The sequence below is a fragment of the Crinia signifera genome, chromosome 12, assembly GCF_055691185.1.
Source record: "Crinia signifera chromosome 12, ASM5569118v1, whole genome shotgun sequence".
Classification (NCBI taxonomy): Eukaryota; Metazoa; Chordata; class Amphibia; order Anura; family Myobatrachidae; genus Crinia; species Crinia signifera.
The window spans coordinates 60369448-60441536 of NC_139228.1; the positions used below are offsets into that span (position 1 = coordinate 60369448).

At 45.5% G+C, this 72089-nt stretch overlaps 1 long non-coding RNA gene across 1 annotated transcript; it reads right to left on the reverse strand.

Annotated features, from left to right (window-relative positions):
* Positions 1–21656: 21656 nt before the first annotated feature.
* LOC146050198 (uncharacterized) lies at positions 21657–41051 on the reverse strand. The gene is made up of 3 exons (XR_014466279.1): positions 40952–41051; positions 40394–40569; positions 21657–22455 (listed from the first exon to the last, which is right to left on the reverse strand). It is a non-coding gene; the product is annotated as an uncharacterized LOC146050198 (long non-coding RNA).
* Between the last annotated feature and the right edge of the window lie 31038 nt (positions 41052–72089).

The following is a 72089-nucleotide window of genomic DNA, read 5'->3' on the forward strand; positions in this document are numbered from 1 at the left end:
ACTGGGCTGGAATTATACAGCAGTAACCACTGGACTTTAATGGCAGTACCAATGGACTGGACTTATGCATCAGTATCACTGGACTTTAATGGCAGTATTACTGGTTCTATGCAGCAGCATCACTGGACTGGATTTATGCAGCAGTATCACTGGACTTTAATGGCAGTATTACTGGACTTATTCAGCAGTACCAATGGATTTTAAAGGCAGTGCCACTGGACTGGACTTATGCAGCAGTAGTACCACTGGTCTGGACTTATACCTCAGCACTATAACTGGACTGGAATATACAGCAGTATCACTAGACTGGACTATACAGCAGTATCACTGGGCTGGATTATACAGCACTATTACTGGACTGGACTATACAACACTATTACTTGATTGGACTATACAGCACTATCACTGGACTTTACTATACAGAACTATAACTGGACTGCACTATAACCACTGTTACTGGACTGGACTATAAGTACTTTCACTGGGCTGGACTATAAGCACTATCACTGGACTGGACTTGTCACTATGGCCGGGCGGGACAGCATACAGGCAGGCAGGAGGGCGGGTGGGCTGAGAGGACGCTGCCTCTCCTTTGACTCCAAGACTGCAGTGACGATGGTGTCTGGCTGCCCGCCCTTTTAATGGGTCCGAATCTCACAAGATCTGACGTCGAGATCTCGCGAGGTCCCTAGACCCGCGCTCCGAGCCTGGGTGGGAAAGCGGTTCGGATTGGGGGGTGTCCGGGGTTGTTTGGATTCCCCGATCCAAACTCTCTCATCCCTAGTTTAGATAACATTTCTATTTTCATTGCCAGTGGTCTGAATATTGAAAATGTCCGTCCACTGTTGGCCATACTAAGGTTACACAGGTTGAGGCATGAAGTTGAGTGGGGTTGTGATAACTCATGATTTGGTGACTGTCCTCTGCATGTAAGTAGCGTTTAGGATGCTGAATTGGTGATGTGAGCATGTAATAAGTAGCCATCATCAGTTTTACTATAATGCATACAGTCAGCAATTATGGAGGAAATTTACGAAAGGCAATTTGTAAAAAATAGGTGTATTTGTATTTAGAAATACACTTATTTTTGACATTTACTATGCCGAAAATACGGCAATTCGTATTCGTATTGATAGCACATCAACACGAATACGAATTGCCGTATTTTCGGGATAGTAAATGTCAAAAATAAGTGTATTTCTAAATACAAATACACCTATTTTTTTACAAATTTCCTTTAGTAAATTTCCCCCTATGTGTCTAGCCTTGTTATCAATTTACCTTGCCTTCTTTATCGTTGTGCTAAAACACAGGGGAGAACAGAAGGGAGGCACCAAAAGCCCTTTAATAGGAAAACCATAAGCCACTGGGACACAGTCACTAGTTTGAAGGAAGGTTGACACAAGCATTAGGTCAACAATGAGAAAGTCAACAGTCAAAAGTATTTTATGCCCTACCATCCATTATGGCATGGTGGCATAATAAAATAGTGCCCAAAGCATGGTGAGCATAGTGGTACACTTTGAAGGTGTCCATGTCCACTTTGTCAACACTAGGGACACAATCTTGAAAAACTTGTGTTGACCTTTTGCCTGTCGGCCTTCCCATTGTCGATCTAATGCATGTGTCGACCTTAGCCATGTCAATCTATTTCAGGTGTCGATCTAAGCCCTGTCTACCTTCAGTGGTCAACGCAATGCATGCCAGCCTATATTTGGTCCACCCAATGGCCCATACTTAGTCACTTACAGTATATTAATTCCTATTGTTCTCTTTAACTAGTGTTGATCCCTGTAAGCTGAACATTTCAAAACCTTTGCAGTTCCTCTTTCCTGGCAATGGTGTCACTACCTACTGTGGCACATCTAGCACAGTATGATCTGTATTTCAGCAGAGTGATACAGACCAAACTGTGCTATCTGCACCACACTATTGAGTGACTCCCCAGCCAGGAAAGAGGAACTACACCGATTTTGAAATGTGTCACCGAATCTTTCAAACGATATTATTATTGGTTCTCTTTGGAAATGCAAATAAGCTCTCCAATACCGGTATACAATTTAGTTTCTCAGCACAGAGTATTTTTTTTTCTCCTTAAGTACAAAATGTGTTCATTGTGCAATTTATTTCACGCTGTATGCATTCATATTTTTTTTATAGTACTACTCATCTTAGATTTTATTTTCTGACCTTTATTTTTCAGGTTCTCTCCTCGCACTAAACTAAAAGTGACACTTGTGAATGTTGAGCAAAAACAAATTTGTTTAGCTCTAGGACAGCATTCCTAAACGTTGCGTTAGGTAAATCTGTATAGAGTGGCTTTTCATGTCGTGCATGCTTCATCAGTTCTTCTGGATGAGTGGACACTACTGTCTGCTTTTCATTTCAGATAGTAATGTAAATCATCTCCTCTTTGTAGATTTCACCTTCAGATTCTTAGTAGGAATACCTTACATCACCCCAGTGAATCGCATAACTGCATTTAAAGCAATTTCCTGTAAGGTATTGTAAATTGAATATAAGCAGCGTGGTTGAAGAATATAAATTATGGTTTATATGTTTTCTGCAGGTGGTTAAAACGCAATATTCTATTACATATGTAGCCTTGTATATTCGCAGATCCAATGCTATGTGACTGAATATACAGTAGCTGTTCAAAATAGGTAATTTGCCTTTTTTGTGTCCCTTCTTTTGTTACTCATTAGATTGCAAGGTCTAGATCAGCGGTTCTCAAACTCAGTTCTCAGGAATCCACCGGTTCCCATTTTTCAGGTCATCCGACAAGTACAAGCTTGTACTCATTACTCACTGACACATTTAAAAAGTTCCAGAGGTGGAGATAATTATCTCACTTGTGGTTCTGTTGTGAGACCCAGAAAACAAAGAATGCACTTTCTGGGGTTCTCAGGACCGAGTTTGAGAACCTATGATGTAGAGTAGGGGAGGCCAACCTGATCCTCAAGATCTATCAACTATTCATATTTCACAGCTGATATTTACATGCCTTTAGACTGGAGAAAAATAGATTCTGTAACCATTAGGAAGAAAGGCTTCTTTACTGTTAGGGCAGTAAGGGTATGGAAATTCCTTCCGGAGGAGGTAGTGTGGGCAGACACATTAAATACATTTAAAATAAGGTTGGACAAACATTTACTGGAAAAAGACATCCAGGGGTACAACCCATAATCAGTATTTAGCCCAAAGCTACAATACTGTAGGTAGATTATAGTACAGGGGGTAACACAGCTAGGTCATACACCTTGGCTACATCTGCAAAAAAAGATTGTACTTGATGGGCGTATGTCTTGTTTTAACCTCAACTACTCTGTTACTATGTTACTATATTACAAGCATAGTGATAAATTACATCATACAGTCTTCACAAATGATGTCCATTGGTTGCCACTTGGATCCCAGTCCCATGATCATTTAAAATAAATACTCTCTGCTAAATGCAGGATTATCCTATATCTCAACTCTTGGGAAATGTTATGACATCACTGTTTTACATCATTAGGATTAGTATTAACATACCCTGACAGATGCACAGGAAGCCTCCAATGCAAGAAATATTAATAGATCCATAAAGGTTGGATCTACAGATGGTGCCCCTCTCATTCACTGCCTCCGCTCGCCAAATCCTCCCTGCTGGCAAGTGCTGGCAGAGGGACTCCATCAGACTGGGACAGGGTTAGGGGGATTTTGAGGCGGCAGTAGGGACCGGCAATGGGAACCGGGGAGGTGGCGGCAGGAGGCTCCGTCGGACCGGGGCTCATAAGTGTCTTGTGTGCGCACGTTCCCTTCTGACGGCTGGCGGGGCCTGGGGGCTGGTGATAGAATCGCTAGCCCCTGCAAGGATGCACATGCTCCATCTCATCTGTATTTAGCAAAAACTAGGTGAAGTACAGTGTAGTGATGAATTGTGGGAGCTAAAATTCACTCCTCAAAAACTCTGCTGTTTCATTGATTTTACTTGCAATTGTTTAAGAGAAACTCTTTAGAGTTAAAATGAAGCACACGTATTATATAATTTTCTTCTGTTTTTTCCCGTTTTTTGCTAACAATGTTAGAAAATGGAAAAATGTAACTGGTAACATTTTTTAGATAATGTTTTGGGTTTGCTTTTTGCTTTTCTTATCAATACCTAGAAAGAAAAAAATATATAACAAGATGCCCGAAGATAACAAGACACTTGAAATTTTTTTATTGAAAGTTATAGTCATAAGACCACTCTGAGTCAAAACATGTCTACAAGCAAAATGTGAATGGCAATACTGACACCAGGAAAAAGGTGCTATTTTCTTCTTGATCCCCCTCATTGCATGTTTTCAAAGAATTAAGAGGATCTATCCATGCCAGTTTTGCTTTCTACAGCACGTTGGGGGGATGTACTATAATGAGGACAGTCTAAGATCTAATCAGAAACTTAAGGTTTTGAAGCTTGATTTCAAGGTGGTCCAAGGTTCTTGGTATCTCTCAGCAGAATGCCATTACTATAGTACATCTAAATTTATAAAATGTCGCCAACAAAATGTTGACAGTTATAATTGTTGAAATGTTGGCATAGAACATGTCACACAAGTATTGATAATCTATCCAAAGAAGATGATTGGGATTAAGCACTAAGGAGAAGGGTTAAATTTAGTTTTAGGGTTTGTGATTATCATTTATCATGGTTGTAACCGCTCCATAACAACCGGAACTCTGTTGACTGCCTGATCCTAAGGCACTTCCAAAAATTTGCTACTAGGTAAATGAGCTCTGCTCCGGAACACACTGCTAGGTTGATATTAGAATCCTGATGACATTTCAGTGTTAATGTAATGTAGTGACATGTTGAGTATGTGCCATTATGACAACATTTATATTGCGATTTTACAGCACTGTGGTGGTTATGATCAATGAAGAGTGGAGCACAATTCATAGCAGCTTCACCCTGTGAGCAAATCATATTGTGTGGGCTGCTACTCTGGAATGTGGAGAATGCTTCCATAAGCAAGAGGTACCTCAATCCTCAATGAATGAAAACACTTTCACATACATAATAACACGGTTCTCCAGAAATCCGAATACACTCAGATTTTGTGCATTCAAACAAAATTAAAAACCAATCTGGTCCGAATATTCCAGCTGTTCAGAATTTAGATTTTAAATCTGAGTTTAAAGGTTTAGATTGCAAAATTGATATAATTGTATCTTTTTTTTATTATTAATATTTTTCAAATCAATCATTATCATTTTTTTTTTTAACCCCTTCCCGACATTTGACGTACATTTACGTCATGGCCGGGATGTACTTCCAGACACATGGCATAAATGTACGTCATGACTTTAAACTGTCACTGCGTCTCGAGACGCAGTGACAGAGGGACGATGTCTGCTGTCCCTGACAGCAGACATGTCCCTGCATGCCCAGGGGGGGCTGCGATGCCGCCCCCCCGTCGGCGATCGCTGTGATTGGCTGTTCAGTGTGAACAGCCATTCACAGCGTTTTCCTGTGTTACCAGCGAATCAGACACTCGGTAACACAGGTGTCAATCACCGCCGGGCGTCAGGGGGCATGAGGGGGTCATCGGTGACGATGACACCTCACCCCACCCTCACCCCACCTGCCCCCAAGGCTGTGATTGGTCCGTGGGACCCACGGACCAATCACAGCCAAGGCGCGACATTTAAACTAACGGTGACTGCGCTGCAGATGCCATTCCGGTCTGGAATAGCGTGCAGAGCGGTCACCGTGCCTATCTGCCGTGATACTGACCTGATCCTTGCTAATACTTACCTGATCCTTGCAAATACCTTACCTGATTACCTGATCACTGCTTGTAGCGTGCTGGACGCTTCCTGGATCTGACTTCTTGGGACTTCCTGCTGCTGCTGCAGTGTGATAGAGAGATAGAGAGATAGAGAGAGAGATAGAGAGAGATAGAGAGATAGTGACAGAGAGAGCTATATTTTGTGTCTGCTACCCCCCCTTTTTGGGGGTGCAGGGGTTTTTTATATATAAATAACTGTCAGTGCTGCTGCTGCAGTGTCATAGAGTGATAGATAGTGATAGATAGTGATAGATAGTGAGAGATAGAGAGATTTGTGTCTGCTACCCCCCCTTTTTGGGGGTGCAGGTTTTTTTTTATATATATATAACTGTCAGTGCTGCTGCTGCAGTGTCATAGAGTGATAGATAGTGATAGATAGTGAGAGATAGAGAGATAGAGAGAGATAGTGACAGAGAGTGATAGAGAGTGTATATTTTGTGTCTGCTTCCCCCCCTTTTTGGGGGTGCAGGTTTTTTTTTATACATATAACTGTCAGTGCTGCTGCTGCAGTGTCCTACAGTGATAGATAGTGATAGATAGTGATAGATAGTGATAGATAGTGAGAGATAGAGAGAGAAAGTGACAGAGAGTGATAGAGAGTGTATATTTTGTGTCTGCTACCCCCCCTTTTGTGCTGATCAGTATATCTGTGCTGATCAGCAACTTTTTGGGGGCGCAGGGTTTTTTTTTTATATATATACCTGTCAGTTGCTGCCAGTTGCATTGTCAGTTGCACCAAAGGTTGTGCACCTGCTGCCCCTCACTGGTAATCAGTGTTGCATCACTGATCACCTTTTTTTTTTTTGAGGCTGCTGTGGGGTCTTTTTTTAATTTTTTTTTTACACACACTGTGATTTTGTGGGTGTCCTGTGGCCACTGTGCGCTGATCAGTGACGTACATCACTGATCAGCTTTTTCGGCACAGGGTTGATCTATTTTTTTTCTTTTTTGATCAAATTCCTGTTGCCTTTGAGCGCTGTTCAGTGACGGACGTTACTGACCAACATCTGTGCTCAATTTTTGGCGCAGGAGCTTTTTTTTTTTTTTTTTAACCCCTTCAATTTTTTTTTTTTTTTAATTGGGATCAAATTCCTGTATAAAGTATTTTTTTTTTTTCTGCACTACATACACACTACACACTACATACCCCCCGGGTTGAAATAAAGTTTGTACCCCCCCCTACACTATACATTCCCAGTCATCCAGAAGAATGTATTCAGCGGAGGAGGCATATGCCATGCTTGCCTCTGATTCTGACACAGCCAGTGAGGCAAGCGGGGAATTTGAAGGATTCATCTTAAGCTCCTCTTCCTCCTCTAGTGATGAGGGACCCCCTCAAAGACGCCCCCGTAGAGCAGCTGAGACCCCCCCCCCCAATAATTGATCTCGTATGGACCCCACCACCAGACAATTTTGAGCCCCAGGTTCCTGAGTTTTTGGCCATGCCAGGAATCCAATTTGATTCCACAGGTCTCAGAGAAATTGACTTTTTCAAATTATTTTTCTCTGATGATTTTATAAATTTAATTGTGGACCAAACTAATTTATATGCCCAGCAGTTTATTGCTCAAAACCCCACGTCATCATTTGCTAGGTGGACCCCTGTAGATGCAGTAGAGATGATGACGTTTTGGGGTCTGGTGTTTCATATGGGCATAGTAAAAAAGCCAGAAATTAGGCAATATTGGAGTACAGATGTTCTGTACAGCACCCCATTTTACCGTATGGCCATGCCCCGGGCTCGATTTGAGACGATCCTTAAATTTTTGCATTACAACGATAATGCACAGTGCCCACCCAGAGATGATCCCACCTTTGACCGGCTATTCAAAGTCAGGCCGGTCATTGATCATTTCAGTGCCAAATTTGAAGAGATGTACATCCCAGATAAATTCATTTGCATAGACGAGTCCCTTATACATTTTAAAGGAAGGGTTAAATTCCGCCAGTACCTTCCCAGTAAGAGGGCAAGGTATGGCATAAAAATGTATAAGCTGTGTGAAAGCACCTCAGGGTACACCCACAGGTTTAGGGTATATGAAGGGAAGGATTCAAGAATTGAACCGCCAGAATGCCCCCCCTCCCTCGTAGGTGTTAGTGGAAAAATTGTCTGGGATTTAGTGCACCCCTTCCTGGATAAAGGTTATCACCTCTATGTGGATAACTTTTACACCAGCATCCCCCTGTTTAAGGCCCTTGGTTCAAGAGGTACAGCAGCTTGCGGTACTGTGCGCAAGAACCAAAGAGGCCTCCCAAAAACGCACATTGCCCAAGTAATGAGAAGGGGTGAAAGCAGGGGAATATGCACCGAAAATATGTTGTTGGTCAAATATAAGGACAAGAGGGATGTCCTTATACTGACAACAATTCACGGAGACAGTACCACCTCCGTCCCTGTACGAGGTACCAGTACCCACACCTCCAAACCTAATTGTATCCTGGATTACAATAGGTACATGGGCGGAGTGGATCTTTCAGATCAGGTACTGAAGCCGTACAGTGCCCTGCGGAAAACAAAAATCTGGTACAAGAAGCTGGCCGTGTATATCATCCAGATGGCACTGTATAACGCTTACGTGCTATTCCGTTCTACCGGCCAGAGGGGGACATTTATGCACTTTCAAGAGGAAGTCATAAAGGGCCTAGTATTTGGGAACCAGCAGGCAGAGGGCCCCAGTACTTCTAGTACTGGCCCCCGTATTGTACCAGGGCAGCATTTTCCTGATGAAATCCCCTCCACTGGAAAAAAGGGCAGGACACAAAAAAGGTGCAAAGTTTGCTATAAAAAGGGAATAAGAAAGCAAACTATTTTCCAGTGTGACACTTGCCCCGACAAACCCGGCCTATGTATAAAGGAGTGTTTTAAAATATACCACAAATCTATGGATTTTTAGGTTCATCATTTCACCGTGCTTCGGGGGTCTTGCTAATGCCACATAGCACCCACCATTCATTCCACCAGAATCTGAGACGCAAAATCCAAAAATCACTCCTTCCCTTCTGAGTCCTGCCATGCACCCAACTGGTATTTTTTGGTCACATGTGAGGCATTGCCGTACTCGGGAGAAATTGGGGCACAGATTTTGCGGTGCTTTTTCTCCTTCATACCTTCTGAAAATGAAAAATTTTGAGCCAGAACTGCATTTTTGTGTAAAAAAATGTAATTTTTCATTTTCACTGCCCAGTTGTATCAAAATTGGTGAAACCCCTGGGGGTTTGAAATGTACACTATACCCCTAGATGAATTCCCTGAGGGGTGTAGTTTGCAAAATGGGGTCACTTGTGGGGGGGTTCCACTGTATTGGTGCTTTGGGGGTCTTGCTAATGCGACATAGCACCCACCAACATTCCACCAGAATTTGTGCTGCAAAATCCAAATATCACTCCTTCCCTTCTGAGTCCTGCCACTTTTTGGTCACACATGAGGCATTGCCGTACTCGGGAGAAATTGGGGCACAGATTTTGGGGTGCTTTTTCGGTACTTGTTTCCTAGAACGGCCACAATCGTGAGTGATCGTGGCTCTTAATTAAGGGACACGATCCTCACGATGTGGCCGATTTTTTACACTTTTTTGACTTTGATTGACAGAAATCGGGTCAATCGGTCGGTCGCGACCAATTAAAATCGGCCGCGATGCGACCGACCGATTGACCCGATTTTTCCATAGACTTCAATGTTAAAAAATCTTTTAACATTGAAATCGGGAGGATCTTGTCGGTCTTGTGCCATTATAATGGCACAAGATGAGATGGACTTGATTAAGTCCATCTCACATAGGGAAAAATGTTAAAAAAGGTGAAATGGGCCAATATGACCCATTTCACATTTTTTATGTGCCCGCCATGACCCCACGATAGACGTCAACCCGAAGCGTGGCGAGCGCAGCGAGCCCGCGAGGGGCGGCGGTGCGCGTCCTCCGACCTTTTCATTCCCCTACTATCCACTAGGGCGTGGAGTGAGAATAGAATAGTGTGGCGAGCGCAGCGAGCCACCGAGCCCGAAGCGTGGCGAGCGCAGCGAGCCCCGCGAGGGGACGCGTATACCTGTGAAGTTAGACGCGTCCCCTCGCGGGGCTCGCTGCGCTCGCCACGCTTCGGGCTCGGTGGCTCGCTGCGCTCGCCACACTATTCTATTCTCACTCCACGCCCTAGTGGATAGTAGGGGAATGAAAAGGTCGGAGGACGCGCACCGCCGCCCCTCGCGGGCTCGCTGCGCTCGCCACGCTTCGGGTTGACGTCTATCGTGGGGTCTAGCCCACTTAGTAACATTTGTGGGGGCAATTGAAAATAATCAGGTGAAAAAAAAAAAAAAATCGGGTGAAAAATCGGTCGATCGGATCGGTCGCATCGTATGCGACCAAATCGCATGCGATGCGATCGATCCGATTTTTTATCTTACGACCACAACGATCTAAATCGTTGTGGCCGTTCTAGGAAACAAGTACCGCTTTTTCTCCTTCATACCTTCTGAAAATGAAAAATTTTGAGCCAGAACTGCATTTTTGTGTAAAAAAATGTAATTTTTCATTTTCACTCACCAGTTGTATCAAAATTGGTGAAACCCCTGGGGGTTTGAAATGTACACTATACCCCTAGATGAATTCCCTGAGGGGTGTAGTTTGCAAAATGGGGTCACTTGTGGGGGGGTTCCACTGTATTGTTGCTTTGGGTTTCTTGCTAATGCGACATAGCACCCACCAACATTCCACCAGAATTTGTGCTGCAAAATCCAAATATCACTCCTTCCCTTCTGAGTCCTGACACTTTTTGGTCACACATGAGGCATTGCCGTACTCGGGAGAAATTGGGGCACAGATTTTGGGGTGCTTTTTCTCCTTCATACCTTCTGAAAATGAAAAATTTTGAGCCAGAACTGCATTTTTGTGTAAAAAAATGTAATTTTTTATTTTCACTGCCCAGTTGTATCAAAATTGGTGAAACCCCTGGGGGTTTGAAATGTACACTATACCCCTAGATGAATTCCCTGAGGGGTGTAGTTTGCAAAATGGGGTCAATTGTGGGGGGGTTCCACTGTATTGGTGCTTGGGGGGTCTTGCTAATGCAACATAGCACCCACCAACATTCCACCAGAATCTGAGCTGCAAAATCCAAAAATCACTCCTTCCTTTCTGAGTCCTGCCATGCACCCAAATGGTATTTTTTGGTCACATGTGAGGCATTGCCGTACTCGGGAGAAATTGGGGCACAGATTTTGGGGTGCTTTGTCTCCTTCATTCCTTGTGAAAATGAAAAATTTTGAGCCAGAACTGCATTTTTGTGTAAAAAATTTAATTTTGCATTTGCTTAGCCCAGTTTTATCAAAATTGGTGAAACCCCTGGGGGTTTGAAATGTACACTATACCCCTAGATGAATTCCCTGAGGGGTGTAGTTTGCAAAATGGGGTCACTTGTGGGGGGGTTCCACTGTATTGGTGCTTGGGGGGTCTTGCTAATGCGACATAGCACCCACCAAAATTCCTCCAGAATCTGAGCTGCAAAATCCAAAAATCACTCCTTCCCTTCTGAGTCCTGCCATGCGCCCAAATGGTATTTTTTGGTCACATGTGAGGCATTGCCGTACTCGGGAGAAATTGGGGCACAGATTTTGGGGTGCTTTTTCTCCTTCATACCTTCTGAAAATGAAAAATTTTGAGCCAGAACTGCATTTTTGTGTAAAAAAATGTAATTTTTCATTTTCACTGCCCAGTTGTATCAAAATTGGTGAAACCCCTGGGGTTTGAAATGTACACTATACCCCTAGATGAATTCCCTGAGGGGTGTAGTTTGGAAAATGGGGTCACTTGTGGGGGGGTTCCACTGTATTGGTGCTTTGGGGGTCTTGCTAATGCGACATAGCACCCACCAACATTCCACCACCAAAAATCACTCCTTCCCTTCTGAGTCCTGCCATGCACCCAACTGGTATTTTTTGGTCACATATGAGGCATTGCCATACTCGGGAGAAATTGGGGCACAGATTTTGGGGTGCTTTGTCTCCTTCATTCCTTGTGAAAATGAAAAAATTTGAGCCAGAACTGCATTTTTGTGTAAAAAAATGTAATTTTTCATTTTCACTGCCCAGTTGTATCAAAATTGGTGAAACCCCTGGGGGTTTGAAATGTACACTATACCCCTAGATGAATTCCCTGAGGGGTGTAGTTTGTAAAATGGGGTCACTTGTGGGGGGGTTCCACTGTATTGGTGCTTGGGGGGTCTTGCTAATGCAACATAGCACCCACCAACATTCCACCAGAATCTGAGCTGCAAAATCCAAAAATCACTCCTTCCTTTCTGAGTCCTGCCATGCACCCAAATGGTATTTTTTGGTCACATGTGAGGCATTGCCGTACTCGGGAGAAATTGGGGCACAGATTTTGGGGTGCTTTGTCTCCTTCATTCCTTGTGAAAATGAAAAATTTTGAGCCAGAACTGCATTTTTGTGTAAAAAATGTAATTTTGCATTTGCACAGCCCAGTTGTATCAAAATTGGTGAAACCCCTGGGGGTTTGAAATGTACACTATACCCCTAGATGAATTCCCTTAAGGGGTGTAGTTTGCAAAATGGGGTCACTTGTGGGGGGGTTCCACTGTATTGGTGCTTGGGGGGTCTTGCTAATGCGACATAGCACCCACCAAAATTCCACCAGAATCTGAGCTGCAAAATCCAAAAATCACTCCTTCCCTTCTGAGTCCTGCCATGCGCCCAAATGGTATTTTTTGGTCACATATGAGGCATTGCCGTACTCGGGAGAAATTGGGGCACAGATTTTGGGGTGCCTTTTCTCCTTCATACCTTCTGAAAATGAAAAATTTTGAGCCAGAACTGCATTTTTGTGTAAAAAAATGTAATTTTTCATTTTCACTGCCCAGTTGTATCAAAATTGGTGAAACCTCTGGGGGTTTGAAATGTACACTATACCCCTAGATGAATTCACTGAGGGGTGTAGTTTGCAAAATGGGGTCACTTGTGGGGGGGTTCCACTGTATTGGTGCTTTGGGGGTCTTGCTAATGCGACATAGCACCCACCAACATTCCACCAGAATCTGAGCTGCAAAATCCAAAAATCACTCCTTCCCTTCTGAGTCCTGCCATGCGCCCAAATGGTATTTTTTGGTCACATGTGAGGCATTGCCGTACTCGGGAGAAATTGGGGCACAGATTTTGGGGTGCTTTTTCTCCTTCATACCTTCTGAAAATGAAAAATTTTGAGCCAGAACTGCATTTTTGTGTAAAAAATGTAATTTTGCATTTGCACAGCCCAGTTGTATCAAAATTGGTTAAACCCCTGGGGGTTTGAAATGTACACTATACCCCTAGATGAATTCCCTTAAGGGGTGTAGTTTGCAAAATGGGGTCACTTGTGGGGGGGTTCCACTGTATTGGTGCTTGGGGGGTCTTGCTAATGCGACATAGCACCCACCAAAATTCCACCAGAATCTGAGCTGCAAAATCCAAAAATCACTCCTTCCCTTCTGAGTCCTGCCATGCGCCCAAATGGGATTTTTTGGTCACATGTGAGGCATTGCCGTACTCGGGAGAAATTGGGGCACAGATTTTGGGGTGCTTTTTCTCCTTCATACCTTCTGAAAATGAAAAATTTTGAGCCAGAACTGCATTTTTGTGTAAAAAAATGTAATTTTTCATTTTCACTGCCCAGTTGTATCAAAATTGGTGAAACCTCTGGGGGTTTGAAATGTACACTATACCCCTAGATGAATTCACTGAGGGGTGTAGTTTGCAAAATGGGGTCACTTGTGGGGGGGTTCCACTGTATTGGTGCTTTGGGGGTCTTGCTAATGCGACATAGCACCCACCAACATTCCACCACCAAAAATCACTCCTTCCCTTCTGAGTCCTGCCATGCACCCAACTGGTATTTTTTGGTCACATATGAGGCATTGCCATACTCGGGAGAAATTGGGGCACAGATTTTGGGGTGCTTTGTCTCCTTCATTCCTTGTGAAAATGACAAATTTTGAGCCAGAACTGCATTTTTGTGTAAAAAAATGTAATTTTTCATTTTCACTGCCCAGTTGTATCAAAATTGGTGAAACCCCTGGGGGTTTGAAATGTACACTATACCCCTAGATGAATTCCCTGAGGGGTGTAGTTTGCAAAATGGGGTCACTTGTGGGGGGGTTCCACTGTATTGGTGCTTGGGGGTCTTGCTAATGCAACATAGCACCCACCAACATTCCACCAGAATCTGAGCTGCAACATCCAAAAATCACTCCTTCCTTTCTGAGTCCTGCCATGCACCCAAATGGTATTTTTTGGTCACATGTGAGGTATTGCCGTACTCGGGAGAAATTGGGGCACAGATTTTGGGGTGCTTTGTCTCCTTCATTCCTTGTGAAAATGAAAAATTTTGAGCCAGAACTGCATTTTTGTGTAAAAAATGTAATTTTGCATTTGCACAGCCCAGTTGTATCAAAATTGGTGAAACCCCTGGGGGTTTGAAATGTACACTATACCCCTAGATGAATTCCCTGAGGGGTGTAGTTTGCAAAATGGGGTCACTTGTGGGGGGGTTCCACTGTATTGGTGCTTGGGGGGTCTTGCTAATGCGACATAGCACCCACCAACATTCCACCAGAATTTGTGCTGCAAAATCCAAATATCACTCCTTCCCTTCTGAGTCCTGCCACTTTTTGTCACACATGAGGCATTGCCGTACTCGGGAGAAATTGGGGCACAGATTTTGGGGTGCTTTTTCTCCTTCATACCTTCTGAAAATGAAAAATTTTGAGCCAGAACTGCATTTTTGTGTAAAAAAATGTAATTTTTCATTTTCACTGCCCAGTTGTATCAAAATTGGTGAAACCCCTGGGGGTTTGAAATGTACACTATACCCCTAGATGAATTCCCTGAGGGGTGTAGTTTGCAAAATGGGGTCACTTGTGGGGGGGTTCCACTGTATTGGTGCTAGGGGGGTCTTGCTAATGCAACATAGCACCCACCAACATTCCACCAGAATCTGAGCTGCAAAATCCAAAAATCACTCCTTCCTTTCTGAGTCCTGCCATGCACCCAAATGGTATTTTTTGGTCACATGTGAGGCATTGCCGTACTCGGGAGAAATTGGGGCACAGATTTTGGGGTGCTTTTTCTCCTTCATACCTTCTGAAAATGAAAAATTTTGAGCCAGAACTGCATTTTTGTGTAAAAAATTTAATTTTTCATTTTCACTGCCCAGTTGTACCACAATTGGTGAAACCCCTGGGGGTTTGAAATGTACACTATACCCCTAGATGAATTCCCTGAGGGGTGTAGTTTGCAAAATGGAGTCACTTGTGGGGGGGTTCCTAAATTTTAGCATCTTATGGTGCCTAGAAACCTGCATGGTGCCTAAAAAATAATCTCATAAAAAGGAGGCTCCAAAATCAAGTAGGTGCTCCTTCTATTATGAAGCCTGTGGTTTGGTCAACGTGCACACTAGGGCCACATATAGGATATTTATGAAAACAAAAGAATTGGGGGAATCAATTTTTAGTCACATTTCTCTAGTAAAATGTACTGTGTTCCTTAGAAAAATGTATTAAAATTGCAAATCTGCAAAAAAAATGAAATTTTGAAATTTCACCTACACTTTGTTTTAATTCCTGTTAAACACCTAAAGGGTTAACAAACTTCCAAAATGCTGTTTTGAATACTGTGAGGGGTGCAGTTTTTGAAATGGTATCATTTATGGGGGTGTCTCACATACAAGTCCCTCAAAGTCACATCAGAACTGAACTGGTCCCTAAAAAAATCAGTGTTTGAAATTTTCTTGAAAATTTGAGAATTTGCTATTCATATTGTAAGCCTCCTAGTGTCCAAAAAAATTAAAAGGAAGTTGAAATTATGATGGAAACATAAAGTAGACATATGGTCTATGTTAGTTATTAACTATTTTGAGTGGTATGATTATTTGTCTCACAAGCAGAAAATTTAACATTTTGCAAATTGCAAAATTTTCCATTTTTTCACGACATTTTGGTATTTTTCACAAAAAAACACAGACTGTATCGACCCAAATTTACCACTAATTTGAAGTACAATGTGTCACGAAAAAACAGTCTCAAAATCACTGGGATAAGTAAAAGCAAAAAAAAGTTATCCCCACTTAAGTGATACATGTCAGATTTGAAAAAAAGGGCTCTGTCAGGAACGCAAAAACTGGCTCTGTCAGGAAGGGGTTAAATCAATTTTGAATTGAACCAAAATCTAAATCTGTATGTAAACAATTGGCAAACAAAAACAAAAACACGATGATGATTTATTACCAAAAACCAAAACATAGGGGCCTTTACACATCTCTAATTATAACAGATCCGTGTATTCTACAGATACATTTTACATAATAATAATAAAAAGAAGAAGAAAAAGAAGTAGAAAAACAATATACAGTAATCACAATTGCTACATAATAATAATAATAATAATAATAATAATAATAATAATAATAATAATAATAATAATACGCAATACATATTGTATTTTTTTTTTCTGTTACAATGAATGTATCGGGTGATTACAGAACTTTATGTGTGATATATTTTCCAGGGGCGGATTGGGCACTGAAAGTGGCCCTGGAAAAAATTGGCCACATGTGGGCGGCATCAAATCAAATCTAGGCTGAGCCAACGGCAAAATAGGCGGGATTAATGCATCACAACAGTATGGAAGCCTTTGCTTTGAATATGCTTTGCAGTCTAGTGCCCCCAGACAAGCCACAAACCTCCACATTTCAATAGCACTTCTGTCCCTTTACCGGAGGTCACAATGAATATCAATTTTTTGCAGCGTTGGGTACTCTGTTCTGTGACCCAACTTAGGTTGTGTGTTTGGGAGACAGGAGAGGGACAGGGCCACTACTCTGGACAGGGCCATATATTTAGAAAGGTACTTGTGTACTTTCACGGCTCCCATCGCATGCCATAGCATGCCTTATGTAGTGGCATGCGATGGGATGCGATTTTTGCAGTTTTTAAGCATTTTTTTAAAAAATCGCATGCGATCGCATCGCATGCAATCGCATCGCATGCGATTTTTAACAGAAATGCATCCAAATGCATTGAAATTAGTATCAAACATGTTCAATAGCCCCCAAATGTCATTTTTCAGGCTGTACCACCCCCACTATCAACGCGAACCCGAAGCATGGCGAGCGCAGCGGTACGCGTCCTACGACCTTTTCATACCCCCACTATCCACGTCGGCGTGGAGTTGAGAATAGAAAGTGTGGCGAGCGCAGCGAGCCACCGAGCCTGAAGCGTGGCGAGCGCTCGCCACGCTTCGGGCTCGGTGGCTCGCTGCGCTCACCACACTTTCTATTCTCAACTCCGCGTCGACGTGGATAGTGTGGGTATGAAAAGGTCTTAGGACGCGTATCGCCGCCCCTTGCGGGCTCGCTGCGCTCGCCACGCTTCGGGTTCGCGTTGATAGTGGGGGTGGTACAGCCTCAAAAATGACATTTGGGGGCCATTGAACATGTTTGATACTAATTTCAATGCATTTGGATGCATTTCTGTTAAAAATCGCATGCGATCGCATGCGATGGACATTGTGGGAGCCGTGATTGTACACAAGTACCTTTAAAAAATATAGGAAAGGTCAATGGCTGACAGGTGGCTTCACATGTGCGATGGCCTACCCGGAATCTTCCCAATGAGACCTATGGCCAATCCGCCTCTGTATATTTCCCACAAAGCTAAGACTACAATGTTGAATATTCATATGCCAGAAAAAAAGACCTTTCGTAAAGTAGGAAAATCCATTGTTAATGAAACAGATGCAATGGACAAAAAATTCAATACTGAGCAGAGAACAAATTGCTTTAGTAATTTCCCTTAGGATCCATCATCTTCAAATTCCTTTGAAAGGAAAACTCACTTTTTTATTTCCTTTTTTAGATACGCCAAATACACAGAACAAGAAAATGCATGAATAGTTTTAAATGGAGCTTGGTGATAGGTGTATATGTATCAGCCAGTTATATATAATAACATAATGACCTTGAGTACACAAAGACCACTTATTATACAGAAGCAAAGTGCCCTACTTCTTCATTTTATTTTTAGATCACTGCGACCCACATTTAGTACATGAGCTTTCTAAGGCTTGAAGAAGGAAGAACACAGGGTATCACTTCAAATAAAGACAGAGTGCTGTAAGGGGTCATGTAGTCTCCAGAGCCTGGGCTACAGAGCAGTTACAAATTCAAATAGATCAGCCACACTATCTGCCACAGTAAACTCTGCCAAACATCCCCAGCCAGGACTCACTGGCAGTTGGTGTCACTGCCCTATTTGAATTTTGAACTGTGCTGCACCTCTGTAGCCACCAGTGGTAAGGGGGTAATTGTGATACAACTGTCAGTAGCTTTATCACTTGCTGGGGCAAATACATGCGTATGCTGCTGATAATTGCTATAGGCACTAGCTAGCCTCTTCTGATTGGTACCCTGATGGAAAAGTTGACAGTTATCACATCCTGAGTTTGTGGAACCACTCCAGGTGGTTGATCTGACACTGGTGGATTGGCTGGAGTGAAAGTTGCAGGGTAAATGTACAGTACCGTCTTTGCATGAACGGAACCCCCAAGATGTTGTCTTAACTTCCAAACAGAGGTGCATAGTATAACCGAGCAGCAGTTTTCACCAGGGACCCCGCAATGAGATTTGGGCTTTGCAGCATCTACTCGGCAGGTAGTACATTGGGAGTCCCAGAGGGCAGCAGATACTGAGGTTTTAACAGAGGTAATGCTGCTCTCTTACTGGTTCGAATGGTGGTTACCACAACTGTGAATGCCTATCCGGTAACTGAATACAGTCCACTGGGTGCAACACAAAGCTGAAGACAGATTACTTGGCGTAGCAACTGAAGATAGCCCAGTTGGTAGAATAACTTAAAATGGGAGATAGCCCACTTGGCGGAAAAATGTAAACTGAGGATAGCCCCCTTAGCGGAATAACATAAACTGAAGATAGCCCACTTGGCTTAATAACGTAAACTAAGGATAGCCCACTGGGTGTAATAACTGAAGATGCCCACTTGGCTTAATAATGTATGTGAGGTTATCCTACTCACTGTAAACCTGTAATTACTATATTTTATTAGGTGTAGTAATTAATGTACTATTTTAGTCCGTCGGTACCCTCTTATTCTCCATAGATGTTTCTATCCCCCAAATCTGTGTGTATTTCCAGATCAGATCGCTCTTGCCCTAATATGGTCTGCCAGGAAATACCCAGGAAATAATTCACCAAAAGGTTATGTCCCATTACCATACTTTTGTTCCTGCTATCACAGGAGGGTGTTAGCTGAGGGACAATCTTCACAGGGGGTGATCCAATTCCCCTGCTACCAACAGGAAATGTTCACAGGGGGTAATCAGGACATAATGTAATCCGACTATGATTGTGTCTCTACCTTCAGCTCCTTTGTGTCAATACCAGACTTAGTGGAACCCGGCACCACAGGGGGTGATCAGCCCATAACGTAATCTTGTGTTGTATTGTATCTTGCTCTGCATATCCCTGGCCACTTCCAGACTTACTGGAACCGACCCAGCAGGGGTTGAGCGCAGCAGTTGGACAACTGTGGATTGAAGGTGGGATATACCTTATGCTTGAATCCACCAATCAGGAACTTGGGCAACCCCACAGATGATGCGATCACCGTGGGAATTTGAGAAGTTTTTAAAATGACTTGCAGACTAGCCAGGAGGAGAGATTTTGATGGACTGTCCTGGACTAAGAGGTTATGCTCTGTCTAGGTATCGTGTGGACTTTTCTGCTATTACAGCTGTGTGGATAAGTGATAGTTTGCCCTGTGGAACTGATCTGGGACTGTGACTATACAAGGACTGTCTGTTTGGGCCTGCTACCCGATAACGTTTATATGCTACATTTGCCTCTTTTTCCTGTCTTCATCTACTTTCGTGTGCTGTGATAAAAATAAACCATATTTTGGTTTCATCTGCTCGGTGTCTAAATGATTGAGGAACTCGTACCCTCACATTTGGTGGCAGCAGTGGGATCATTCAGACACCAACCATCGAGCTGTGAGGTTATCATACTCACTGTAAACCTGTAATTACTATATTTTATTAGGTGTAGTAATTAATGTACTATTTTAGTCCGTCGGTACCCTCTTATTCTCCATAGATGTTTCTATCCCCCAAATCTGTGTGTATTTCCCGATCAGATCGCTCTTGCCCTAATATGGTCTGCCAGGAAATACCCAGGAAATAATTCACCAAAAGGTTATGTCCCATTACCATACTTTTGTTCCTGCTATCACAGGAGGGTGTTAGCTGAGGGACAATCTTCACAGGGGGTGATCCAATTCCCCTGCTACCAACAGGAAATGTTCACAGGGGGTAATCAGGACATAATGTAATCCGACTATGATTGTGTCTCTACCTTCAGCTCCTTTGTGTCAATACCAGACTTAGTGGAACCCGGCACCACAGGGGGTGATCAGCCCATAACGTAATCTTGTGTTGTATTGTATCTTGCTCTGCATATCCCTGGCCACTTCCAGACTTACTGGAACCGACCCAGCAGGGGTTGAGCGCAGCAGTTGGACAACTGTGGATTGAAGGTGGGATATACCTTATGCTTGAATCCACCAATCAGGAACTTGGGCAACCCCACAGATGATGCGATCACCGTGGGAATTTGAGAAGTTTTTAAAATGACTTGCAGACTAGCCAGGAGGAGAGATTTTGATGGACTGTCCTGGACTAAGAGGTTATGCTCTGTCTAGGTATCGTGTGGACTTTTCTGCTATTACAGCTGTGTGGATAAGTGATAGTTTGCCCTGTGGAACTGATCTGGGACTGTGACTATACAAGGACTGTCTGTTTGGGCCTGCTACCCGATAACGTTTATATGCTACATTTGCCTCTTTTTCCTGTCTTCATCTACTTTCGTGTGCTGTGATAAAAATAAACCATATTTTGGTTTCATCTGCTCGGTGTCTGAGTGATTGAGGAACTCGTACCCTCACAATGTAAACAAAGGATAGCCCACTGGGTGTAATAACTGAAGATGCCCACTTGCCGTAATAACTGAAGATGCCCACTTGCCATGATAACTGAAGATGCCCGCTCAGTGTAATAACTTAAGATGCCCACTTGGCATAGTAACTGAAGATGCCCACTTGGTGTTTTAACCCAACCTTGTGGTCGGTGGGGGGGGGGTCATGGAGTGGCGGGCAGTAGTACTTGCCCATGGGAATGCCCATAAATATGCTAACTAACTGGCCCAATAGTGAGGTGCTGTATTATGTGAGAGGGAGAATGCAAGTGTTTCTCCATCCACGAGACCTGTCATTCCCAACCATTTAGTGATATCCAGGGTTAAGCACAGATGGTTAAAAAAACTCAGGTACTAATTAAGTCACCTCTAATTAGCACCTGAGCCTCTATATCAAATGCGGCCATATATAAAACCTTAAGACGCATTATCAAACAAAGATCGCCAAGATAATCCACTATGTGAAAAAGAGGCTTGGAATACAGGAAACAAAATGGCCACGGATATCTATAAATACAAGTAAATTGAAAACGAGGCTTGGAACCGGCATGCCATGTATTATTTATAAAAGGCTACACATCCTTTTTTAAAGTGGCAGAAGTCTTGCCCGGTAATAAAGCCATTTGTATTATTACATTGCAATAGTAGAATACCCCAGCGCTCCTACGTGGCCTTAGGGCAGGGCTGGGCAACACCGGCCCTCCAGATGTTGATGAACTACACATCCCAGGATGCTTTGCATTAGTTGTGCTATGTGGCCATAATGATACTGAAGCAAGGCATGCTGGGATGTGTAGTTCATCAACATCTGGAGGGCCGGTGTTGCCCAGCCCTGCCTTAGGGTCACTCCCCTCTATCTACACACTGTTTATCTAATAATCTACACCCATGTGGAAATGGGTGAGACTGTTTCGCTTTATATGATGTATGGAGTGAGTTAATGGCAGGTGAGCAGCAGGAAGGTTTTCACACGGACACGGAGATGTAATGGGTGACAAGGAGATGCAGAGGGAGGCAGAGTGTGACAGGGGAACACAGTGGGTAACAGGAATACAGTGACAGGGGCAGTAGTGGGCCCCATAGTCCTCAGGGGTCCCCATGTACTGCACCTGCTGCATCAATGGTAGTCCTGCCTCTGATTGGCCTGTTTAAGAACACTGAATATAGATTTTGTGCCACAGAATGTGGAATTTCTTGCAAAAAATTAGATTTCATGTAAATGATCAAATATTAATTTATTATTACTGGATACCAGCTATAATTAAATACACACAATATGTTCAGCTCATTATTTACGATCTTCAGCCGCTGAGATTGAAATAAAAAAATGCAAAGAATAAAATTCAATGCACTTCAAGGAAATTTCTCGATTTTGAACCAAGTCAGCTGGGACGTTTAATGCCAGCAATAATTTATTTTAATTATTATAATCTAGCAGTCTTTTAATTAAAATAGCACAACCATTTCACAATTAGGACTTTCAATATTTGAAATGAGATTGAAAATAAACATCAGTCTATCTATCGCAGCCATACTGTAATTCTGGAGAACGTCTTCCAGCAGCCAGATTCTGAGCTGAGCAAATAAGAATTCCGGACGTGTCTCTCGCTCTCCTGCAGTAAGAAAATGAAGTTCATATGTCAAGAGCCATCTTTACAGAAAGAAGAAATAAGTCAACACAGCTATGTGAAGATGAACTGTATCTATTCCATTGAAAATAGACATTTGGGTACTCTGGTGACATCTGCTGGAAGCTTAAATCCCGTAGGACCTCCAACATCTACCCATGATCACATTTACAAGTCTTTAGCAACTGCAGGTGGACGCTGTGGTGTCTGAAATGTAATGTTACAGTATGCCCAAATGATCTCATTGCAATGACCTTGAGAATTCAGCGGAACCGCTGACGCATCGCAATGAGACATTCAGTTTACTACTTTAGTTGAAGGAAAATCACCTACTCCAAAATGCGGATGAGCGGAAATGTATATACCACTTACCGGGGTATGGGTCATAGGGTCAACTGCATGAAGGTCAACAGAACTTAAGTTGACACCTGGAATAGGTTGACAGCATCGGAAGGTCGACAACAAGCATTCGGTCAACAATGGGAAGGTTGACATGAGTTTCATGTTTTTTTTGTCCCAAATGTGGACAAAGTCGACATGGACTAAGTGTGCCGAGTCCCCTCGCATGGCACAAAGCGTTCTCCATGCTGTGGGCACAGTGCATTGCTGCGATCAGCAAACTATTTTTTTCTTCCACCAGGGCGTAGTGGATGGTAGGGTATGAAATACCGCCTGGTGGCACATGTCGGCTCCAAAAAAATGGATTAACTCATGTTGACCTTTTGACTATCAACCTTCCCATTGTTAGCCTAATGCTTGTGTCGATCTTCCGACCCTGTCGACCTTAGCCATGTCGACCTATTTCAGTTGTCAGCCTAAGGTCTGTTGACCTTCAGTGGTCAGCCTTCATAGAGTCAACGTAAGGACCATTTCCCACTTCTTTCTTGGTGAATTCAGTCATGGTTTATTGCATGAATTGTATTTTATATTTTATGAACTTAGGGTTCCTATTTTTTATTTAGTTACCCATTTTTTATAGTCGAAAACCCTTATCCTTATATGTTTTTATGTTGGTAAGAGAGGGAAACGGTCATCTGTCAGACCAGACTTAGGTCGACCCCGGAAGGTCGACTGTCCCCAAGGTCGACAGGGTTAAAGGTCGACATGGCTCAAGGTTGACATGACTTAAGGTCGACATGGGCAAAGGTCGACATGGTTTTAGGTCGATAGTCATTAAGGCGACATGAGTTTTTCACTGTTTTTTGAGCCGACATGTGCCGACAGGCGCTATTTCATGCCCTACCATCCACTAGGGCGTGGTGGGAGAATAAAATAGTGTGCCGAGCGCATCGAGGCACCGTGCCCGAAGCATGGAGAGCGAAGCGAGCGTCTGCGGTTCGACTCCAACTGTGTCCATGTCGACTGTGTCGACATTCGGGTAGAAAAACAGTGGAAAACTCATGTCGACCTAATGACTGTCGACCTAAAACCATGTTGATTAGGTCGACCTTCCGGGGTCGACCTAATGACTGTAGACCTAAGTCTGTTCTGACAGATGTACCGCTTCCGTAAGAGATTGGTGGCCGTTATTATGAAATTTGCATATTAGTGAATGGTGCCAACGGTATCCGGTTGATGGATGGACAGTGTCTAGGTCAACAGTCAACAGGTTGACCACTATTGGTCAACAGGCAATAGGTCGACACATGTAAAAGTTCAACATGGTCTACGTCGACATTGACAAAATGTTGACACAAAACAAAAGTTGGACATGTCAATGGTTTTTGGATATTTGGAGACAAAGGAAGAGGTGTATGTTGGTTCATTTGTATTCTGTACCATAGTAGGCGTCTTTTACACTGAATTCTGGAGAATACAGAAACTCAATGTAGGTACTTACAGAGAGGAGCAACAGAAGAATCCAAGTTGCAAAAAAAAATCAGGGTAGCCTCTGAGTTCAAAGGAGATAGTAGTGGAATGGAACTGTTGGTTTGGGAGATTTCTGAATGCAATTGATTAAAGTTTTTCAGTATTTTTAGAGAAGTATTTTATTTCTGGCTTCCCGATGTTTTTGAGATTCGTTTGTTTCTCCTTCTGGGAATCTCCTTGTGATGGTTCCAGTGTCTTCTCTAGCACCTATCACAGTGCACAGTCATTGCTTCTGTAGTCCAGCAGCTAGACCTGTGCTTAAATCTGATTCGGTATGAAATCCCGATGGTCAAAATACCGACAGCTATTGACAGACGGCCAAAATCCCGACATGGTCAAAATACCGACATTTAAAATCCCAAACAGGTCAAAATACCGACATATAGAATGTAGACAGGTGAAAAAGTCAACATGACTTTCGGTTGACAGGCCGCGAGGTCGACATGGGTTTTTCTTCACTCGCGATTGTTAGCCACCGTCGTCAGTCACATCAGGTTGCTATGGCAACCCAGATGCGGCCACAATGCTGGAGCTAACTTTGGTCTGGTCAGGCCACCATCCTGCTCTGACATCAGACCAGGAAATGTGTGGGCGGCGGCAGGGTATTTCAGGGAGGCTTTTGCTGCAAACAGGTGCTGCTGATATTTCCTGCTTTCACTTAGGTGTCAGAATTGTCTGTAGTCAGTCAGCCTTATCCTGTGTGATTAATTAGTCAGCCTGTACTTAGTTGTAATCCTGTCTAGTCAGTCAGTTAGCAGTATTAGAGAAGCCATTTGTGAGACTTTAGTCAGCCAGTCTATCTGTGTACAAATTGTTAGACTAATCCTGCTAGTCTGTTCTCTGAGAGGGATTTCCAGCCTGAGACTAGAACACTGAACTGTAACAGCTGCAGAGAGTTCCAGCCTTTGCCTGTATGTGAGCTTTGGAGTGGTGGGTTCTCCCTGCCATTACTCCTTAGTGTCAGTACAGGTAAGCCTGCAGCTGAGCGATTCAGTGTAGCTGGTGGTTCTGCCGACACAGTCGGCTCTGGTACTTCCAGTCGGTCTCATCAAATCTGGTAACACACTACTCCATCTGGTGTGTTCCAGATTATATACTGTGTAAAACACCACACATTTATTTGGTAGGGATCTGTATACATCAGGGTGATTATTTCATCTTTGTCATCTCTGGTGGAGTATCAGATTCACTACTTATTCCATCCTTCGTATTGTTACGAGATCCGTAATATTACCTCTCTGTACCATAACTCTAGGTACATCATTTGTGTGTCATCTTTTACGTATTGTTACGTGTGGCCAGTTGTGAGTAAACAACCTTGTCTCATCCATGCAGGTTACAGTACTGTATCTGTCAAACCAGCTAGCTCCCTGCTAACACTGTCGAGCTGACCCAACAGCCGTGACCCTGTCCTATTCTCGGTCTGCAGGCGGGATTCAATGTCACACTATTTTATTCTCCCACCACGCCCTAGTGGATGGTGGGGCATGAAATACCGCCTGTCGGGTCAAAAAACAATGAAAAAACCCATGTCGACCTTGCGACCTCTCTACCGAAAGTCATGTTGACTTTTTCACATGTCTACATTCTATATGTCGGTATTTTGACCTTGTCAGGATTTTAAATGTGGGTGTTTTGACCTTGTCGGGATTTTGACCATGTCTGGATTTTAAATGTCGGTATTATGACCATCAGGATTTGACTGCATCCCCTTAAATCCTTACATTTACAGTGCATAGTCTACAGGCTGCAGTAGCGGTTCTAGACTGCAGGAGGAGATTGTTAGAGTTAAGCTGAATACAGACACTGTCTGCACTCTATTTAGAGAAACAATACTCTGAACTTGGGCGCTCCCCATTTGGGCACAATTTGAGATTAGATAGGACAAATTCTCCCCTTAAACAGGGGATTTCTGGGAATCAATCTTTCAGATTTTTTATTTTTCTCCGGGAGTTCTTCATATACTGTATCCTCCGTTTATATATGTATAGGAATGAAAAAGATTAAAAAAAAAAACAATATGTGGTGCAGTCTCAAAAATATTGAAAATCAAGTTTGGTGGGTAAACAGATGGCATACCCAACTCACAATAAGAGGTGTTTAACATGTAAAAAGGTTTCTTTAGAACATCTGGGTGGTGTACCAGTTCTTACAATATGTTATGATGTACGACGTCTATCTAGGTATCTTTGTTTTCATAAAAGGGTTTTAATAATACAGGTAAATACACACATGAATACCCCTTTCACATCACAAAAGCAGGGTCAGCCCCAATTTTTGAACATGGATCAGACCCTGGGTCAGAAATGTTTATAACGGATTATTGATCCGGGTTATTCCCGGTTACTCAACCCGGGTCACCCATGTTAAAACCAGTGTGATGTCATTTTAAAAGTACTTCATTGGTCTCTGAGGTCTGAACAAAGGAGGGGGTGACATCCATACAAAGGAGGGGGCTGAAGAATGTTTGATTTTGGGTCCTAATAAAACCAGATGCCGCTAACATTTTACTGATATTGTGATAAATGATCGCATCCCTGACTGTGTCCGTGATTTGCCTACAGATTTCCTCCTCACCCCTGATCTGCAACAACTCCATGATTTCTTCATCATTCCAGTTTGACAGTTTGCGGGTCCTGGGAATTCTATCGCCAACAGCCAGGACCCACCATCAGACGGAAGGGGGGGCACCTCCGCACGAGAGGCTTGTGTGCCCCTTTCCGTCTGAGCCCTCCTATCAATTCCCTGTCGCTCCCCCTCCTAATCCTGCCCATCTCCCTGAAGCTAAGACGGGCAGGGAAAGAGTTCCCCACCACCGTGTTGACGGGGATGCACGTGCGCATGAGACGCTCGCACTTCCCTGTCAGATGGAGCGCGCCTCTGCCGGTTCTCGCCAGTGTAGGGACTCTGGCGATTGCCAGCGCTGAATGAGAGGCACTCCATCTACAGGTAGAAAGTACAGTGCACTTGCTGCCAAAGTGTAGCTGTTATGCTTGTCCTCCGTATTGTATGCTGACTGGACACTGAAACTGAAATACATCAGCAGTCTATACTCACAGCAAGGAAAAACCCCGGTGCAGTTTTAATGCACAATAACCCAGGTCTGACCCGTGTATAACCTTTCTTTCCCGGGTTATTGACTGTGGTGCTTTCGCACATTGACCCGTGTTGAATCAGCAATATCCTGGATCTGACCCGGGATATTTGTGCATTGTGAAAGGGGTATAAGATCGTAAAACAATAAAACTACTGAGGCCTCAAGGGCCGGATGAATTAAGTGCGGAGTCAGAACACGTGGTCAGAGATCTGGATCCGATCACATGTAGACAAACCGCACGTACACTTACCCACTTCTCGAGTATTTTCCTGTGGAGGCACACTCTGAGTCAACATTTTTCGAGACACTGTCTCTTCCTCAGGGCTCATTCTGTACACTGAGATTTTGTACTTAACCCTTAAAAAAAAGATTGATTAGTAGAGAGAATTCACTTGATTTTCCTCAGCACAGAGATGATACCAAGCAAGCTGAGCGAGGTGGAACGCAAATTTGGGCTCCATGTACTGAAACTGACTCCAAATAATCAGAATAAAAGGAACTCATGTTGACTTTTCCGTGTGTTGACTATGTTCAAGTCAACCTTTTCTCTATGTTGACCTTGAACCTATCGAGTCTTTGGGGATGACCTAGACATTGCCAACCAAATAACCCTAAGAAAAACATTCAACACTGATTGGTCATTATTATCACACTTTATAATTTGCTTTAACCAACTACAATTCATCCAAGTATGGGTCGTTAGACACTGTCTAGGGCGACAGCCATTAGTTCAACAGTTCCAGTGTCGACATGAAAAAGGTTGACATGTCAAAAGTTCGAAATGGGTTATTCATGGTTTTTTGGTGTGTGTTGACATAGGCACTGTATAATTGTACCGTGCCCCTTGGCATGGCTTGCTGAACTTGCTATGGTTTGGGAACACTATTATTTTCTCCCTCTTTGCCCACTGTGATGGTAAAGTACGAACAAGTCAATTTAAAAAAAAAATGTGTCGACCTATTGCCTGTGTCAAAGTTGCTTTTGTCAGCTTTTCGACCATGTTGACTGAATGCACTTGCACATCCATTTGCATGTCTGCCATTGAAGAATATTTTTATTCAGTCAGTCTAGCCTGGCTTTTATTTCCGACGGACATTGCCGAATTTGGGGTGGGCACTGACGTCATGTGACATGCATGCATTTGCAGGGAGACGTTTTTATGAGCGCACCCACTGTTTTTTGGGGGGCACACCCAGGAAATACTGGGTATTCCCTTGCTCCAGCCCACTATCTGCCCCCTCATAGTGCAATCGACTCGGCAAGTGTGATACTCAGTGTGCACATGCATATTTTCGCCCATACGCACAGACACGCACGGTGACTGTGACGAATTCGGTCCATACCGATCCAACCTGAATTGTGCCCAAAGTGTTCTTACAATCTTCATACGAATCTCTTCTAACATCATAAGTAGTCGGGAAAGTGTTGCGTTATTCTTTAAAATGCACAAATTGTTCTAATTATCAGTGAAGTGATGAGACCAGAACGCAGACCTGTTTCTGCTCAGACTGTGTGATACATATATTATCACTACTGTAATATAACAAAATAATTAAGGTTAACCATTCATCTTAAGGAAGATCAAGAGAAAAGGAGACTACAAAGCGTGTTCTCTATGACTAATGTACACAGAGCCTTTACTTAAATGTAAATACTATCTGTCAGGATGACCATGGATGGCAACAAAAATCTATTTAGATGTAACGAGGGCTGCATAAGCTCGAGTGTAATTAAGAGCCTGTGAATTTGCAGCAGTTAAATAAAGTTGTGAATGTCAAGATAAAGCCTGAGGCAAATAATGAGTGGCAGGTAGCTCTGCCCTATGGGGTAGCTGGGGGGCGTCAGCTTAAGGAGGGGTACTTATAGGCAAGCAGGCAGGAAGGACTTCCTCTTTGAGTCTGGATTTCTGCTGAGACTATCCTGTGTGACCAAGCGCAAGGACAAACGAAGCTAAGTATTTCTACTTTCTCTGTTCTGCAGCTAGTTACTTTACTTAAAGATGTCAGGGCGTCCCAAGCGCAGCGCTCCCCCCCCCCGTTGGCTGGCAGACGCCGCCCGTCCCCTGATCACTGTTGCAGGGCGTGGGGGTGGTAAAACGCCGGCCAGGGCCCAGTACACAGAGGCCACAGAGCGCCAGCGCGAGGCTGTGCGCCCTCTCTCCCCGGCGCTGCAGCGTGGAATTGTTCCCCTGTCAGCAGGCAGTCCCAGCAGCAGTGGAGCTCACGTCGCGGGGATCACGCGGTCCCCGGCGGCTGCAAGGGCACAGCGCCAGTCCGCGCCTAGCGAGGCAGGTAACACACCAACACGCGGGGGCATGCCAGGCACCTCGGCCGAGGCGCTGGCTGCCCACACTATGTCACCAGGCCCTAGGGTACACAGAGTGCAGGTCCACCGCGAAGAGGGACAAGGGGGGATGAGTACACCTCCTCCAGCTCCTGGGGCCCCCGTGTACGCGCTGCCTTATGAGGACAGAGGGGGGCCATCTACCCCGCACACAACTAGCTCCAGCCCCATGCAGGTGATTACAGGGGGCCCAGCAAGGCTCCCTGCGTTAATAAGGGGGCCGCCACTGGTCACGCTGCAGGCCTCCCTGGCACACACTGGGGAGCCTATACTGCCTGGCAGTTTTGTCCCACAGTCGGGGGTTTTTTCTGGGGGGCCACCGGCCTTAACCCACGGCAGCGGGGATGGCACGGGGCCTACCGCGGCTCAGTTTTGCCAGGGGCAGCAGGCAGCGTGGCACCACGGCCCTGGGCTGAACCAGGCACCACAGGGGATGTTCCCTCACTCAGCTCCCTTACAGCAGGGACACCAGGGTTTAAATCAGCCAGCGTTCTACCCAGGTTTCCAGCAGTTTCAGCAGCCCACGGGCACCACACACCAGCAGGGGGCCTGGCCTTTCCCGACGGCGGTATCCACCGGCCACGCAGGGTACACACCGGTGCAGCAACCAATGTCACACCAGCCTACCTGGGGACAGCAGCCACCTTTCCCATATTTCCACCAACACGGTGGGGCGGGGCAGGGGCCTTACGGGTCGGCTTGGCCAGTATTCCAGCACCAGCCCACTCCTAGCTGGGCATCGGGGTTACAGCATCCCTATCAGAGTGGGGTCCAGCCACACCCATACAGGCAGCAGCCAAACTTCACCCCTACGCGCTCCCACTATACACGCGCGGGGAGTGCAGAAACGGGTAGGGCACCCGGGGGAGAGGCTGTTTTTTCTGCGACGTCAGGCTCTGGCGGTAATACGTTGCATTTGTCTCCCGATATGTCTACAGGTTCAGACCGGGCCGTGAGGGCCTCGAGCTCGGCACAGGGTGCCACGCAAGGAATCCTGCAAGTTTCCGGGTCGGGTCAGAGGTCATCTACCCCGGTCGCCATGGCGGTCGCAAGCGACAGGGACACCGGGGGCGCCTCCGGCGATGAGGGGCTGTCTGGCGGGTCAGCGAGGCCCAGGCCTTCAGAGAAGCCGGCGCAAGAAGCAGAGCCTGAACCTGAGGACGGGGCCGAATCCACGGATGGTGAGAACACTGACAATTCGTTATGTGAATCATCGTCTTACCACTCCACAGCTAGTAGCGGGGACGAGGGTCAGTCTGGGCGCCCACGCAAGCTTGCAAAGTTAGTTGCGCGAGCCGTGGCTAAGAGGGTCAAAGGCACAAAGCGCAAACAGAGGGAGGCGCCACCACCCCCCGTTACAGATACGGCTGGGGATAAGGTCCACTGCTCTAATACAGCTATAGCCAGGGGGCTCCGTAGGGGAGTTAAAGAGAGGATTAAGAGGGGGAAGTTTGTGGATTTCTTCACTTTGACGGCCGATATGAAAAAGGAATTCGACAAGGCCAAGAAATCCTCAGCCAATGGGGAACTCGCATTCAAGAGCTTCCACAATTGGCTCAGGGGTTTCCTCATCTTTTCCTCGTGCTACCTGAGCACCAGGCCAGATGAGCACTTGAATGTTCTCCGCTACTTATTCTTGGTAAACGAGACATTCATCAGCTACAGGAATGGCGCATGGCGGGACTATGACGAGAAGTTTCGTAGGGCTCACGAGGGGTCAACAACCATGCCCATGGGGTGCAAACATGTAGAGATATGGCTGGAGGTCATTGGGAAAGGTCAGCCATCCACTGAGCAGACAGGCAGGAAGCCCTTTCTCGGGGGGAAACCCGGGGCAAAGACCCCGGGCAAGGGCAGGTGTTTTGCCTTTAACGACGGGAAATGTGAGAGAGGGGCAAAATGCCGCTACAGGCACGAGTGCCGTTGGTGTGGGGCAGGACACTCAGGAAAAGCCTGCAAGTCTGGAAGGGCCCAGGAACAGGGTGAGGCAGGGCCTAGCAACAAGTAAGGCACACTCCCCCATAGTCCTGGACGAGTTGGCTCGCCTCCTAGCCTTTTACCCCGATAGGGAGGCGGCACAGTTTTTATTTGAGGGTTTTAAGTTTGGTTTTCAGTTACCCATACCCGAGTCTGTTTTAGTGAGATCCCATAAAAACCTGAAATCGGCCAGGGATTTCCCAGGGGTTGTGAGGCAAAAAGTGTATGCGGAGATAGAGCTGGGAAGGATGGCGGGCCCCTTTGCGACCGAACCCTTGCCCAACATGTGCTTCTCCCCTTTAGGCGTGGTCCCTAAGAAGACGCCGGGGAAGTACAGGTTGATACAACACTTGTCTTACCCCCCCGGAAGGTCGATCAACGACGCCATACCGGAAGCACAGTGTAGTGTGCATTACCAGCTCTTCGATGAAGTTCTGGAGATAGTGAAGGGTTTTGGTCAAGGGGCACTAATGGCGAAACTGGACATTGAGTCCGCTTTCCGGCTGCTCCCCTTGCACCCCACTTCATTCCGCTTTATGGGTTTCAGGTTAGAGGGGGGCATATATATTGACAAATGCCTGCCCATGGGATGTTCGGTCTCCTGTTCCTACTTTGAGAGATTCAGCACTTTCCTGCATTGGTGCATACAGGAAAGTGCGAGCTGCAAAGGGGTGGCTCACTATTTGGATGATTTCCTTTTTGTGGGACCAGGAGATGACGACACATGCGAGCGCATTCTGGAAAGGGCCAAAGATGTATTAACAGCCATGGGGGTTCCCATAGCAGCCGACAAGACAGAGGGTCCCACCAGGGTGATATCATATTTGGGTATCGAAATAGACTCTGAGGGTGGATGTTGCAGGCTGCCAGAGGATAAAGTGGTGAAGCTGCAGGCGCTGATCGAGGAGTGCCGGCGGAAGGGGAGGGTCCAGCTTCGGCTGATTCAGTCGCTGCTGGGATCTTTCAATTTCGCTTGCCGCATCATCCCTATGGGGAGGGTGTTCTGCAGGAAGCTGGAGAGGGCCACAGCGGGGGTAAGAGACCCACACCATACAGTCAGGCTAGGGCGAGAGATAAAGGGTGACCTAGCGGTCTGGTCCACTTTCCTGGAGTGTTTTAACAGGGAGCTGCTGTGGCCGGCGGACCCAGCCTCCAGTGTGGAACTACAGCTATACACGGATGCTGCGGGCTCGACGGGATTTGGGGCCTACTTGCAGGGAGAATGGTGCTGCGCACCATGGCCACAGTCATGGATGGACCGCGGTTTCACGGTCAATCTGTTACTGCTGGAGCTCTTTCCCATAATTGTAGCGGTCGAGCTGTGGGCCAGCCAGTTGGCGGACAGGAACATAGTGTTCTGGTGCGACAACATGGGAGTTGTCCATGCGATTAACAACCAGAGGGCCACATCGCCAGAAGCATTGCGCCTGCTAAGACACCTAGTTTTGCATTGTCTGCAGCACAATATACACTTTAGGGCCCGACACGTCCCGGGTGTCGACAACAGCATAGCAGACGCACTCTCGAGGTTCCAGTTCGAGAGATTTCGCGAGCTGGCACCGGAGGCGGCCGTCACAGGGCTCAGATGTCCCCCTCTTGTATGGCAGGTCATAGAGTCGGCATGAAGTCACTGGCCCTGCTATCTTTGGCCCCGTCCACACGTAGAGCTTATGGGGCGGCTTGGAGGGATTGGTCAGCCTTTCGGGTTTCACCGGAGGCAGAGGGTAAGTCGGTCGAGGACCGGTTACTGGCCTTCGTCTGGGAACATTATAAAAGCGGCAGGTCAAAGTCGGCTATGGCGGCGGCTTTGGCTGGGATAGCGTTCCATTCCAAGTTACTAGGCGAGCCAGACCCTACCAGGTCTTTTGTACTATCCAAAGCTCTAAAAGGGTGGGCTAGGGCACAGCCAGGGGTTCCAGACTCACGTCGCCCGGTAGATGAGGGCATGCTGGGGGACCTTATGCAGTGTCTGAATGGAGTGGCAGAGAATGGTTATGAAGCGGCGCTCTTCAAGGTGGCCTTTTCCTTTGCATTCTTTGGGGCCTTTCGAGTAAGCGAGTTAGTGGCAGCGAACAAGCGCGTGCTTTCTGGGCTCCTCAAAGAAAATGTGGTTTTCCGTGAGGGGAAGATACTCTGCAAGATAGGGAGGTCTAAGACAGACCAAGCGGGGAAGGGCGCCTGGATTACATTGAGAGCGCACTGCAATAAGGCGATATGCCCTGTATCCCTGGCTGAAGTGTATGTCTCGGGCGGACCAGGCACCGCGGCACAGTTCCTGGCACACAAAGAGGTGGGGCCACTTACCCGATTCCAGTTTGCGGCTGTGTTTCGGAGGTGTGTCGCGGCATTGGGGCTCCCCGAGAAAGAGTATGGAACGCATTCGTTCAGAATCGGGGCGGCAACTTGCGCAGCCGCAGCGGGGCTTCCACCGTCCTCAGTTCAAGCGGTGGGGAGGTGGAAGTCAGCCGCCTATAAGAAATATATAAGGTTAGATAAGTTGTAGATAGCGCCTGTTGCGCTGACCCGAAAACATATTGTTTACAATCGGTTTTGGAACTTTAGCGTTCCGGAATCGACGGTGTGAAGGGAATTTTTTTACTTTTTCCTCTGCAGGGGACTTAATTACAATTGGCTTCCCCCAACAGTCCACCAGAGGTTTTTTAAGATTTTTCCCCTTCACTGGTGTCTATAGCAATGCATTCCAGTTGTGTATTACAGTATAATGTTGCATGCTAACCTTAGGTTTTCTCTTTTTCAGCCCCTCCCCCTTCCTCACGGACTCTGGGCAGGGTTTGGTTAGTGGGACACTCGTACATATATTGGGCTGCTAGGCACCCATTGGCAGCCGCGGCCCCGGTGCTGTCTCGGGCACGGGAGGTGCACTGGCTGGGCATTAGGGGTTTTCAGTGGGATGGCCTGTGGGACCTGCTAGTCTCCAAAGCTAGGAGATTAGGCGTACCTGATGTTTTAGTAATACACCTGGGAGGCAATGACCTGGTCAAGCGGACAGGCATTGCATTAACCATACAAATTGAGAAAGACATGGCGAGGATACATGAGCGTTGGCCAGGTGTATTACTGGTATGGTCAGACATAGTGCCCCGTTTCACATGGCGGGGGTGTCGGAGCATAGAGGCTGTTGAGAAGGCCAGAAAGAAAGTGAACCACGCAGTGTCCAGGTACATAGTGGCGAAAGGTGGTAAAGCAGTCAGGCATCCCACCATTGTGAAAACCAGCCCCAAGTTATATAGGCCAGACGGGGTTCACCTATCGGATCCCGGTATGGCAATTTTTCTGCAGGACATTCTCACTAGTTTAGTGTAGTTAGGGCGTAGGTTGTTGTTTTAGGGTGGCGGGCCTGTGGCACAGTTTAACCCGGCGGGGTAGGAGTGCCAAGGCAGTGGCGGTTGAGCGCTCTCGACCAGCACTCAAGTGTGGTGTCAGGTGGTCTCCGTAGGGTATGGCCCGCCCCTCTGCCAAGAAGGTAGGCGAGTCCCGACTCAACGCGGTGGGGCGCTGGACACTTCCTGGAAGTGCCCGCGTCTGGCCCTAGGAGGGGCGTGGCATGCCGCTGCGGAGCGGGCTGTACGCACAAGTTATTTGAGTGATGCCAGCGAGTGGGGCGACCTGGTCGCCGCCATGAGGGGCATCCGCGTTTTGAGGGTGCTGGTCTCAAGTGCTTCTTCTTGCCATCCCTAAACAATTAGGGTCATACCATCTTTAAATAAATATCCTAGATGACCTTTAAACTTACGCAGTTGGTGTCCGTGTCTTATTTATTAGTTAAGGTGTCAGTGTGAGTTATTTCTAGGCTTAAGTGTTAAGTAATAGATATAAGATAAAACAGCATAATTCTCTAGGCGCCTTAGATGTAACGAGGGCTGCATAAGCTCGAGTGTAATTAAGAGCCTGTGAATTTGCAGCAGTTAAATAAAGTTGTGAATGTCAAGATAAAGCCTGAGGCAAATAATGAGTGGCAGGTAGCTCTGCCCTATGGGGTAGCTGGGGGGCGTCAGCTTAAGGAGGGGTACTTATAGGCAAGCAGGCAGGAAGGACTTCCTCTTTGAGTCTGGATTCCCACCCTCCCTCCCCTTTTAAAGTGCTACATGGGCTTTTTGAGCCTTCACCAAATTGGAATTTAGTTTGATTTACAATCGGCGGTTGAGCGCTCTCGACCAGCACTCAAGTGTGGTGTCAGGTGGTCTCCGTAGGGTATGGCCCGCCCCTCTGCCAAGAAGGTAGGCGAGTCCCGACTCAACGCGGTGGGGCGCTGGACACTTCCTGGAAGTGCCCGCGTCTGGCCCTAGGAGGGGCGTGGCATGCCGCTGCGGAGCGGGCTGTACGCACAAGTTATTTGAGTGATGCCAGCGAGTGGGGCGACCTGGTCGCCGCCATGAGGGGCATCCGCGTTTTGAGGGTGCTGGTCTCAAGTGCTTCTTCTTGCCATCCCTAAACAATTAGGGTCATACCATCTTTAAATAAATATCCTAGATGACCTTTAAACTTACGCAGTTGGTGTCCGTGTCTTATTTATTAGTTAAGGTGTCAGTGTGAGTTATTTCTAGGCTTAAGTGTTAAGTAATAGATATAAGATAAAACAGCATAATTCTCTAGGCGCCTTACTGCCTTTTACATTTCTGGTAATCATCTATTCCCATCAATGGTGTTGTGCTTGGAATACACAACATCATTTTTTTAAAGCACAATTTACATTGGAAATTCAATGCCGGTACCTCGGCCCACCTGAAATACAGCAGTTGGATCATTAAACCTGACATATATCTGGGTAATGATTCTTTGGATTGAGAAATATTCCTTCCTCCCCTGTCAAGCCCGTTCATGGAATTGATTAGACAGAGTCATTGCCTAATTCAGACCCGCTCGCTAGGCAGCGTACACTCGCTGCCTAGCAGCGGGTAAGTGCTGCCTGCCGCCCCAACGAACGCCCACCCCTCCCTGCTGCCAGTTTGAGAACACATCCCCTTGACAGAAGTCATTTGGTGGTCAACCAATCAGTAGCATGTCATTTCAAAGACTAAGGAGGTCAATGTACAAAGCTTTGGAGAGAGAGAAGTGGACAGAGAAAGTGTGACAGCGAACCAGCTGCTCAGTGTCATTTTTCAAACAGCCTGTAACATGACAGTAAGGAGCTGATAATCTGGTATTTTATTTTCATCCAATTAATCTCTCTCCAAGGCTTAGAACATACCGTAGATAATCGTGCAAAATAACTAAGAGTTACAGTCAGGGGTGGAAGTGAGTTCTCTCACCTGTAATGGTAGGTGGAACCAGTTCCACCTCCACTATGGCCCTACACAGTAATTCCAATAGAAAATCCTGTCCCATCAACTATATCAATAGCTGATGCAGGTGGCACTCATGTCCTGGTGGCTCCATGGTTCTACTCCCCTTGAAGCCTATCCCTTCTGATAATCACACACTTGTGTCTGCTGGAACATGTTTGTCCACTCCTCAGGTCCCAGCAGCATCCTTTTCCAGCATGGTGTATATAATGCCATGCTATTCCCGCTGCTGAAGTGAAGAAAAGTCACTAAAGGTGAGTACACACGGGTGCAATTTCATGTAAAATTGCTGGGAATATGGTCGCTGAGCTGCGCGCTCCCGTGTGCACTGCCCAATGGTCGCTGGTCGCAGGAGCATGCTCCTGCGACCAGCGGCTTTCCCCGGCGATCGCTGTGCCGGGAGGTCAGCGCCGGGGAGGTCAGCGCCGGGGAGATCAGCGTTGATCTCCCCAGCCCCGTGCCACTGCTCCCTCCCTCCTCCCATTAAAGCGTCTGCTGCTGCTGCGCTCCCCCTCCGCCCCGTAGCAGTGTCTCCTTTTCATCGCTGATGAAAAGAAGACACTGAGCAATATGATTGCTGGGGATATATTGCTAGCAATATATCCCCAGCAATCATATTGCCCCGTGTGTACACAGCATAAGAGGGGCAGGTTCCATGCATGCTTAAAACAAGGTTATAGAGGGCTGGAGGGACACAGTGAGGTAGGGAAGCTGCTGGAGGGACACAGGGCATGGAGCTGCTGAAGGGACATGGCCAATGAGCTGTTGAAATGTCAGAGGCAATGATGTGTTTAAGAGACGCCACTGTAGGCATTGCATGTATAAAGGTCACAGCTTCTGTGGGCATTATGTGTAATGGGCACTACTACTGTTGGAGTTGTGTATGAGAGTGCACTACTGTGGCCATTGTGTATAAGGAACTATACTGTGCGGCATAACATGTCTAGGGGTACTACTGTGTAGCTTAAAATGAATAAGGGGCACTTCTAAATGACATAACATGAATAAGTGGCATTGCTAAGTGATATAACATGAATAAGGCACTACTGTGAATAAGGGAACTGCATATGGTGGCATGTGAATAAGATTGTGCTATTCCCTTCCTCAAAACCATACCCTTTAATACAAACCCAAAAATAAAAAAAAAAAACCTAAACAAACATGAACAACTTTAACCAAATGATCAAGGCTGGATTCCATGCTTTCGCCAATCACAAGCAGTTTACCAACCTGAATGTTTGGGATTGGCTGCCTTTGAAGGGAGTTCAGTGCTTTAGCTTTAGTTAGTAGTTGTGAGTACTTCAGATTATCTTTTCTTTTTCCATATTTTGGAATGCACATTTTCTGGTTTTAATCCTCATTTGGACTGTAACAGATTAGGGTCCAGATTTATCCTGTAGTAACCCTTTGATTGCCAATGTTACTGTGAGAGATGTGCAAAATAGGTAGTGAGTAGCTCCCCTTCACCGTAAGGACCTGGGGATGGAGAGGGGGCGGGGAGAGGAGGAGCAAGGTCAGAACAAGGGACCCAAATGGATCCTTGTGGGCTTGTTTCGCTCGCAATGCTTCGGGCATGGAGGGCTTGTTCCTTCACTATCCAAGCCAGCACATTAGCCTTTAGTATCCAAGTGGTGAGCGAAGCGAGGGTCCATTTGGGTCCCTTGTACCGACCTTGCTCCTACTCTCCCTGCCCCGTCTCCTCCCCAGGTCCTTACAGTGAAGGGGAACTAGTCACAACCGTGCAAAATATCTGCCAAGTGATCTGAAGTCAATTATTTGAAGATTACCTAACTTTTGTGCCCCCCCCCCCCAAAAAAAAAAAAACACAAACAACAACAAAAAAACAGTTGCTTTGAACAATGCTGGCATTTTTAGTGGGTATTTTCATACTTGCCGACTTTTCTGTTGTCCTCTCCGGGATAAGCCCGGAGAGGAGACCAGATCATGGTATGTCAGGGGGGGCGGGGAGAGGGTGATGTCTCAAGCCCCGCCCCATGGCAGTCAAAGAAAACAATTCGCGGGTCTGCAAATTGGGGGAGGGACTAAAATTATGAGATTTGCTTCATTTTAGCCTCGTCCCTTTCCATGGACCCGCAAAAACCGGGTATTTTACCAATTTTAGTACAGCATGGAAGGGGGCCCGGGAGCTGCGTGGGCAATTCGGGAGGATTGCCCACCTTCCTAGGGGGGCAGGAGGGGGACCCGATTTTAGGGAGCCTCCCGCCAATTCCGGGAGGGTAGGCAAGCCTGGGTATTTTGCACATCTCTCATAGCAACGTTGGCACTCAAAGTGAGATATAACGTACTAACCAGTTAGCTCCTAATTGTTATTTTCTAAACACAGTCTGTAACTTGGCAGTTTGTGGTTTATTGGCTGGTGCTTTATCTCACTCCAACCATTGATAAACCCTCATAAAAAGTTTTTTTTTTTTCTCTCTCTCTCTTTCTCTCTCTCTAAAAGTGGTGTATGAAGATTTTGGAAAGATTTTGGGAACTGTCCTTTGTTTTTCTTCTTCGCCTTCTCTGTTGGTCCCATTACACTATGTAATGACCTGGTGCTTCCTGGACAGCAAAGTGAACTCTTAGATAACTGTAAGATGAAATATCCGCAGCACTCACCGCATGACTCGCTTCAGTTTATTTACAATTTGTTACAGTCTGAATCTATAAGAGCGTGCAATACTTCCCAGCATCCCACCAGCCGCTATTAACAGCAGCGCTGTAACTTGTACATGTCTCCAGGTATGTTAACCCTTTGAGTGCGAAGTGAGTTTGTCAAAATAGATGTAAAAATTGGCGAGCAAACATTTTTTTTTCATCACAGTGACCTGTAATGTTTACCATATATGTGAAATATAGACTTTTTTTGGTACTTGTGTATTATCTGGGCACCCATCGCATCGCATCACATACCACTAATTAAGCCATGCGATGGGACCCGATTTCCTGGGTGCACAGACCCGCACTGTGTGATAAAATTACAAATGGCATGCGATGCGATGTGATATTAAATTGTACAGGCACCCTGATGGGTGATTACTATGTTAAATGCACCCACACTATCAACGCCCACCCGAAGCGTGGCGAGCGTAGCGAGCACTCGAAGGGCGGCGGTACGCGTCCTCCAAATTTTTACACCCCCACTATCCACGTCGGCGTGGAGTTGATTTTAGATAGTGTGGCAAGCGCAGTGAGCCACCGAGCCCGAAGCCTGGCGAGCACAGCGAGCCCCGTGAAGGGACGCTGATTACATGTGAAGTAATCCGCGGCCGCTCGCCACGCTTCGGCGCTGACGAAGTCCGTAGCTGTGACGAAACGCGTTGGGCGTGGTTACCTGTTCCCGACGTGGTGACGTCCTGGTCTGGTCCGTGCTGTACCTGTGGAAGCTCCCGGCTGTTTGCTCTGGTCCTGATGCGCCCCGTCTGCAACTGATCACTGCCTACGGTTCTCCATCGACGCTTGGTCCGGCTGCATAGCTCTGTCCACACGGCAAGCTTTCTACTTTTAACCCTATGTATGTCAGCAGTTATATAAGTAAAATTTGTTAAATTTATTGCTGATTGATGCGCTTCATTCTTCTCTTTTCTACATATATATATATATATATATATATATATATATATACTGTATATATACTGTATATAAACACTGATAATCAAACGACAAACCAATACACAAGTCGTAGCATGCAAGCCGGACCCGACAGCCATTTTAACTGACTCCTGTCTGGGTTTTTTTCCAGGGATATAACATACACACAGTGCCAATTAAGACCTTGGGGGGCCCGGGGCACTTTAGACAGGGGGCTGCAGGGGGGGGGGGGGATTAATATTATTTATATGAAAAGCCTGTGTTTGTCCCTCATGAAAAGCCTTTGTTTGTCCTTCTGTACCTTACTCTGTTGGACTGTAGGAGACCTCACAGACTCAGTGCTGCCTCTGATTAAAAACCCTCCATGATGAGGCTGCTGCTGCTACTGTCCTCCATGGGCCTGAGAAGCATGTAATAAGCTCCACCAATCAGAGATCAACACAAACCTCTCAGCCTCTGACCTCTTGTGCAAATTCTCATGGGACTTAGTCAACTCCCAGTAATGCACTGCACACTTGTGCAGTCAGTGTGCCTTGGCTCACAGTGCTCAGCACCATTACTCCTTGTCACATTGGCAGATAGGTGAAGCTGCAGCACTACCCCTCTCCCATGCACAATACATTTAGCTAAAAAAAGAAAAAATATATATATTTAAAAGAAATATACATGCCGACTAAAGGGGGCTCCTAGCCAGAGGGGGGCCCAGCGGTACTGACCCCCTGTGCCCCCTTTTAATCCAGCTCTGCATGCACAGCATAGAAACCAAAGTATATAGCCACCAGAAGGGAACCAAATCCACCATATAATTCAATATGCAAAACTCACCCACAAAGGCCTGACTATACCCTCTCTGATCTCAGTGGTTGCCAGTCTCCCAGCTAAAGATATGGGGCCAGTCAGTGCCAGGGCCGTTGCAAGGCACCGGAGCGCCCCAGGCGAGTCGGGGTGGGGGCGCCCCGGTGCCGGGGGGAGTGGGGGGGGGTGGTACCTGTGGAAAAAACTTGCGTCCCGGCGTCCCTGCAGTGCTGGGGCGGTCAGGGGTGTCCGTGCCATAGGGGTACCTGCGGCGCCGTCATGTGTATAAAGCTGGCTGCGGCCGGCGGGGTCCCTGTAGTGAATAGAAAATAACTAGCGCTTCCCGCGCCGCCGCGCGCATAGCGCTAGTTATTTTCTATTCACTACAGGGACCCCGCCGGCCGCAGCCAGCTTTATACACATGACAGCGCCGCAGGTACCCCTACGGCACGGACACCCCTGACCGCCCCAGCACTGCAGGGACGCCGGGGACGCAAGTTTTTTACACAGTTCGCTGGGGATGAGGGGCGAACTGCCGCCCTCCAGGTGCCGGCGCCCTAGGCAAATGCCTAGAGCTGCGTAGTGGTGGCGCCGGCTCTGGTCAGTGCATTCACTTGATGAGCAATACCCAGAACAAAAAGTAAAAAAGAAATGGCTATCCGAAAGGGATGCGGTCAATTTGCCGGTGGTCGGGATCCCGGCGTTCAGAATCCCGACACTGGGATCCCGGCCGCCGAAATCCCGAAACTTTCTCCCTCCGTGGGTGTCCACGACACCCATAAAGGGAGAATAAAATAGCGTGCCGAGCGTAGCAAAGCACCGGGCCCGCTGCGTGGCGAGCGCAGCGAGCCCGCAAGGGGGGGCGATCCACGTCCCCCCCATGTCGGGATTTCGGCGGTCGGGATTCCAGTGTCGGGATTCCGACCCCCGGGATTACGTATCGGATCCATCCGAAAACCTGCTCTCCGTTGCATGGTTGCCGGGTTCTATTATCGCACCATGACATATATCTGTTTCTCATCTGAATAAATCCTGTGCTGAATGTGAATGCTGCTCCCGTAATTTATCTTTTTTGGATGAGGAGAGTATCTTCACTGACTCTGTATCCTGCACCGCTGAACTGACTGTCCATTAACCCTCTCATACCAAAGCCATAAATACTGTATATACACAGAATTCCTCAAGCAGGTAAATAACCCGGTCTGATCTAGAAGGAAATGTTTGGCTGGAAGCATAGGCATGAAACCAGGGCTTAGATTCTGACCACAAGCTGTTCTGTGTTATTTGTGATTCAGCCAAACAGCTGGAAACAAAGGGAAAAAATCTGCTGCTGTAGTGGAAAAAAAAATCAATATGATTACCTTTAGCTACAGGGCTACATCCAAGTACAATATCCCAGCCAAATGCTCCACGACCCACGCTCAGATAATGCTGCATTGCAGGTAGTAGATTAAAGGGAATCAGGAGACAATTCTTGTCATCATTAAGAATTCAAAAGACACTGGCCCTTATTCTGGTTCACTTGCAAAGGCAAATTCCTTCTCAAATGGACAAAACCATGTGCACTGCAGGTGGGGCAGATATATTTGAATGGGATTTTACTTCAAAGTAAGATCTATATTGCAGTGGAAAAATAAAGCAGTCAGTATTTTCCCTGTACAGAAGCAAAATATTTCACCCAAATCTAACTCTCTCTGCACAAGTTACATCTACCCCACCTGCAGTGCACATGTTTTTTTTCCAGTTGAGAAGGAATTTGCATTTGCAAGTGAACCAGAATAAGGGCCACAATGCTCACAGTGAAGTGCCTGATGCTTTAGTGATCGGTACACAGCCTATTCGCGCTGGGGACCGATGGTGCCGCTCTGCGCATGCTCATATTTGCCCATGTGCAGGGCCGCTGTACAAATGCCTTCAGCGACTATAACAGTCGCCAAGGCGTTTCTACGGGAGAGGGAGAGGCTGGAGAAGGCGAACTCCCAGCGTTTTATGGGCATCCACATGAAAGTGGTGGGCTTTCCCCTGGGAACCGATGGTGGGCCGATGCCCGCAAGGGGGGGCAGCTGACATCACAGGATGTCGGCGCTCGCCCCTTCTTTGGCAGAAATGAATGTCAGTTTAGAATGAATTTTATAATCGAGGAAGAGAGCAATGATTTGATGGTCAGCGACCATCGAAAGATTTCTATCCCCTTTGGCCGTGTGCGAGGGGATGTGTTCGCGTACATCCCCTCACATGGTACTGAAGGGATTCGAGGGGGGGTGGGGGGCGAATGATCAAATGATAATGGCTAATGATTAGAGAATGATGCAGTAAATTTACTGAGATGGGAGTTCTATGGAAGATGGGATGTTGCCCATAGCAACCAATCAGTTTGTAATTCTTAATTTATTTAGAACCTTCTAGAAGATAATAGATCAAATCTGATGGTTTGCTATGGGCTACATCCCATCTTCAATAACATGTCTACAGTGTCTAGGTCAACAGTCAGTACGTCAACAGAAAAAGGTCAACTTGCAAAATGTTCACATTGATATACAGTAATGTTGACACAAGCAAAAGTTCACATGAAAAGGCCGACACATGAAATCTTCTATGTGAGTCTTTCACTTTTTTTTTTATCTTCTTCATTTTTTGGACTTTTTCATACTTTGATTGGGAACAATAAGAGATGTCCACATTGACACAAAAAAAACGTAAAACCTCATGTTGACCTTTTTCATGTGTTGATGTTTTTCATGTCGACCTTTTGCCTTTGTCAACCTTTTGTCAATAGCAACATTTTTGATAATGTCAACCTTTTGCATTTTGACCTTTTGGTGTTGACCTATTGACTGTTGACATGACATAGATAATCTAGACTTTTCCATCCACACCCAGAGACACCATGGTGAAAATCTGGAACAGCACCCTGCCATGTAAAAGGATACTTCATTGCTAATTCTTACAGGCTGAGGGTATCACAAATGCCATAGGATTGAGTTGTTGAGTTGTTAGAAATATGTGTGTACATGTGGTGGGATGGCAGGTTAGTGTAAAAACCAGTTAAATGTTTGTGACCCAAAAACCAGTCCATTGGCTATCGTGGTTTAAAAATTAAACATTCCTGGAGAATCCAAATTGTAGTATGTGCAGTCCACTATAACAACAACAGCCCTCCCTGCTATGTTACACATTCATCAAATTAAAGCTTTCGTATAGCAACCTATAATGCATATAATAACCATAATACAATGGCATTATGAAGCGCCACCTCTGCATTTGTTTATATATATGCCCTTTCACCTGTCACCCTCTTCCTGTCACCCACTGTTTTTCCCTGACACCCTCTGCCTCTCCCTGTCACCCACTGTTGTGTTGCATATTGTGAACTTGGGTTGGGGTGGAGGAGGGGGCCCCAAATTATATTTTGGCACCTGATCTCATCTCCCAAATTGCCACCACTTAGGTCCCCTACTGCACTGCTTTGCCCTGGGGCCCATAATGTTGTTAAGATGGCCCTGGTAGTAGTAGTAATAGTAATTGTAGTACTAGTATTACATTTCTTACATAGAGCATCATATTCATTCATATTCAGATTCTCCAGGAGAGGGGCTGTAGCACAGCCCACAATTCAAATAGAGGAGCCACTGCACAACAGCCCCACCCCTGGAGCCTCCTCTGGGTAATATAGTCTTAAATAGCTCAAAGTTGCAACAGCACATACAGCAGCAACCAATCACACTAATTGCCAGCTGGTTGCTTCGGGCTACAGCACCCTGACAGAGTTGAATCAGATAACCCACTTTGCCAGTAACAAGATATAGAAAAAGGACAGACTTACCAAATTACACCACCTTACCTGATGCCTTATTTTGGCTGCTTGAGGAGACTTAAATCTGACAAGAATGCTTAGTACAGTAAATATTCACAGAGGCTTTAACCATACCTTCAAGCATAAACAATGAGATATTGCGGTGAACATATGATGCAGAATTAATCAATAATACATTAACTGTCAATGTGAGAGACAACTTTAAAAATGTTGCCTAAAGGCTCTTTTGTTTTTAAGCCAAGATAGAGAATGGGAAATCTCTAAACACTTGCCTGCTGCCTTATCTACTTCATAATTTATTATTTTTATTTATATATAAGTGTAAGCCCCAATTTGCCGATGTATCAGAGAAAATGTGTTCATTAACTATTGTTTTCCAGGTTTCAAGATGGAGCAACACTCCATGGAGCTGCCCCTGGTGATAGAATCGCCAATCGCCGTTGTGCACCATCCAACAGAAGGGGGTGTATGCGCACAAGACACTCATGCAGCCAGGTTCTGTCAGAGCCTGCTGCTCCCCAGTCTCCCCCACAGCCCATATTTGCTCTGCCCGTCTCCCTGAGGCGGAGACGGACAGGGAATCCGCTTCCCGCCACTGTTTTGACTGGGACGCTCACGCATCCCAGTCAGAAGGAGCTCCGGTCCACCAGCCTGCGCCAGCTCAGGAGATCTGCCGATTCTTCAGGCTGGATGACAGGTACTCCATCTCTTATATAATAGCCCAGAACTTCAATCTGTGAGTGTGTGTATAATGCTGGGTGGAGTCATACAGTGAACAGCTTGGGGGACGCCCGCCAATTACCGCCATTCTTTCCATGGGCAGGGGGGTGGGGGTGTTATGCAGGCGCTGCCACCCGCCGATGACACTGACGGTGGGGGTGCGGGCTCACCTGCTCTTTCTCTGAAGGCTGGGATGAATGATAGGCAGCTGCTTTCTTCCTGTTCCTCCTGCTCCTCGCGCGGCAAGCAGCTTTTATCCTGCAGCCTGGTACCGCCCTCCAGTGGCCGTCGCCCTAGGCAAATGCCTGAAGCTGCCTAGTGGTGGCGCCGGCCCTGACTGTGAATTAAAGCTATCTGAGACACTATTGAATTCCCCTTCATGATATTGACTCCTATCTCTACACTGGACTTTCACACAGGATTCTTCATTGTCTAATTGTCCCCTCTTTGTACATGTTACCGCTACTCTCACTTGATTAATTGAATGCTATTGTACATTTACGTGATTAGCCAAACTCAAGACTTCTCAGCAGATTCAATAGCTGAGTCTATTGTGACACTGCCATTGCAGTTAATGTTTTACGATAAGATCTGACCTACAGTATTAGGCACATATTTCGGAACACATTTACATCTGCTCAATCCTTGGAGAGAAGAAGCCTGTTGTGAAAAGTGCAAAAAAATATACCGTAAATGACTTTTGTGTCTCGCATTGCAACAAAAACAAAAAGCTGTAAATGCTAATGTATTCTATGTACTGAGCGACGCGGTGCTGTATTATATGCAAATCAAAGACATCTCCAGAAAGCCAGAAAGATAATGCAACATACTTTGCAAAAGTTAAAGTAAGACATGTACAAAGCAACAAGTTCAAAGAAAATGTTCTCTGTTCCTTAAAATAAATGGAGGTTGGAAATTGCATTGTTCTCCAGAGGTAAATTGAAATACTATTCATACCATACTCCAGAAACCTGGAGAGGAAAGGAGAAACTTGGAGAGGAGACTCCCTGTAGCTTTTTCGTGGGCAGGGCTTGCCGTCATTACCCCCGCTCCTTCCTGGTAAATGTCGTTATTCATGGCTTTTCGGGGGACGGGGTGGTACTAAATTATGTGATTTGTATTTGACCTGCAGAGGGAGGAAGTCCGGGGTTGCGGAGGTGCCCACTAAATGCTTATGTTGGGCACAATCTCCTGACAATGGAGTAGATTCAGACCTGTACGTTTGGATCCCCAATGTTCGTGGTTTGCGCATGCGCGATTAGGCACATGTGCAAACTCAATGATAAAACAGCATCAGGGGTGTCAGCAGGGGAATGTCCAGCATTTTATGGGAGTCCCCATAAAAATTCTAGGCATTCCCCCTACGATCACAGGCATGACAATGCCTGCTAGGGTTGGGTGGATGACATTACATGATGTCAGCGCCTGCCCCAAACTTAGCTGATACCGGCCGGAATAAAAGTCAGTTTAGGGGAGAAAAATCATTCAATGGTGAGTGACTATCGAATGATTTCTCTCCCAATTGGCTGCATGCAAGGGGATGTGCTCTCATAACCACAGCAACCAACTGGAATCTAACTCTTATTTATTTAGCACCTTCTAGAAGATAATAGAATAAAAGTAAGTTAGAGTCATATTAACCTTAATAACATTAATTCCCAGCCCTTTCCAGACAATTTTGACCACTTTACAGCCCACAATAATGTTTTCATTCAATTTAGACCAAGGTCTGCAGCAAACTGGCTGATTATTAACACACGGAACTTCTGTCAGTATCAGTATGGTGTATTGGGGTGCAGTTCACACAAACTATAAAGAAGAGCAAAATATATATATATTTTTTTTATGTGCATGTATAACGCTGCGTGGACGCAGAACAATCACACAAGTAACTTGAGGTGTATACTATTGGGGTGTAGTATACACCAAAAAAATAAAGAACAGCAAAATGTATTCTTATTTTGTATTTTTTTTTTTTTTTTATGGACGGGGCTTGTATAAAACTGTCTGGACCGTGGAGGCAGAACAATCACACAGAGAACTTGTTCTGCTTCTGGCAGTAGTATATGGTGTATTGGATTGCAGTGCAGCACACCACAGTGACCACACACACCACAATGAAAAGCTGACTAACAGCCTGTGTGTGTACAACTGTACCCTACTACACTGACTGACAGCCTGCCTAACACACAACCAGTACAATTACTACAATAAAATTAAGTATATTATATGTATAATATATAACCCAGCACACAAACCCCTCTGCAGTCTGCACAGCACAAACCCCTCTGCACTGCACAAACCCCTCTGCACTGCACAAACCCCTCTGCTCTGAGTCTGCACTGCCACAAACCCCTCTGCACTACACAACACCCCTCTGAGTCTGCACAGCACAAACCTCTCTGAAGTCTGCAATCTGCACTGCACCTCTGTCTGCACCGCAAAGCACCCCTCTGCACACTAATGATGACAAGTTCAATACCCCTCTAGCCTGCACAATGCCCAGACCCGCCACCAGCAATGCTGTGCGCAGCTTGAAGCGTAACTGTGAAATGGCACCGAATTCTCAGGACACAAAGTTTTAATAGACACGCCGTCTCGCGAGAATCCAACGACAGATTCCCGTGTTCGGCCGAACAAATCCAGAAACTCACGAGCGCGGCTCGCGGCACGTTGGGCCGGATATTTTCGGAGTGGTTCGGAATCCGCGGACTCCAAACCGCTCATCTCTAAGATTTACCCCACACATCAAGGCCATCGCTGACTTGTATACTTCACTTCCAGATGAAATATTTATATGTAAACAATAGGATGGGATAATGCAGCCACACATAAATGCTACTGTGGGTATAAAGAAGGTGATAAACTGTTTAAAGCCAGCGTTAGCTCTAATATTAAATGTAGGCCCATATATTTCAGCAAATTGTATGTGATAAGACGTAGGAAGCAGTACAAAGGTTTATCGGTAAATCAAAACAAACTGCTTTCTCTACCTACAAATTTATCACTGTATTATCATAAAAAGCAGATAAAGAAAAGGGTTTAGCTCTACTGAATACACAACCAATTATCAGAAGCAACGTGAACGACAATTACCAAATGATAGATACTTGCAGGAACTAAGGACAGCTAGTCTTAAGCTGGCCATACATGAGGAACACAGGCAAAACTGTGGAGTGGTCCAGGGATGCACCGGACCAACTATTCACCCAAAACTCTTTTCTTTCTTTTTATTCCCCTTGACACACTTATACCATGTGCGGATTTAGGAGGTGCAATTACCGAGGTCGCCAACTGTAATGCACATTCTAGATCCCTCCTTAAGGCTGCCACTTGGACTGGTCTGCTACTGGAGGTATGTACGGCTATCGCAACACCATGATGCTGACACTGCACGGGCCCTCCCTGTCACTCACTGCCACCGAGGAACAGCAGCACCAAGGAGCAGCAGTGATCCAGGACGACCAGACGAGAAGAGAATGACGGGTGGTGGCCAGCAGTGCCCCATGCTTGTGACCCATTGTGTATCACCATCATCCTCATCAGCAGCCATCTCCTCCTACTAGTGTGTGATGCATACAGTGCAAATGTGTGGTGAATTTGTGTGTGGGGTGTATGTAGTGCATGCCATGCATGTTACCTCCACAGACAATGAGCATGTAATCCCCAATGACAATGAGCATGTAAATCCCTTGTTGCAAGGAGCACTTAACCCTGTATCAATGAGCAATTTATTTATTTGTAAAATCTAAAATTTAGAACCCATTACCAGCTTTCTAATTTTGCCTATGATTAGAACGACCCCGATCTGAGTCACAATTTCCCTGGAACTTCCTGTCAGCTTCCCAGACACATGATAGATCTTACAGATGGAGCACCTCTCAGCCAGCGCTGGGGCTCGCCAGAATGTCCCCGCTGGTGATCGCTGGCGGAAAGGCACTCCTTCTGACTGGGACTCACGAGCGGGGGATGGGAACCATGTCCGTTTATGCTTCAGAGTAGGGCATGGTCGGGGGTGGGTTCTGGGAGGTGATGGGGACCGGTGAACAGTGACGAGGATGTGGCGGGGAAAGACAGTGAGCTCCGTCGGACGGGGATGCACGAGCATCTTGTGTGCACATGCCCCCTTCCTGCAGCTGGCGGTTGGCGGTCCATCTGTATTTGTGGAATTTCACATAAGATCGATCCTAAGATCTGCAACTGCCAGCATACTGATCATTAGCAGCATCTTCAGATCATGTGTGCAAGAACATAAGATAATAAAATCCACCACACAATCCGCAGGCCCACGCATTAGATCGTAATCTTACCAACACACTCAGAACTGCAGAGAAGATCATTGGGACGGACCTTCCCTCTGTCCAGCACCTGTACCTGTCCAGAGCAAAAAAGTGGACAACGAGGATAGAATCCTACTACATCCTGGCTATGGCTTGTTTAACCTGCTGCCTTCAGGCAGACGCTACATGGCCATTCCCACCAGGTCCACCAGAGGCCTAAAAAGTTACCTCCCTCAAGCGGTTCACCTGTTGACACGTGTACTCGTAAACACCTCACTGTCTAGTCACGCCGTAACCCTCTGCACAAAATCTAACACGGTGTCCCCTCGGAATAACTTTCTGTATGACTGTACATGTTCCCCCACCTGTTTATATTGTTTTATTGTTTATACTGTATGCTGTTTACTTTTTACCCACCTGGGTGCTGCACAGCAAACCGAAAACAAATTCCTAGTATACGCAAGTATACCTGGCCAATAAAGCTGAAAACACACATAATGCATCGTACGACCCGTCGAAATTGTGCATTCGTGGCCGGAAATCTTTCTGATGTATGGCCAGTTTGAGATTGATTACAGTACAAAAAATCAGAAAGATGGCTGCCCAATGATAATGGACCTGTCCTGTTTATTCTTGTGTAACTAATGTATTAAAGCAGAAAAAATGGAGGCAATACAGTAGCCATTTTCTCAAAGTTAAAGTCAGCCTTGTGCATGAAAGACATGCAAAGATGTTCTGCTGTATTTCCAAGATGTAGATCTGACAGAAGTTGACCTTTTATGTATATTGGATATAGATTCCCTGGACACTAATGTTCCTCATAATGAATCATTGTCTGCAGTGTTCCCATCTCTAGGTGGAAGCAGTAAATATCCGTCTGTACTGTACAAGTGCTAAGGTCACATTTTGATTTGATTTTGAATAGATGTTTTTAATTCAAAAATGATTATTACTCCCCAGAACAAAGGGTCAGGGTTTCCAATAGCTCCTTCATAGGTGTCATGAAGAACAAATCATCTATAAAAGAGTATTATAGCAATCCTTTGTCAATGGCAGACATTGGTGGATGTGTGGTGTAGGTGCAAATACAACGTCAATTACTTGTTGCTGAATAAATTGCCGACAGTGTGGCATTAAGAGAGGAGGTGGCATTAAGTTGCATTAAGGGGGAGGGGACTGTGTGCAGTCTCTGTCTTGGTACCCATTCTGTCTAGTTGGCAGGGCCAGTGCCAGGTCTTTTGTCACCCTAGGCAAAACTCCTGCCTTCTGCGCCTGCCCTCCCCCTTTCCCCCCCATTACCCACTCCAAATAAATCAAGTACATATATACAAACACTGCATTAAAATATGCAGCAACGGCACATAGTAACAACCCGGCCGGGAACAACATCTTACCACCGGGTTGACAGGGACGGTGCTTCCAGCTGTCACCATCTTCTAAAGCTGGGGTAGCCAACCCTAGTCCTCGAGAGCTACCAACAGTGCATGTTTTGCAGGTCTCCTCACACAATCACAAGTGAGCTAATTAGCTCCATCTGTGTATCTTTTAAAATGTGTCAGGTATTAATGAGTGCAGCTGTGCAGCAGCTGGGTTGTCTGGAAAATGTGAACTGTTGGTAGCTCTCGTAGGCTAGGGTTGGCTACCACTGTTCTAAAGTATGGTGCAGCCGGCCAGATCACTACTGCACTGGTCAGGCGCTTGTTCCTTCTGCTGCTGCTGCTGCTGGTGGGGAGTCCCTGGTTCCCGCTGCAGTTGCTGACCGCCTAGCGCTGCTGCTGCTGGTGCAGAGGAGCTGGCTGCCTAGCGCTGCTACCGCTGGTGGTGAGACACTGGTCCCCGCTGGCCCATATACCGTGGAAACTGGCTTTAAAAAAAAAAAAAAAAGACTGGTGCAGGGAAAATAGGGGAGGGCAGCTATTCCCGAACCCTCTCCTGCCACCAATGTACTTAATTTAAATGTTGGTCTGAAGAAGAGGCGCCCTCTAGTGGCTGGCACCCCAGGCAGCTGCCTAATCCTGCCTAGTAATAGGGCCGGCCCTGCTAGTTGGCAGTGCCTTAATATAATGAGCATGCTCAAAACATGATGAAAATTACAACTATGCCCTTTTTCTGTTGATCTGTGCCACTCTGTCTCTGCTAACACATGACTCTTCAGAGGTAAGTATTGAGGTGCAGAGTGTGAGGTACCCAGTACAAATTATCATACCTCCCAACTGTCCCGTTTTTGGGTCAGTCCCGCATCCCACCTGGGGCCGGCTGTGTCCCGCGGTGGGGGGTTTGGCAGTTTGGAGTCCTCCCTGCTACCCACTGCTCTTCTTAGCAGAGCAGCGGAGAATAGACGCTGTGCGCATGCAGAAAGGGGATGGGGCATGGGCAGCAGCTCTCACGGCGCTGGCCACTCCCCCAACAGTGTAAAAAATGGAAGGCATGGTCTCGCATCAGAGCCGCGGGCATAGATCACACCCCCTGACCCCCCCCTAATTGTGGGTGCGCGTCTGTGTCCCTTTTCCACTGCCACCAATGTTGAGTGATATGCATTCTAGATATGCCACTGAGTTGGTAAAATCTCTTTAAAGAAGCAAGAAAGTAAACTTGAAATATATGAATGGTTACAATATTAATAGTAATACTACAGTAATAATAATAATAAAGAAGTGGTATATTAATTTCACAGTAATAATGTCAACTTACAGCATGCCGACACAAGAATACTGGCAAGGTCTCAATAGTGACATTATGGGCGAAATTGACTAAGATGGGAGTTCTATTTCAGATCAGATGTTGCTATGAGCAACCACTCAGAATTATCTATTCATTTCTAGAAGATGCTAAATAAATAAGAAGTAGATTCTGATTCCATGTGAAATAGACTCTCTAATTATATTAATGGGAATTTAATATCATGGGTGAGATGTAATAGGATGAGAGATTCAGAAAGTGAGAGATTTGGTAAGAAATCTCCAGGTTTTTTTAAAGAGGCAATCATTTACACTGCACCATATTTTACAACACCTCGACCACCAAGGCACCTATGCAAGAGTCCTATTCGTGGACTTCAGCTCAGCATTTAATACTATCGTTCCCGGCATCCTGCAGCTAAAACTCCTTTCCTTAGGAGTCCCAGGATCAACATGCTCATGGATAGTGGACTTTCTAACAGCAAGGGAACAGGTGGTCAAAGCCGGCGCCTTCTTGTCCAGCACACGAACAATCAGTACTGGAGCTCCCCAAGGATGCGTCCTCTCCCCTCTGCTCTTCTCTCTCTACACTAATGACTGCACCTCAGCTGAGCAGTCAGTGAAAATCATCAAATTCGCAGATGACACCACTATCATCGGCCTAATCAAGGATGGTGACGAGACCGCGTACAGGCATGCAGTGGGGAAGCTGACACAGTGGTGCAGCAGCAACAACCTCGATCTAAACCCCACCAAAACAGTTGAGATGGTGGTCGACTACAGGAAAAAAACAAATGCACTAGCCCCGCTAACAATAGCCAACGCAGTGGTGTCGCGGGTTGATTCCTTCAAATTCCTAGGGACAACCATGTCCAGTGACCTAAGATGGGGATTAAACATAACCACAAACATCAAAAAGGCCCAACAGCGCCTGTTCTTCCTGAGGCAACTCAGGAAATTCAACATCCCACAGGAGCTGCTGTGCGTATTCTACACCGCCATCGTGGAGTCTGTCTTATGTTCCTCGATCACAATCTGGTACGGTGGTGCAAGCAAGAACGACAAACAAAAACTGCAGAGGGTAGTGAAGACTGCGGAAAGGATCATAGGGACCGACCTCCCCCCGATAAGGGATCTGTTCTCATCCAGGGTAAGGAAACGTGCTGAGAAGATCGCAAACGACAAGCTGCATCCTGGTCACAACCTGTTAGACATCCTACCATCCAGAAGACGGTTCAGATCCGCAAGAAGCTTCTTTCCGTTAGCCGTCCATCACCTGAACAATCCAATCAAAGCGAATGCAATCCCAATATCAACAGCCAAACAACGTGTCCCTACTTGGCGACCTGACCACCATAGTCATAGCTAGAAATTAAATGCATGTAATGTCTTTATGTAATATATGTAATGTCTCCCTCTCCCCCTTTTCATCCCTGCTTGATGCTGCACTGTAATCCACAAAAAATTCCTAGTGTGCGCAAGCACACATGGCCAATAAAGTTGATTCTATTCTATTCTATTCTAAAATCAAACTGGTCAAGCAGTGTAAATGATTGCCGCTTTAAAATAAACTTGAGATTTCTTACCAAATCTCTCCCTTTCTGAATCTCTTATCCTATTACATTTCACCCCATGTGTTTTTTTTTATTTTTTAGTCATAATAAATAAATGCATTCTGTATGTCACTTTACTGTATGCTGTTTTATTATTCTAACCTGAGCCTTCTGGTTCATGTGCATTTGTTTGGGTTGCACAAGAATATATGCCATTATTTATGGAGGAAGTCAGAATATCTGGGTTAATGTTTTTGTTTATGGAGAATTCCCTTACCAGCTAATGTACTGCTTCTAATTGATTAATACTCAGCCTATGATTTGACCCGATTTCTCCATGACACAGTGTGTGGGGTGTCTGGGTCCAAATAAATCAATGCTCAGCTGTTGCTGAAAGCTTAAACACATGGATGGTAAATACTTCTGTCTTACATATCGTAATCTGCTTGACTCCAGCTGAAGCAACAACCTCAAAACAAAATATAAAAAATGTACAATTGATTGTAGAATTAACTTATTTGTAGAAGATACACAACCCCCCCCTGGCTGTATTATCCATAAGGCTGACTAGGCTGAAGCATAGGGACCCAACAGGAGTTAAGGGTATGTCTATTGTCATTCCTAGATGTATTATCTAGACCAGGGTTGCCTACATTTAAAGTCTCTTCTCTGGGAGAAGCCCGGAGAGGAGACTGTCCGCAACACTTCGAGGGGTGGGGCCTGATGTAGACGTCATCAAGCCCAGCACCAGAAATGCAAATCCCAGAATTGGCGAGTCTTTGACATCATTTGCATCTTTAGCCCCGCCTCCTCCCCCAGAAAGCCGTGAATCGTTGGAAATTAACACTGCCACTGGCGAGATGTGCGGGGCTGGGGGGTAGGGTGCTGGTATCCGTAAATGTTGCCCACTTTTCCAGGGGGCTCCGGAGGGGGACAAGATTTTCGGGAGCCTCCCAGCCATTCCAGGAGGGTAGGCAACCTTGATCTATACCATCCCTTTAGAATGTAAGCTCTCACAAGCAGGGCCCTCTCATCTAATATGCTTTTCTTAGAATATATCTCTGCCACCCTGACAATTGCTTCACTGTCCTGTCCCCTGACACAACTGTCTTTATTTACCATGTTCCTAAATTTAATTCTACTGTAATTCGTTATTTTCTTGTTTTTAGCTCATCTATGTATTGTCCGGCGCTGTGGAACCCTTGTAGCGCCATATAAATAAACAATAATATAATAATAATTGTATTTTCTGAGGCACCATTGGCTGAGCCCTAGAAAGGTTGAGTATAGGTCATTCGGTCGACCCATATTAGGTTGACATTCATTGTTGACCTATTTCATGTGTTGACATGGCTTAAGTTGATAAATGAAATAGGTCAACATGGCGAAGGTCGACACAAGCATTAGGTTGACAGTCAAAAGGTTGACAACATTTTTTTTTATCCTGAATGTCGACATAGTTGACACCTGTAGACATGAACACTGTGAAAGTGTATCGCATCCCCTCGCATGGCTCGCTGCATTTGCCGTGCTTCAGGAACTATAATATTCTTCCTCCACGCTCTAAAGGGTGGTAGGGAAAGAAATACCACCTGTTGGCACATGTCAGCTCAGTGAAAAATTCATGTCGACCTTTTGACTGTTGACCTTCCAATTGTCGACCTGGGGATTGTAGGACTGGAGACAACCAATAACTCACTTAATGGTGATGAACCAGTTGCAAAGTTAGCCACAATAAAGTAATTGATCGAGTCTTCCAGACAGATCTAGACCACTGAAGTATCAATGAGCGCAATGTTGCTATACACCTAAAACCTGCAGCTAACCAATATAGGGTCACAAACATCAGTTTAGGGCAGGGCTGGGCAACACCGGCCCTCCAGATGTTAGTGAACTACACATCCCAGAATGCTTTGCATTAGTTTTGCTATGTGGCCATGCTGAAACTGATGAAAGGCATGCTGGGATGTGTAGTTCTCTAACATCTGGAGGGCTGGTGTTGCCCAGCCCTGGTTTAGGGTCACTAACATAAGTTTTAAAATAGCAATGCTTTTAAAGAGTTCTTTCATAAAGCATCCTTTTAAGCAAACATGTGATCAAAGAATGGTATTTGGAGTCACCAGATGGAACCAGTGCTGGTCGAAGAGCAAGGTGCTGTTTCTTTAAATACCCCCTACCCCTTGTATTTTTTTGGATCCAAGACAGGCTTTTTTTAACATTTTTTTTGTTGACATACAGTACTGTACTTATATTTATTTTGCCTCTGGGGAACTGGTACAAACTTCCACCACTGGCAATCTTCTTGTTTGTAAAACATGGAAGCCAAGCATGGACATCAATACCATCGGAAAACAAGCTTAACTAAAACAATCATAAATTCCAGTGTGTTAGTTAAGAAAAAAACACCCATGTCTGTTCGACATTACCCTTGTTTGATCCTGGATAAACATGGGTAAAATGCCAAGCTTAGTAAATTTACCAACATAGAGTGTGGACGCAATGTTCTAACATCCGCGACCCTACATTGCCCCCCCCCCCCTCTGCCAGGTACAGCATTCTTAATAATCGCATATGCCCTAACATATGCGATTATTAACACAAAGGACATCGCTTCCGATAAGAGCAGGCCTTTGCAATGCGGCTTGGCTGCTGGACTTCCAGATCTAAGACCCAGGAGTCTCTCTGTGCATGTGCAGAGTGCCAGGGCCAGCCACGGGGCAAAAGCTAGCGATTCCCTCCGCAGCACTGACCCGACGGAGGGGCATTAGAACATATAGAAATGCAGTAAAAAAACAGATACCACATTACTGTTTTAGAGCATCATGCCCTATGTCACAATGTTCCAAGATTTTATTAAACAAAGACATCCAAACATATTTCAGTATGCAGTTCATGACTTTTTATTCCAGGCGCTGACATTGCATTGTCATTAAGTACATGACGTTTAAAGCTTCAAAAAGTGATAAAACAGAGAGTGATAAACAGCCAGCCAATCAGCTACTACCTGCCATGTTACAGGCTGAGTTTAAAAAATAACAGGAGCCGATTGGCTGGTTGTTTATAGCTCTCCACTTTAACACTTTTTTGAAGCTTCATGCATCTGGCCCTTAGACACTGCCTGCTTGATAATTAATATGTAAATCACAGTTTGATGTTGTATTCTGCCAGAACGTTTATGAAAAGCTTCAAAATGTTAACATTCCAACATATTCTAAATTACACCCTATGGATATTTTGCATCCTAATAAACAGTGTTATTGGAGGTCATACTTGTTGACTCGAAAAATCTGTGGAGTGTCGGCAGCTGCCCACCCCCAGCACCTGAGCTTTGGACGAAATACCATGGGACCCCCTAGCATTTTCATGTGCCGCCCATGGGTGAGACTTGTGTCCACCACCCCATGCCCCTCACCCGCATTGGTCCGTGCGAACAGGCCGGCAACTCTACAATTTCCCCACGTTCATTCGGACAGATGGCACATAATGGAATATGTGCATGCACAGTTCAGCACCATCGCTCACCATTGCGACTTATCTATTATTTGTCCCATTGCTTCATATGGATATTTTCCCCTTTGTGAAAAATGCTCTGTTCAGTCACCACTACATTATGTGAGATAAATCTGCAAAGTATTATCTTGACTTCCCAAGGCATCCAAGACATATTGCTTTCTCTTGTATCAATGACCTTTACTTCTCATATAACTTTTCATTATGTGACATTTATTCTGATAAATATACTTTATAAAATGCTGTAAGAAAGTTATTTTTGAATGTATAAAATCTCTAAGGTGCAATGAGATAAAATTATACAATATTTTCCCAACTTAGTTATTATCCTCAAACCTTCCGAATAGATTCCGATTCAGCATGGTGTGCTTTTGCAAATGCTCATACAGTTTCCTTGTTATCACAGGACCTGTTTGCACACGCAGTCCCTTACTGCCTCTGCCTGATTGACAAACAGAAGCATTAGGAGGCAGGGGTGGCTGGCGTTTCTGAAAAAGGGGGCATGTCACCCCCATTTTCCATGAAGGCATACCCTCCAACTGTACCTATTCAGTCGGTACAGTAGCAGTTTTTAACAGTCTGTATCGGCTAAATCAAAGTGTACCGAATGTACTGGTTTTCTTTAGTTTTCAGGCGGCTCCTCAGTCCACCTTCTCGTCACTGTGATCCACGGTCCCGGCCGGTACTTGAAATCTATTATCTGGCCCGTTGCTGTCTTCTGCACTCGTTCCCAGTGATGGGGGGAGTTGAAGTGAATTGCGCTGCTGGATTACACAATGTTACTAAAAACACACTGAACTTGGCTGGAGAAAATGAATGCTGGACACACTGTTGCTTTTTATGAGTTTTCTATGAAAGTAAATAAACACATAAATATACACTTAATACATAATATAAAAACAATACTAAAAATCAAGTAAATCTGATGGTGAATTGGGATCCCAATTTTATGAGCTGTAATAGCTTTTAGAGGATGCAGCAATGTTAATTGGTCGACAGAATATTGCAGTAGTATGCGTATATTGATAGTTGCTGGTACCAAAATAAAAAGGGGGTCCAAATTGTGCACAGTAAACGGAGTACAGTAAACGGAGTACAGTCAAAGGAGGGAAAGGTTACAAGTGGAGTACCCCAGGGATCTGTACTTGGACCAGTGCTTTTTAATATCTTTATTGGTGATATTACAAATGGAATTGAGGGTAAAATGTGCCTTTTTGCAGATGACACAAAGGTATGCAACAGGGTAGACACACCAGGAGGGGTAAAACAAATGATTGATGATCTAGGTAGATTAGAGGAATGGTCAAGAGCATGGCAACTACAGTTTAATGCCAAAAAATGCAAAATCATGCACTTGGGTTGCAAAAATCCAAAGACTAAATATAGTATAAATGGCACTATAATGGAAACTACTGAGGAAGAGAGGGATCTAGGTGTCACTATTTCAGGGGACTTAATGGCAGGTAGGCAATGTAACAAAGCAATGAAGAAGGCAAGTCAGATGCTTGGTTGCATAGGGAGAGGTATCAGCAGTAGAAAGAAAGAAGTAATAATGCCACTGTATAGGTCATTGGTACGACCTCATCTAGAGTATTGTGTTCAGTTCTGGAGGCCATATCTCCAGAAGGATATAAATACATTAGAGACTGTACAAAGAAGGGCAACTAAAATGGTGCATGGCCTACATCACAAAACGTACCAGGAAAGACTAAAAGATCTTAATATGTATACTTTAGAGCAGAGAAGGGAAAGGGGGGACATGATAGAAACTTTCAAATATATCAAGGGTTTTAACAAGGTACAGGTGGGAGACCTTCTTCACAGGAAGAGGAGCAGCAGAACACGAGGACATGCACTGAAACTAGAGGGAGGAAGATTCAGGGGAAATTTGAAGGAGAATTACTTCACAGAAAGAGTAGTAGATAAGTGGAATAGCCTCCCAACAGAGGTGGTAGACGCAAATACAGTAGTACAATTTAAACATGCTTGGGATAGGCATATTGATATCCTTACAAAAAAATAAGGATCAAATATGGTTTGATGTAACATGTTTAAAAAAGGGGCAGACTAGATGGGCAAAGTGGTTCTTATCTGCCGTCAAATTCTATGTTTCTATGAATAAAGTATGTGTTGACTGACCGGTGGGATTATAATGCAGGGGAATTGTTCTGCAGTCACAGGGTTAATATAGTATGATCACCCTGTGGAGTAGCACTTTCTCCATGCTAGTTTGTATTAGAGATGTGCACCGGCCACTTTTCGGGTTTTGGGTTTTGGGTTTTGGGTTCTGATTACCTTGAGGTTTTGGGTTCTAATGGGTTTTGCCAAAACACCTCCTAAGTGTTTTGTGTTTTGATTTCTTGGGTTTTGGGTTCTGATTTTTTTGTTAAAAAAGCATAAAAACTGCTAAAATCGCAGAATTTAGTTTTTATTTTGCTCCTACGCTATATTAACCTCAATAACATTCATTTCCACTCATTTACAGTCTATTCTGAACAGCTCACACCTTACAATATTGTTTTTAGGGCAAAAGGTTGCACTGAGGTAGCTGGATAACTATGATAAGCCTCACAAGTGTGCGGCACAAACACTAGACTGATATGGCACACTTAGCATACCCTCTAGGCTGATACTGCACACCTAGAATTACCCCTGGACTGATATGGCACAGGTAGCATCACCCCTGGACTGATACGGCACATTTAGCATCACCCCTGGACTGATATGGCACACTTAGCATCCCCCCTAGTCTGATAAGGCACACCTAGCATCACCCCTGGACTGATATGGCACAGGTAGCATCACTCCTGGACTGATACGGCACATTTAGCATCACCCCTGGACTGATATGGCACACTTAGCATCCCCCCTAGTCTGATACGGCACACCTAGCATCACCCCTGGACTGATATGGCACGCTTAGCATCACCCCTGGACTAATACAGCACACTTGGCAGCACCCCATGAATTATACGGCAGACTTGGCTTACCCCAGGAATTATACGGCACAGATGGTGGCACCCCTGACCTGATACAGCACACATGGAATTATACGGCACAGATGGCGGCACCCCTGGACTGTTACGGCACACATGGCGGCAGGCATGGAATTATACGGCAGACAAATTCCTGCAGTAAAAATAAAAATGTGTATTCTTTTAATTATAATAAAGAGCAGCACACCTTACTTAGCAACACCCCATGAATTATACAGCACTCTTGGCTCACCCCTGGACTACAGCGCATTTAACAGCCCTTGCAGTAAAAAAAAAAAAAAAAACACCTTAATTTAATTTTCATTAAAAAAAAGGGCAGCTCCCCTGGTCTGATATAGGACACATGGGGCACCCCTGGAATTATACGGCACACATGCGGGCACCCCAGGACTGATACAGGACACATGGGGGCACCCCTGGACAAATACAGCACACATGTGGGCACCCCTGGATGGATACAGCACACATGTGGGCACCCCTGGACTGATAGTACTGGTAGCCAGTGGAAACAGCAGATTGGAATTATATACTGCAATGAATACTGGTAGCCAGTGGCAACAGACTGGAATTATATACTGCGATAAATACTGGTAGCCAGTGGAAACAGCAGACTGGATTTATATACTGTGATAAATAATACTGGTAGCCAGCGGCAACAGCAGACTGGAATCATATACTGCGATAAATACTGGTAGCCAGTGGCAACAGCAGACTAGAATTATATACTGCAATAAATAAAATACTGGTAGCCACTGCCAGTGGCAACAGCAAACTGGAATTATATACTGTGATAGGTACTGGTAGCCAGGGGCAACAGCACACTGGAATTATATACTGCAATAGGTACTGGTAGGCACTAGCCAGTGGCAACAGCAGAGAGCAGACTGCAGCAGACACTAGGCAGTGCAGGGCAGGCAGTGGCACTAGCAGCACCAGTGGACTATCACACTGTGACTGACTATACAGGAGCAGACTCAGCAGAGGCAGGCCCCAGCACAAAGGAGAGACAGAACACAGCACCAGTCATCCTTGCAATGGTGATGTCTTGATCACTGAGCAGAGACACAGTACACAGCAGCACGGGCCCCAGCAGAGACCACACACAGCAGCAGCACACCCTTCCCTAACCTTCTCCGAGATTGGAGTGAAGATGGCGGCGCGAGGTTGCGGAATTTAAGGGTTCCGTGATCTCGCGAGAATCCGACGCCGGGCGATGACGTTTTGCCCGTGCGCCCGGATTCGAGTAAGGCGGGAAGCGCCGAGCGCTGCTCGTATCCGGGCCCGGATTGATGAAGTCTGTGCAGGCTCGGATCTGTGGAATCCGAGCCCGCACATCTCTAGTTTGTATGAGGTTCCAGCGAGCAGTCTCAGTTGTTTTATGGGATGGATCTCCTTCCAGATCTAACTCTCACTCGTCTCGGCAGCAAGCCGGTGTGACCTGCCTGTACCTTACATATATTATCATCAATATGTATACACATATAGCTTGGTACAGTGTTAGCAGATAATATAGACTTCAAGGGCCAATTATTAATACCCTGTGACTGCAGAACAATTCCCCTGCATTATAATCCCACCGGTCAGTCAACACATACTTTATTCATTTTTTGTGCACAATTTGGACCCCCCTTTTTATTTTGGTACCAGTAACTATCAATATACACATACTACTGCAATATTCTGTCGACCAATTAACATTGCTGAATCCTCTAAAAGCTATTACAGCTCATAAAATTGGGATCCCAATTCACCATCAGATTTACTTGATTTTTAGTATTGTTTTTATATTATGTATTAAGTGTATGTATATTTATGTGTTTATTTACTTTCATATAAAACTTATAAAAAGCAACAGTGTGTCCAGCATTCATTTTCTCCAGCCAAGTTCAGTGTTTTTTTAGTAACATTGTGTAATCCAGCAGCGCAATTCACTTCAACTCCCCCCATTTTTCTCTTTCTAATGTGAGTCTAGACGGGCTCACAGAAGTGTATGCTGCAGCTGTAACACCCTCCGTATCCACTAGGTGTGTCTCGGAGGGGTCTTCTTAGCTCCACTCCGGGCCACACACATCCCTTGTTCCAATCATTCCCAGTGGTGCATCGTGGGTCCCGGACTGGCATGCATCGCGTCAGGACACCTTCTTGGGACCTGACGCATGTGTACTCTGAATTTCTGCCCACCATAACGGTCTCGGGCAGGACATGTGTGTTGATGATGTGTCCCGCGCAGCTCCCTCTGCCTCATGAGTGGTGAGTGTGCGTGCTGTGCCTGTGTTCTGGCCATGGGGGATCACCGCGGTTTATCTCCTCTGTGTGCCCGGCTCCCTCCTCTGCCTCCTGTAACTTTTTTTTGGAGCGCTGGGGTCTGGGACTGTAGTTAGATGGGACTCAGCCTTTGTAGATATTTGGCTCCCTCCCACTCTTGTGTATACCTGCCATATAATTCTAATATATATTATAATGCTCACATTCGGAAAGGGGTGGCCACAGCCCCTTTTACCAGTGACCACACCCCTTTATACACGGCCACACAACTTTTTGGGGTGTACCCACTTCAGCCCTTCAAATGTTGGAGGGTATGTGAATGGCAAGGCCAGGACCAGCCTGATAAAATTGATCATTTTAAATATTTTCATTTTTAAATGGTATTTGTAGAATATAATACAATATTATACAGTATTTAAACATTTCTTTCATTCGAACTGTTAAAACTGCTATATTATACATACCATGGGGGAAATGTAATAGGATGAGAGACTCAGAAAGTGAGAGATTTGGTAAGAAATCTCCAGGGTTTTACACTGCAAACCCAGTTAGATTTTTTGAACCTGGAGATTTCTTACCAAATCTCTCACTTTCTGAATCGCTGATCCTATTAAATTTCACCCCATCTCTAAATTCACAATTAAATATCATTAACATGTATTTTTTTAATTTAAGTTTGACCAGGTTTAATCAAGTGAATAATTTTTCTTTTTCATTTATCACATTTTTTAACTTAACTAAACTGATGAACTGATTGGATATATGGGGCAAGATGTAATATACAGCTAAAAAAAAAACGCACCATATCGCCGAAAAATCGCACATGTAATAGAGTGTACATTTTTAGACCAAGCCAAAAACTACTTGCAATTTCTGGCAATTTTGAAATAACAGGAGTGTGTTGTTTTTTTATTTTATTTTATTTATTTTTTTTGCGAGGGGGGGGGGGGGGGGAGAGATAGAAAAACATGGCTCCCCCTTCCACATCATAACCAGCCATGGGCTCTTTGAGCCAGTCCTGGTTTCCGAAATATGAGGGAAAAATCTGTTGAGGTCCCCCCTCCCGTATTTAAAAAAAAACAACACCGGGCTCTTAGATGAGGTTTTTAATGGGCGAAACTCCATGGCACATAATGGAAATATTGCAGATATGGAAATGACAACATTAAGAGACAGACTAGTGAAGTCAATAAAGCTAAAATCTCATCCAGTTAGCAATCCATCTACAGTGCTGGCTGGCAGGGGTGCCGATTTACATTTTTTTCAGTGGGTACTCCCACAGACCCCTCTCCCCTCACAGAGTACCACCCACCCCCCACCCCACCCTGGGACTCACCCGCTGCTCGCATCGGGGATCCTGGCAGCGGCGGCGCCGCAGCGGGGTCCCAGCAGTGGATATGCCATCAGCAGCAGGGTCCATGCGGAAGATGGGAACTAGCAGCGGTATTATTACCGCTACTAGTTCCCATCCGCCGCAGGGACCCCCGCTGCAGACGTCATTTCCGCTGCGGGGACCCCGCTGCCGTGGCCTGTACCGTGGGTGCTCCTCACTTTCCGTGGGTGCTCGGGCCCTGGAGCACCCACAGTGCTTAGTAGTCCTATTAGATACTGTACAGTTACTAAGATGGGAGTTCTTTTGAAGATGGGATGTTGCCCATAGCAACCTATCAGATTATATTTGTTATTTATTTAGCACCTTCTAGAATATAACAGATTGGTTGCTATGGGCAACATCTAATTTTCAATAGAACTCCCTTCTTAGCGCTCACTTGTTAGAGCAAGAAGTAAAACTTTACAGACCCAAGATAGAATGGAGGTCTTCATCGCCCAGAATATACTGTATATAAACACTCAGAGGGCCAAAACAGAGAAGAAAAGAGGTGTCACTTTGCAGCACCCCCTCATGCAGTGAAGCCCCCCTTTTCCTTCTTCCAGTGGTATCTTTCAAGCTGTTATCTCTAGTTTTGGTGCCATATCAACACAAAGATATCGCAACAGCAATGGGTAATAGTTGTGTGTATGGCACAGTGGGCCTTATTCTAGTTCACTCTTTCTGACAAAATCCTTCTTAGATGGACAAAACCATGTGCACTCTAGGGGGGCAGATGTAACATGGGCAGAGATAATTAGATTTGGGTGAGTTATTTTGTTTCTGTGCAGTTTAAATACTGGCTGCTTTATTTTTACACTGCAATATAGATCTCACTTTGAAGTAAATCAGGAAGCAGGGCATGCACTTGTTATTGTATAAGATAAAGTTTTGGGGGGAAATTTACTAAGAATACAAATACAATTTTTCGTATTCTTAATACAAATTAATACGAATGCATACGGCTGTTTTAGCCATATGCAAATTAGTGTACCAGAGGGTAATTTACAAAGCAGTCAAATACGACTGCTTTGCAAACCCCGATGTCGTATTCTTTCGTATTAGCGGCCGTATATACAGCCACTAATACGAATTAGTATAGGCAGTCTGCACGGATCAGTCAGTAAAATAAGTGTGTAAAATAAATAAACAAAGTAAGAAAGAAATAAAAGGCGTGGGTCCCCCCCCCCCCCCCCCCCCCACACACACACAGCCGTAACCAGCTCCAGGCTCAAAGAACCGGGGCTGGTTTGAAAAAAATCGGGGTTAAAAAAGCGTAGGGCTCTGCTGACTTTTTAAAACTAGCCCCAGGCTCCAGCGCCAGGTCTGGTTACCAAATACAGGGGACAAAATTAATAGGGGGTCTCCTGTATTTTAAGAACCAGCCCCAGGCCCAACCAGCCAGCAGGGTAATGCCACAGCCGGGGGGAGACTTTTTATACAAGTCCCCCCCCAGCCAAAGCATTAACCCTACTGACCAGTCAGCCTGGTCAGTGGTCCTGGGGAAGTGGGGACCCCCAATAAAGTGGTCTCCCCCTCCAAGACTTACCTGGCCAGACTGAAGCCTGGTGCAGTCCCCAGTACCCCTCGGCATTGGGTACGGGGCTGATCTTTGTGTAAAAAATAGAATCAAACACCGTTGTCTAAAAGTGTGGAACTATGAGTCCCAGCAAGCCTCCCCCACATGCTGGGACTTGGAGAACCACAAGTCCCAGCATGCGGGACATTTAAGGGCCCGATGGCACTTGTAGTTCCACAGTAATAGAAATAGTTAAAAAAAACACACTGACACACATGAAAAATAAAACTTTAATACATACATAGCCCACACATACTGAAACTTGCCTTTCTTGAGCCCGTAGGTAGCCCTGGGTCCGGGGGTCTGCTGATCCTGGGTCCGGGGGTCCGCTGATCCTGGGTCCAGGGTCCATAGAAATCCTTTGGGGGACCTGTGGAAGTAAATCCTACTTGCCAAGGTCCTCCGATGAAGATCGGTCCGCTTCGGTCCGCAGTAGTCCCCGAGTCTTCAGAAAATAACAAAGCGCCAGTCTCGTCACCATCACACTGACAGACAGGCTCTGAACTTTCATCTTCAGCACCTCTCCTCCAGATGATTCTATTGGCCGCTAGGCGGCCAATAGAAGCATTCGGAGGAGAGGCACTAAAGATGAATCACCATTCTTTTGAATGGTGATTCCTATTCGTATTTCCTGATGGCGTATACATTCGTATTTGTAAATACAAACACGAATGTGCCATAAATACGAATATGCTTATTTTTGGCATAGTAAATGCCAAAAAAACGAATACGCCTAAAAAAATTGTATTTTACTGTGAAAATACACATTTTTTAGGCATATTTGCCTTAGAAAATTTGCCCCCTGGGCTTTGTTTTGTAGCAGGCAAACAGCATACCAGGTAATCAGCTTGGTTTACAGCATTTATTTATTTATTTAGGAGAGAGGGCCCTGCTCGTGAGAGCTTACATTCTAAAGCATTGCAGCATACAGATGACACAGCATAGTACAAACTCCTCACATACCTCCCAACATGACCCTCTCCAGGAGGGATACAATGCTCTGCTCCTGGACTTCCCTCATAATGTATGATTGCCAGCACCTGTGTTGAACAGGTTAATTACTAAGAAAGTTATTTCAACACAGGTGATGGCAATCATACATTATGAGGGAAGTCCAGGAACAGAGCAATGTGTCCCTCCTGGAGAGGGTCATGTTGGGAGGTATGTCCTAAGTATGTTCCAGTGGTTTGTATTATAGCCCACACCCCTGGCCTGTTCCTTGGGCAGCTATTCCACGATCAGGAACAATGGAAACACTTATATCAGAAAGCCACAGGTGCTGCTAATCAGCCCAACCTTGGAAGTGCAAGGCACAAACTCAAGAGATTTTTTTTTATTATATGTTTTAGATGAATCCTCACAAGCTTTGTTTGTGATAGATGAAACACTGCAGCAATGCAGCAAGGTCTGTGTGGGCTACTGACAGGCCCGATTGATTACAGTACAGTGTGCAGCTGTAAGAGAATGGGTGTAAAACAAGCCTGCATTGATTCTCTGTATCGGATCATGGGGACTTCACAGTAACACAGGTTCAGCTGAGAAATGATAATGACTAAGGGAAAATACTGCCAGCATTACTGAGGCAGCACATTACACTGCAATCAATTCAACAGTGTATAGAAAAACAGTCAATAAATGAACATGATACTACAAATGAAATATAAAATGAAAAAAAAAAAATTACACAGTGTTTGTACAGCGCTGGGGAATATGTATGCGCTATATAAGAAACTGTTAATAAATTATTACATATTCTAATTATAGAAAAAAATATATATTCTGTATATATATATATCAGCTATAAATATCTAGTGTCCGTTTTTGTGTCTCCGAAACACTGCCATCTGTTGGTAGCAAGCAAATCTACATCTCTTTCTCCCTCACACATGCACACACACAGAGGCAATTACAAGGTAGCAGACTAGCTTTTGAAGCATTAGCTTTGAGTTGGCTTACTAGTATATGTATATATATATACAGATGGAGCAGGCTCCATCTTTGCAGCGGCAGGCTTTTGCCAGGGGTGTGCGTGCTCCGCCACCCGCCGCCTCCCCTGGTGACCCTAGCCGCCCCCCCGTCCCCCCTATCCCTGCCCATCTCCCTGACGAGGAGACGGGCAGGATGCCGTGGCGGCGCCGTCCTGAAACTGTGACGCTCGTGCGTGTGAGACGCATGCGATTCCCGGTCAGATGGAGCGCCTCTGCTCCGGTGATCGCCAGCGCAGGCATGCTGGTGATCCCCGACCAAGGTTCAGAGGCGCTCCATCTGTATATATGCCATTGGTCCTATGTCTTGCTGTGTGATGCATATACCTGAAGAAGGTCCTTGAAAGGACCGAAACGTTGTAATACCATGCCTGAATAAATACTGCTTTGATATAAGCCCTGGTGAGTGCCTCATCAAAAACCTTATATGATTGGATTTCCTTCCCTGTGAAATAATCAGATTATCAAGGGTGACACCCCAGTAATTTGTTCTTCTGTCCGATTGGAGTGCGACTGTTCATTGGATAGAAAGATAGATAGATAGATAGATAGATAGATAGATAGATAGACATATATAGATATAGATTGTATACACTGGCACTCAGAGATGAAGAAGGTTCTTTATTCCATGTGATGAAAGGTATCCGTACAGGTATTTATGGGGTATGGCTTATTAGATAGACAATCAATAGGTCAGTGGCGTAACTAGGAAGTTTTCGTCCCTCCGCCGATTTCGGCAGTGCCCCCTCCAAGTAAAGTTAAACACCCTACCCTTCTCCCTCCGCATGCCGATTGTCGCCTCCGCGTTCTTGGCAGGGACCCGCAGATCTGGTCTGCGTTCCGGTGCTCCTCGAACTCCTCCTAATGAAAACTGACTCACCCAAAATGACTGCCCCTAATAGCAGACCATTTTTAAGGATGATAGAAGAGGCCGCCGCCTCCTCTAGCATCCTGAAAAACTTTCTGCTGTATGGGGGGCGGACATTTTGTGTTGGTCCGTTTTCATTAGCACTGCAGCAGGAGCAATAATCTGCAGGTCCCGGCCACAGACGCGGCAGGTCCCGGCAGGCTGCATCATCGCAACAATAGCCCTGCAAACCGGCGCCCACACTCAGCCCCACCCCCACAGCGGGGTCTGCAGTGCTATTGTTACGCTGCTACAATAGGTTCTAGCTTAAAAGGTCGACATGGAAAAGGTCAACAGGGTCAAAATGTCACTATCACTACTACTTGTACCTTTCCTCACAGGGTCATGTGTATCGATAGATAGATAGATAGATAGATAGATAGATAGATAGATAGATAGATAGATAGATAGATAGATAGATAGATAGATAGATAGATAGATAGATATGAGGAGGTTTATCCAACCAGTGGAAAAAGACTGGCACCGGAAAAATGCAGTAAGAAATTTAATGAGCAATTAAATAAGCAGCCATATTCCAGCTCCAAAGACATGTGGCTATTTGCAGCAAACACCTCATATCAAACAAATACAAGCATAATGATACTTTATGGCTCCTGGGTATGTCCCAGTAATCCTTAAGGGCAGTTTGGGCACCCAGACGCCTTTCTCAAAAGGAATGGCATCTGGTGATGTCATCTGCCCACCACCCACCCACATCACTGTGCGACTTACCTGGGAACTTCCAGCATTTTCGCGGAAACTGTTTTCAGTGACTCTCAGCGACTGCCCCCAACCCACGCCCCCGTCCTCAATGTTGGGTGCGTGCACCAGGCAGACAGTCTGTTCGCCGTGGCCACATGCAATCCGGAGTATACACATGCAAAGAAGTGCGGATGCGCATGTACATACGCCAAACATCGGTCCCCGTCGAATGTGCGGTCCTTGCAAACGTACCAGAATAACCCCCATAGTGCAAATGGTGAGGCACTCGTGTTGGAAAACAAACAGCAATAGTCATGTAGTATTATCAATGTTTCATTCTTTATAGAATTGATATCCTGATGAAATTCTATAAAGAACGGAACGTTGTTATTACTACGTGACTATTTCTGTTTGTTTTCCACCACGAGTGCCACACCATTCACACTATATAAATACATGCTTGATAAGCACAGTCTGCTGTGAGCATTAGACCAGATAGCATGCCTGGAATCTAGCATTAACCCCTTCAGTGGTAATCCTGAGACTTTTCCAGGCTATGCTTCAGTGGCCAGACTGGCAATCCCGGAAAATTCTCAGGAATGCCGCCGCTTAGCGCCGAGCAGCGCCGCTGAGCTCAGCTTTAGAGCTGCCCGGCTCCAGCTGCTTGACCGTGCCTTCCCGCCCCCCCCTCCGGCTATGTGCGAGTCTGTGACGTGACTGTAATGTCAGTCTTTGTTGCCGGGAGACAGAGTGGTGTTTTTTTTTTTTAGTGAGCGTGCCACCTAAAAAACTCACCCATTGGAAGCGCTATGTAAAAAAAACAAAAAACACCACTGAAGGGGTTAATGTGATAGCTCTATTTCTTATAATAATTTTGAGCAATAGTGTTAGGCCCTGCAGAAAGGAGTCCCGTGAAGGGGGCTGCAAGGTTAAATGCATTGATCAATACATGAACTAAATCTCCTATGGGGGATATTCAATCTCCCGCCACCATTCCAGATAGGGGGACTGGTGGCGGGGCCCTATGCTGTCTTCCCCGACAGCACTGAACATTGGATCTCGGCAGAACGTGCCCAACTTCACAAGCAGTCTGGCACGTTCTGACGAGAAAGGACAGAAATTGTCGAGATCCCGGCCGCTGCTCGATGATTTCAGTCCGCTTCTCGCGGACATGCCCCCTTCTCAGCACTTGTGGCAGGTGGGACATTGAGACGCTCGCAAGCCCCTTGGCAAACGGAGCCTGCCACTGGTTCCCCTCGCTGCCCCGAACCCCCCGCCCCAAACTGGGCAGCATCTCCCTGAAGTGGAGATGGGCAGGGAGACGCTGCCCAGCCACCGTGATACTGGGACACACTGCCCAGCCACCGTGATACTGGGACACACGTGCGTGTGAGACACACGCGAGTCCTAGTTTCTATCGCCGGCGCTCGCCAGCGCAAGGGATCTGGCAAGCATCGGCCAAGGATGGCTGATGCTCCATCTGTACACGATCTAATGCAATAAAGCAATGAAAGTTGTAGATGACAGGGTAGAGTGCTTTGCAGAGCCCGTACCTACACAAACTCCTGCCATCGTTATCGTCTCTGAATACAGACCATTGGCTTCTCGAGGATCTGCAGTTTTTTCCATCATTACCTCCTGCTGCGTATACTAATTTATATTTTTAGATTTTAGACGTCTTTGAACTCGGCCTTCGCTGTTTTGTTTCAGTTACATTATTACACCACCACGGTATCTCTGTATAATGCAGCACTTTGTTGGTGCTTTTCAAACAAATTGCTGCCGATACAAAATATGCAATGAATTCTTAAGTTGAGAGCTGTTCATTCGTATTCAAATGTATAAAATATGCTAGAAAAAAGCAGTTTAATGATAACTCAAGATCCGTCAGCTCTAATTGATGTCAGCGTTGAAGGAGAGCTGCAGGTGTGAAACACCAGGCATTCGTCTAATTACAAGATATGTGTAGAGTTTAACTTTTTGAAGTCTGTACTATCAATGTCTCTTTTCACTCTTCGTTGAGCAACTTCCCATGCATCACATACTGTACTGCAGACAGAAATTTCTGGCATGAAACCATTCCTGGGTCCTAAGTGATAGGCTGTCCTCCTACATAATCTTCTTGCTTGTAGCACAAATGCTGTAACGCTAGTTATCTTGCAAGTTGGAAGCTTCTTACGTAAACACAAGCGACAATCACAGAGAAAACATATTTTACTAAATAAATTCATCTAGCACATACAGTAGTGAATATATATTAAACTTTGAAAAAACATTGAAAAAAAT